General features: G+C 36.1%; 10 protein-coding genes, 1 non-coding gene and 1 pseudogene across 15 annotated transcripts; 6 read left to right on the top strand and 6 right to left on the bottom strand.

Annotated features, from left to right (window-relative positions):
- Positions 1-702: 702 nt before the first annotated feature.
- LOC121772527 (glutathionyl-hydroquinone reductase YqjG-like) lies at positions 703-3,895 on the top strand. Its single transcript, XM_042169663.1, has 6 exons — positions 703-860; positions 2,068-2,299; positions 2,426-2,602; positions 2,687-2,911; positions 2,999-3,127; positions 3,482-3,895. Exons 1-6 carry the CDS (start codon positions 736-738, stop codon positions 3,713-3,715), a joined length of 1,122 nt encoding a protein of 373 aa, XP_042025597.1. The 5' UTR covers positions 703-735; the 3' UTR covers positions 3,716-3,895.
- Positions 3,896-7,140: 3,245 nt separating this feature from the next.
- On the top strand, positions 7,141-12,336 carry LOC121771433 (protein NARROW LEAF 1-like). Of its 3 annotated transcripts, none has more exons than XM_042168213.1 (6): positions 7,141-7,393; positions 9,058-9,564; positions 9,752-9,895; positions 10,053-10,293; positions 10,670-11,170; positions 11,572-12,336. In XM_042168213.1, exons 2-6 carry the CDS (start codon positions 9,070-9,072, stop codon positions 11,970-11,972), a joined length of 1,782 nt encoding a protein of 593 aa, XP_042024147.1. In that variant the 5' UTR covers positions 7,141-7,393; positions 9,058-9,069; the 3' UTR covers positions 11,973-12,336. The 3 variants fall into 3 exon arrangements, with proteins under 3 accessions (XP_042024147.1, XP_042024146.1, XP_042024148.1); XM_042168212.1 differs by lacking the exon at positions 7,141-7,393 and adding an exon at positions 7,950-8,232; XM_042168214.1 differs by lacking the exon at positions 7,141-7,393 and adding an exon at positions 8,281-8,763.
- Positions 12,337-12,380: 44 nt separating this feature from the next.
- LOC121771434 (cytochrome c6, chloroplastic-like) lies at positions 12,381-13,938 on the top strand. The gene is made up of 6 exons (XM_042168215.1): positions 12,381-12,670; positions 12,742-12,889; positions 13,145-13,242; positions 13,319-13,350; positions 13,414-13,477; positions 13,706-13,938. Exons 1-6 carry the CDS (start codon positions 12,623-12,625, stop codon positions 13,844-13,846), a joined length of 531 nt encoding a protein of 176 aa, XP_042024149.1. The 5' UTR covers positions 12,381-12,622; the 3' UTR covers positions 13,847-13,938.
- A 10,099-nt stretch (positions 13,939-24,037) lies between these two features.
- On the top strand, positions 24,038-28,731 carry LOC121772263 (phosphatase IMPL1, chloroplastic-like). 2 transcript variants are annotated; one of them, XM_042169284.1, is made up of 11 exons: positions 24,040-24,499; positions 24,966-25,033; positions 25,428-25,561; positions 25,836-25,924; positions 26,032-26,089; positions 26,173-26,225; positions 26,339-26,437; positions 26,794-26,907; positions 27,007-27,108; positions 27,269-27,404; positions 28,341-28,731. In XM_042169284.1, exons 1-10 carry the CDS (start codon positions 24,185-24,187, stop codon positions 27,365-27,367), a joined length of 1,131 nt encoding a protein of 376 aa, XP_042025218.1. In that variant the 5' UTR covers positions 24,040-24,184; the 3' UTR covers positions 27,368-27,404; positions 28,341-28,731. The 2 variants fall into 2 exon arrangements, with proteins under 2 accessions (XP_042025219.1, XP_042025218.1); XM_042169285.1 differs by lacking the exon at positions 28,341-28,731 and having other exon boundaries at positions 24,038-24,499; positions 27,072-27,108; positions 27,269-27,425.
- Positions 27,576-29,371, bottom strand: LOC121772264 (protein PHLOEM PROTEIN 2-LIKE A1-like). Its single transcript, XM_042169286.1, has 3 exons — positions 28,751-29,371; positions 28,438-28,556; positions 27,576-28,200 (listed from the first exon to the last, which is right to left on the bottom strand). The coding sequence occupies exons 1-3, from the start codon at positions 28,982-28,984 to the stop codon at positions 27,831-27,833; spliced, it is 723 nt and encodes a 240-aa protein (XP_042025220.1). The 5' UTR covers positions 28,985-29,371; the 3' UTR covers positions 27,576-27,830.
- Positions 29,372-30,123: 752 nt separating this feature from the next.
- On the bottom strand, positions 30,124-31,206 carry LOC121770879 (protein PHLOEM PROTEIN 2-LIKE A9-like). The gene is made up of 3 exons (XM_042167665.1): positions 31,013-31,206; positions 30,834-30,919; positions 30,124-30,737 (listed from the first exon to the last, which is right to left on the bottom strand). The coding sequence occupies exons 1-3, from the start codon at positions 31,064-31,066 to the stop codon at positions 30,359-30,361; spliced, it is 519 nt and encodes a 172-aa protein (XP_042023599.1). The 5' UTR covers positions 31,067-31,206; the 3' UTR covers positions 30,124-30,358.
- Positions 31,207-36,358: 5,152 nt separating this feature from the next.
- Positions 36,359-37,703, bottom strand: LOC121770992 (annotated as a pseudogene).
- A 692-nt stretch (positions 37,704-38,395) lies between these two features.
- LOC121770767 (ribonuclease H2 subunit C-like) lies at positions 38,396-40,714 on the bottom strand. Of its 2 annotated transcripts, XR_006043849.1 has the most exons (5): positions 40,138-40,714; positions 39,965-40,057; positions 39,401-39,570; positions 39,188-39,296; positions 38,396-38,687 (listed from the first exon to the last, which is right to left on the bottom strand). XR_006043849.1 is itself a non-coding variant. In XM_042167540.1 (4 exons), exons 1-4 carry the CDS (start codon positions 40,304-40,306, stop codon positions 39,246-39,248), a joined length of 483 nt encoding a protein of 160 aa, XP_042023474.1. In that variant the 5' UTR covers positions 40,307-40,714; the 3' UTR covers positions 38,396-39,245. The 2 variants fall into 2 exon arrangements, 1 of the variants encoding a protein (XP_042023474.1); XM_042167540.1 differs by having other exon boundaries at positions 38,396-39,296.
- A 1,068-nt stretch (positions 40,715-41,782) lies between these two features.
- Positions 41,783-45,804, bottom strand: LOC121769730 (exocyst complex component EXO84C-like). The gene is made up of 7 exons (XM_042166474.1): positions 45,556-45,804; positions 44,886-44,980; positions 43,533-44,574; positions 42,849-43,373; positions 42,535-42,723; positions 42,280-42,416; positions 41,783-42,200 (listed from the first exon to the last, which is right to left on the bottom strand). The coding sequence occupies exons 1-7, from the start codon at positions 45,658-45,660 to the stop codon at positions 41,945-41,947; spliced, it is 2,349 nt and encodes a 782-aa protein (XP_042022408.1). The 5' UTR covers positions 45,661-45,804; the 3' UTR covers positions 41,783-41,944.
- A 539-nt stretch (positions 45,805-46,343) lies between these two features.
- On the bottom strand, positions 46,344-50,384 carry LOC121772314 (zinc finger protein ZPR1-like). Its single transcript, XM_042169355.1, has 16 exons — positions 50,141-50,384; positions 49,494-49,538; positions 49,308-49,348; positions 49,135-49,216; positions 48,891-48,935; positions 48,631-48,687; positions 48,435-48,494; positions 48,230-48,357; positions 47,836-48,097; positions 47,700-47,766; positions 47,525-47,595; positions 47,340-47,429; positions 47,143-47,251; positions 46,979-47,070; positions 46,783-46,888; positions 46,344-46,677 (listed from the first exon to the last, which is right to left on the bottom strand). Exons 1-16 carry the CDS (start codon positions 50,258-50,260, stop codon positions 46,550-46,552), a joined length of 1,503 nt encoding a protein of 500 aa, XP_042025289.1. The 5' UTR covers positions 50,261-50,384; the 3' UTR covers positions 46,344-46,549.
- An 87-nt stretch (positions 50,385-50,471) lies between these two features.
- On the top strand, positions 50,472-50,544 carry TRNAK-UUU. Its single transcript has one exon. It is a non-coding gene; the product is annotated as a tRNA-Lys (tRNA).
- Positions 50,545-51,684: 1,140 nt separating this feature from the next.
- Positions 51,685-54,799, top strand: LOC121772714 (vesicle-associated membrane protein 721-like). Its single transcript, XM_042169912.1, has 5 exons — positions 51,685-52,128; positions 52,747-52,888; positions 52,979-53,099; positions 53,538-53,600; positions 54,408-54,799. The coding sequence occupies exons 1-5, from the start codon at positions 51,924-51,926 to the stop codon at positions 54,549-54,551; spliced, it is 675 nt and encodes a 224-aa protein (XP_042025846.1). The 5' UTR covers positions 51,685-51,923; the 3' UTR covers positions 54,552-54,799.
- Positions 54,800-56,863: the final 2,064 nt, after the last annotated feature.

The following is a 56,863-nucleotide window of genomic DNA, read 5'->3' as shown; positions in this document are numbered from 1 at the left end:
CGAAAGTTCGATATATCGAACCTTTCGATACGATAACGATATGAAATTCTTTCATATCGATATTTTTGATATGGTATGCGATACAACGTTTTCGATACGATATCTCGTATCGACCCACCCCTAGGTTTTACTTCCATCTCAATTAGGATTGATCAATAATCAATTTGTATTTGCTAATTCTTAATTAAATTTTACCATTTTCAATTAAAATGAATTAATATTGTCATGAAGCATGAGGGCGTGCCTCTTATAAAATTAGTACTAATATAGTACAATAAAATACGCGATAAAAATTGAAATCCTAGTTATAGATGGCGCTAATTATTGGGCATTGACTCGTATTTTGTATACATATATATAAATGTGTGCTCTAATAGTCAAGGGAATTAAAATGTATAGAAGAATTGGGACGCCATTATTTATTTGAATGAAAACGCATAATAATAATAATAATAATAATAATAATAATAATAATAATAATAATAATAATAATAATAATAATAATAATAATTGGGACGCCATTATTGTAATCCTTATGAATTACTATGATACATGAAATCACACTATATTAAACAATTTAAATTGCGTTTTGTTTTAAATTAAGCTTAGTGGATATCTATACATCCTTCTATTTTGAAAAGAACCAATTTTATTTCTCTTCCTCTAATAAAATAATAAATCTCCATAATTAAGTATGGTGGATTGGTGGCTGCCGAAAAAAAGGAAAAGATTGCAATGATTGTTTTAAAACCAATTCGCATTTTAAGACCCCAACTCTACCTCAAAAACTACCTAATTCAATTAGAATCAAGAAATTTACAGACAAATTCCCTTCGAATCTTCAACAGCTCTCTTTCTAGGTACTTCAGAATCCCAATTACTGATATAACGCTTGTTATTTCTTGATAAAAAACAGTATTTCGGTATGTGGGTTTTTAATTCTAGAAGTGTTTGACTTGATATTTGGTGACTGCTGAATTTCTTCATGACGATCTTAACTATATTTGTGCTCTTTTGCAAAGTTTAATGCTTTTCTGTTACACTGTTTGTAAGAATTTATCCTAGGATGTCTGAAAGAGAAGAGTAAAGCATAAGAAAGAACTGATGATGTTTTCTGAATTGCAAATGAAGTCAACTTTGTAATAAAAGTGGTAGTTATTAATTACTGAATTACATAAAAAACTGATCTTGAGGCATAAACTAGTTAAGAATTTGATGTACTTGTGTTGATTGATTCTGTTCATTCATTTGAAAAGATGATACCTTTTTCAATTGAACTTTACCTAGCTACATAAATGTGGGTCTTCTGTGAAAAGAGATTAGAGAGTTCATCCATAGTTAGGAATTGGTGTCTTTTTTCAGAAATATGAAAAGAAATGCTAATATTTGAGTTTTGAATCTATTGATAGTGTTTTATTGATTTGCTAACAAAGTTCAACTTTGTAGATGATGGTGTATTATTGCATAAATAATGGATGTTGATGCATAAACAAATTTAGAATTCAATATTTTTTTGGTGCTAATGAATGTATACTTTGGTATTGGTTTCTTGAATCTATTAGTAGTTCCTTTAACAAGATGAAATCTTTGAATCAATACTTGGTGTTAATTTCTTGAATATGTTTGTTACTTGGTATTAGTTTCATTGAATCTTCTTGATACAGCTCTGTACATAGATATGGAGTAGTATTTTATTTCGAACCGGGATTGTGCATACATAGGTAGCACTTATGAGTTTCTCGTCTAGAAAATTGTGGGGTTAAAGGAAGATGCTAATATTCGAGTTTTGTTGAAGATGTGTGTTTGCTAATAAATCATCTTTGCTATGATGTAGTTACTGCATAAAAAACTGATCTTGATGCATAAACTTGTTTAGAATTTAATGGCTTCCGGTGCAAATCTACATGTACTTGGTGGTAGTTTCTTGATTATGTTTTTGTACAATTATTCATAGAGCTACATAGATGAAGGATTTTATTGCAAACCGGGATTAGGGAGTTTCTCGTCTTAAAATATGTGGGGCTTTAAGAAGATAGAAGAACTGCTAAAGTTTGAGCTTTAATGCAGATTCAGCACATCTCTGAAAATGGCGCATTCGGCTCTGGATGAGATGTCAGCAACTGGTGCTTTCGTTCGTACTCCTTCAACTTTTCGTAGCTTCATTTCAAGGGACCCCTACTCCCAGTTCCCCACTGAAGCCGGGAGGTATCATTTGTATGTGTCTTACGCTTGTCCCTGGGCTTCGAGGTGCATCACGTACCTCAAGATCAAAGGGCTCGACAAAGCAATAAGTTTTAGCGTAAGCCTGTTAACATAAACTAGTAACTCAATATTCGATCTTGTGGGCGTGTGGCTAATGTCTGAGGCGAAGTCTCGTGAAAGAATCTTTGATCTTTGTTTTTACTATTTTTCTTTGATCTATCAGTCATGCAAGCCAATATGGGGGAGAACGAAGGACACCGATGAGCACATGGGATGGATCTTTCCCATCTCCAACGATGAGGAGCCGGGTGCAGAGCCGGACACTCTAAATGGAGCGAAGAGCATAAGAGAATTGTACGAGTTTGCAAGTTCAACTTACTCGGGCAAGTTTACAGTTCCGGTATGTTTTGCTTCGGATAGTAAAGATTACATTTCCAAGTATCGCACTATCTGGATGGCTTGATAGGTTTGTGCATTTTGGTAGGTTCTTTGGGATAAGAAGTTCAAAACAATTGTGAACAACGAAAGCGCTGATATCATCCGCATGTTCAACACAGAATTCAACGACATTGCTGAGAATGCAGCCGTGGACCTCTACCCTCCTCACTTGCAAAACAAGATCAACGAAGTAAACGATTGGGTGTATGATGGGATCAACAACGGCGTCTATAGATGTGGATTTGCAAAGAAACAAGAACCCTACGACGAGGTACACCACTTGAGGATCCGAATACTAGTTAGTTCGATTTCATGGTCTGTTTAAAACAAATTTTCCTTTACGAAATTTCCTCTGCAGGCTGTAACGAAATTATACGAAGCTCTAGACAAATGTGAAGAGTCTCTCAGCCAGCAACGGTACATGTGTGGCGATGCACTGACTGAAGCAGATGTACGCTTGTTCGTCACCCTCATAAGATTTGACGAGGTAATTTTACGCGTAAAACATACTACCCCCGTCCTTTAAAAATAGAAATTTTTGAAACGGCATGCGTTTTAATACACAATTATTGAAGTGTGAGAGGGATAGAAAGAATAAGTGACTGAAGTATTTTTAGTAGAAAATGAGTCACACGGTCCCACCTCATTAGAGAGAAAAAAAGTTTTCTAAAATAGAAAGTGCATAATTTTAAGGGACAGGCCAAAGTAGAAATAGTTGTTATTTTTAAAGGACGGAGGTAGTATGATACATCACAACTCTGACCTTCGTATTTATTATCTAGTACTCATAAGATTCCAAATGTGTTGAATCTGATCATCCAGGTTCGGATTTCTATTGCAGGTTTACGCGGTTCACTTCAAATGTAACAAGAAATTACTACGCGAGTATCCAAACATCTTCAACTACACAAAGGACATTTTCCAGATCCCGGGAGTTAGCAGCACGGTGAACATGGAGCACATCAAGAGGCATTACTACGGAAGCCACCTGGGCATCAATCCGTTTGGGATCATTCCACAAGGTCCAAACATCGATTACTCGGCTCCACACGACAGAGACAGGTTCTCTAAGTAGGGTTGTTTCTGTGAGGCGTTTTATCAGCTTGTAATTTATCAGTGCAAGTTTGTTTTGTTTGAGTTCATGTGTAATGAATGTTATTTCCTTGTTCATTTCTGGTGAAATTAGTTGAAAAGGTTTGATTTTTTTTTTATTGTTGCTAAACTTATTGTAATAAAAGCATTGATTTTTCAGTTATTTTTTGCTGGATTCATTCATTTGCTTGTCCATTTATTCATATTCTAATAATTGGAGAGATTGAGCCCGGGCTGCCTCACGCTTCGATCCCGCTTCAGTCCGGTGGTGGCACTCGAGTGTGCAGTAGATCCGGTAGCTGCTATAAAAGGCAGTAGTCAATGGGGGTGAGTTTCGTTCGCTAATACACACGTGACATGTTAATTTTACGAATAATGATCAGAGTATAGGGATGTCAATCGAATCAATTTTATCGGATTTTGGATAAATTTTCATCGGATTGTAAGTTAATCATGTTGAAAATTTATTGGATTAGAAGTTTACAATCATAATCTACATTTAGCTTAACATGTATATGGCTCTTAAATTAATACTGTGAGTAATATTTTAATTTGTCGATATCTGTTAGATAATTAACTTGTTGAAAAATACGATTATTTAATAAATTGCCCGGTAATAGACATTTTGTGGGCCCAATTTTTTGATGAAAAATAATACTGTAATAATTTGTCGGCCCAATCGTTGTATAGGACTCCACATTGATTCTGGACGGCCCATAATAATCATAGAGGGGAAATGGTGTGGGAATATAATCGAATCAATTGAATATTATCTTATCGGATTAAATCTTTTATTTAAAATTTCACAATCGACACTAAAAAACAAAAATTTGGAAGAGAGTAGGGTTCCAAAAATGAATTATTTGTCACCAATGTATATAAATTTATAGCATGTCTATTTGGGAGCAGAAGTATTGAAACTCCTATTTTTTATGTTTAAAACAACATTACATATTAATTGCAATCATAAGATTATTTATTCCAAAATTAGAAAGATCGAACCATATGAACTTTGTAGCCTGAAATTAATACTTTCCATCTTCGATCTATAGTACATATATATTGCACTAGTTTCGACTATATAAATCTATGGAATCCAAATTTAATTGGAGAATTAAGAAAATATAAGCTATTTGATTGGTATTGGATTTTATCCCTGAAAATGGATAGAATTTTGTATCTTAATCTACTGAGGGAATGAATTTACACGAGTTTAATAATAATAATAATAATAATAATAATAATAATAATAATAATAATAATAATAAATAATAATAACAGAGGGGATGAATGTACACGAGTTTTAAATATATATATTTTTTAAAAACGACAAATATAATTAAACCACATGCAAATCTCCGGTTTTTGTGGATTTTGTTGTTATTTTATTGGAGGCAAATTAATATAATAAATAGCCGAAAATAATCATGGCCCAGTAACCCGACCATTTTCTATAGTGAGATGTGGGCCGTGGGCCTTATCTTATCGATGGGCCAATCCGTACGGGGCCCACAAATAATTAAATTGCAGAAAAAGGGGAAAAATAGGGCCATATACCATAGATTTTTCAAGAAGGCCTATAATTTGATTGATAGAGTATATGATTATTAATATTTATATAGAAATTGAGTAGACATTTTGCCAACGGTTAATAATAGACACCATTCTCTACATATGCTTATCCTATAATAAAGTTTTCCACCCTATAAAGTCTTGGTTACAATTTAGTAAAACTACACATGTTATCGATTGCTTGCGCCGTACAAGTCTTGGTTACAATTTTACAAATTTTGAACTAAAATCGAATCACTTGAACTATTAATATGTTGGTTAAGGTTTCGTTTTCAAATCAGAACTACCATCCACAGTTTTAAACAGATCAATTTACAGTTTGCAAACAAAATTCAAACCATACTAAAATTGTTGTACCTTAGCCTAGTTATCGATTCTTGTATTATAGTCTCTATAAAGATATTGATGAATTACTTACTCACTTACTATTAAATATTAGTAGTCATTTGTTTTAGAGGAATAAATGCCAATATAGACTACGATCTAAAAAATTATATAGCCACTTTATCGTTTTAGTGAATGCATAGATAATGGTATATTATTGGATATGTGTAATAGGAATAAACTAGTCACCAAATATATAAAAAATGGTTATAAAAAATTTATAATAGTACTATACATCTAGAGTATTTACGCATTTCATATTTCATTTTTCTTTATTAATTTCTTCCTCCCAATCATTTCTTAAATCGTGGAGAAAACAGAACCACCTAAAACGACAGCTGTCACAACCTTAAATTAGAAATATTCGCCTTTTCATATGATTTGATCCCACACGAAACCACCAAATTAATTTAATTTAAGAAACGGCCAACATACAAATAGTGATTGATTCCATTATAGTGTATTCATATTCATATTCGTTTTATTGTAGTTAATGTATTTTTTTTATGATATAAATAACATATAGTATAAAATTTTGGCTTCATATTTTATTTTATCTTCAACTATGTACTTTATTTATATTCAGTTTATTTACTTTTATTTTTTAATGTTTTATTCATTTTTTCACTTTAACTCAATAAATACACTAACATTTAAACTACTATGAGATGTATAGAGTACATAAATAAATTATACTTTCTCATTTTCGAGTTTAACTAAAAATGACTTATTTTCCTTTCATTATTAAACACGGTGTATAAACTATTGACCGTTTATGTTCCATTTAAAATGATATAGTGTTTTGTCCTTTATTATATCAAATTTAAAATGATATATTTATAGAAGAAATAATAATTATCACTATTTTATTTCCTCTTATTTTATTTTTCATTATTAATACATAATGCCGCTTGATATAACTATGCCAAAAAAGAAATAATTTCATTTTGAATGAGATAAAAAGGGGATATTAAAAAACATAAATATTCTCATCAACTTTTAAAGATTCGGGTTGAGTTTAAAAAATGTAAAAAGAAATTCGGCTTTGAGAAAATATAAAGAAAAGTCAAAGAAAATGGAAAAAATTAATGGAATGTAGTATAATAGTATAATTTTATAATTAATATTACTCCATAAAGGTGGTGTTCGGTTTGCAAGATAAAATGATATCAAGATACAATTTAGGATTGCTCTGTGCAATTATTTTAGTCATAGGGGGTTAGCTATGACTAATTATCACATGATTATCCATCTAATATTGAGTTGTGAGGTTGAATCTCATGAACCAAACACATTATAAATTTAATCCGGATACAATCTTGCAAATCGAACCCCCCAAAAGATAGACCGAAAAAAGCACTTTAAACAATTTAACTTGAATATGTAGCAAATAAAAATGGAAAAACAATGAAATAATTGTCAAACCGATGATGATATGATAATTGACAAATCGAGCACAGACGATTTATACAAAAGCGAGAAGATAATGAAAAGATAAGGACAGCAGTCCACCTTGTCTGCCCTCTCCCTCCTCTCTCCTTCCACGAAATGACGAAATCGCGTGAAAAAGAGGTCGAGGTAGGGGTCGTTTTGGAGCTTGTCGTCTAGCCGCGTGTGCTGGCCGTGGAGTTAGCCCTACAAGCAATTATGAGCTTAGGCGCATCGTCAATGGAGGGGGAATGCTCAACGCGACTCCAAAGATAAGGTGCTTTTGCCACATTTCAACTTTTTGCACCAGTAGTCCACATTCATAACCTATACCTGAATTATTTGAATTAGGTTTTCCATTAGGTTTAATAAACCCTAGCTTACTCAGATAATTCAGAATTTGCTTTTGCTTCCGTTTATATTCAATGAATTTTGAATACTGTTGACAAATTGAATGAAATTCATGAATTATTCGAGGATCGGAAATGTTGCAGATGCGCCATGGTTATGGTAAAATTATCAGGGAGAAGTTGCTGGAGGGGAAATGTGGGGAATGAATTATTTGAGGAGCAAAATGTGCAACTTTTGGGGAGCAAATATGTATGGGCCCATAATCCCCACCAAAAACCTATAATTTCAATGGAATCCAATTGAAAAAATTGATAACTTTTTAGCCTCGCCTTCCTTTTCAGCCATTGAAATCTTCTATCGCTTCATCAATAATTTGATCACTCAAATGATAAGGGGCCAAAAAGGGACTATTCCGTGATAGGGACAGCAAAATAGAGAAAGGGCTGAGGTTAAAAAGGGGGTTTTAAAAAGACTAGTACAGTAATAAACTATCTGTATAGTGTTACATATACTGGGAATTACTACCTACAACCATCGGTTTACTGAGTAGTTATTTCTGTAGTTAATATTGAATCGCCAATAACAGTTTTTCTTTCTAAATATGGCTTCACCCTATTAACACCCTTCCCTCTCTCACTCTAACACACTGGAAGAGTGGACTTTCACACAAACAAATTCAGTTAGCTCCTCTGTATGAATTCATAGTGGAATGACCGTGCACTTTTTAATTGAGATTTCACTCCAATAATTTGAAGGTGGTTGTCGGTGAGTATATTTGTTTTTAGGGTATCAAAATCTTCTGGGTTGTTCACTATCGTTTGAAGTTCCATTTAAGATTTAATTTATAGTTTTCTGTACTTCCTGCTTTGCTCTTCTTTAGATTATGGGATTTTCGACCCTTGCTCCAGAGGTCTGACTGTTCTCATGGATAGCTTATGTTCATTGTGTGGATATTTACCTTGATGGACCTAGGACTCATCTTATCTCCCATTTCTTGAACCTTTCGTTATTTTTTTATTTTTTAATAAGAGTACATAGCTCTGTTGCTAGCTGAAACCAGATCAATCTTTTCTGTTGGTTAGTTTAACTTCTCTGAGATTGAAGGTAAATTGAATTAATTTTTCTCTACTGTAATGATTAATTAATTCTTGTAACTGGTACTTGTCACGCTAGTTGTAAAATTACTTTCTGAAATAACCAGCAGTATTATGTTGCTTATATTGGAAGATAGTTTCAGGGATCCTGTTTGATTGCCTGACTTAAAACAGTATCATGAAGATATCTAACACGGATGCGGTAGGAAACTCACCTTACTGTATTACAACTATATGATTCATATCAGGGACATTCCTAAAACCCAAGTTCTAATATTGAAAAGTTGCTTTATTTTCGTGGTTATCTTCCAAATACCAACAAAACATTACGTCCACAGCCTTTTTCTTGAATGCTGGTGCTACAGCTGTCATTGACTCATTGGAGAATATAAATACCTTCAGTTTTCTTATCTGACTTCCTGAATTTGTTTTATTGGTTTAGTATGATTTGGAAACTGTTTATACGCTGCTATATGACGTAATTCATTGCTTGTAGTGAAGCTGACTCATGGATATGAATACTGCTAAAATGGATTTAAGAGCCCATAACTCCGGATCTTTTCAGTCTGAGGAATCAGAAGTTGGTTTGGAGAGGAATTACTGCAACAGTCTTAATCTAATTAGATCAAGTCCGCTGCCATCACAAGCCTTTGCATCAGGTGGCCAGATCTCTGAGAGTAATGCTGCTTACTTTTCATGGCCTGCTTGCAGGATAGCACCTTGTGCAGAAGATAGGGAACATTACTTTGGGAATCTTCAGAAAGGGGCGTTACCTGAACACATTGGTTCTCCGAAAGGGTTGCAAGCTACTACTTTGCTTGAACTGATGACCATCAGGGCATTCCATAGCAAGATTTTGCGGCGTGTTAGTATGGGGACTGCAGTTGGTTTTAGGATTAGGAGGGGCTTGTTGACAGATATACCAGCTATACTTGTCTTTGTCGCTAGGAAAGTTCACAGGAATTGGCTACGCCCTGCGTACTGCTTGCCTCATGCTCTTGAGGTTCTTATTGCTGGTGCTTATTTCTTTAATTTGTACGATTATTTCCACCTTTTCAGAAGCTGCTTTATCCAAACATGCATAAGATGTATACTGAATTTGCAATAGATTATCGGATTTTATTCATGGACGGATATTGTTAGTTAGTGTCCATCCTTGCATTTTGAGTTATTTTTCATATATTTTGCAGGGGCCTGGAGGTGTTTGGTGTGAAGTTGATGTTGTCGAGTTCTGTTACTATGGAGCACCTGCAGCCACCCCTACAGAACAACTCTACACGGAACTTGTAGATGACTTTGGTGGAAGTGATCCATGCATTGGATCAGGTTCCCAGGTAATAATCACACGTTGTTTCTTAGAGTGAATACAATCCTTTGGTATATTATTTTGAGTCCATCTACCTAAAAAAGTTGACTAGAGATGTTTACTTGAAGTTGTTTGAAGTATATTCTTGTGGGGTAAGTATTCAATAACTTGCCTGCTTGTTTGAGGTTGCTAGCCAGGGAACTTATGGAACGTTGGGTGCCATTGTCAAAAGCAGGACAGGAAAAAAGCAAGTTGGTTTCTTAACTAATCGGCATGTTGCAGTTGATCTTGACTTTCCAAGTCAGAAGATGTTTCATCCATTGCCCCCTAGTGTTGGACCAGGGGTATATTTGGGTGCTGTTGAAAGGGCTACATCATTTGTCAATGATGATCTTTGGTATGGCATTTTTGCTGGAACTTACCCAGGTAACTTACCCCAAGATCTTAGATAGTTGCTGTAAGAAATCCTGTTACATGATACCTAAAATTATCAGATGTTTATATGATCACTAAGAAATTAGAGATTAGAAGTGATGAAGCTCTCTCCGAAGATAAAGATATTATGTTAACCGAAGGCATTAGAAGCGAAGAATATAATGGAATTATTGATAAAAATATCTGTTTGTTTGTAACACTCAGACTAACTTAATTATGAGGCTGTGTTACTCTTATTTCCTTGATATAATACTTTTGATACATGTTAATAGTTCTTACATGCGTGCATCGGAAATGTCTTCCTGTTTCTTGATTGTGTCAATCTGACACTCTTTAACATATTAATTACAATGCTTTTTTCATGCAGAGACATTTGTTCGTGCTGATGGTGCCTTCATTCCTTTTACCGAAGAATTTAACATGGCCAATGTGACCACAGTAGTGAAGGGTGTTGGTGAAATTGGCGATGTTCATGAAATAGACATACAAGCTCCTATTGGCAGTCTCGTCGGAAGGCAAGTTGTAAAAGTGGGAAGGAGCTCCGGGTTGACAACTGGAACAATAATGGCCTATTCTCTGGAATACAATGATGAGAAAGGGGTATGTTTCTTTACCGATTTTCTTGTTGTCGGAGAGAATCAACAGACTTTTGACCTTGAAGGTGACAGTGGGAGTCTTATCCTATTGACAAATCAAAATGGTGAGAAACCCCAGCCTGTGGGTATTATTTGGGGTGGGACAGCTAATCGGGGTCGGTTGAAATTGAAAATTGGTCAGCCCCCAGAAAACTGGACCAGTGGAGTTGATTTAGGGCGTCTTCTTGATACCCTCGAACTTGATCTTGTCACTTCTGCAGAAGGGCTTCAAGGTTTGTGTTTCCAATCTTCCAACCACTATAAACTTAGCACTTCAATCAGATTTCTGATCCATTTCTTACTTGTTATTGATTTCTTGGAACTGCATGGTCAAACATGCCTACAGAAACATCTAACCTGCTATTTTTCCTGGCATCACCAGTAAGTTTGATATAGAAAATACATCTCAAATAAAAAAATGGAAGGGGAATACAAATAAAGATTATGTATGATCAATATAGTCCCGAGTCCTCATAATGGTATAAAGGTTATAACTAGTTATTTTGTTATATTCTTGTACAGTCTGATATTAAGGTAGATATCATATTTTATTCAACAGAATGTCTATAATTTCCCCTAAAACTTCATCTCCTGACTGCATTTTTTTCTTAATTTCTCTTGTATTACCAAATAGCTGCGCTGCTAGAACATTGCAATGCAACAGCAGCAAGAGCTGACTCAATCGTTGGAACCCTTGAGAGGACCAACACAAAGCATGAAGACAACTCTGAGCTACTTCCTCCAAGGATTCTGCATGTTTTGGACAATGATGGTTCTCATCAGGGCTTAACGCCCCCAGCAATTGGTAACGAGTTTCACATTGAATGTGGCTGTGAGGTGGGTCCCAGTGTAGAGCACCAGTTCATCCCGTATTTTTCTTGCAAATCTCTTTTGAACACCGAACAAGGGGAAATGACAGACTTGAAAAACCTATCACGGTTAAGAGATGAACCTGAAGAAGATCTGGCTGTTTCTTTACAGTTAGGCGAACGTGCAACTAAGAGAAGAAAGCAATCAGACTCTCCATCCTGTTGATTTTCTTCACAACAAGACCGCCTCTAGCCTTTCCTTGTCTATTAGTCAGAGAAGTATAAACCACATCCCTCAACGCTCTGATCCTCTGATGGGAGGTACATTACATTTGTAGTATCCAGTTGGCAGGTGGAACCGAGTCTTGCACTGGAAATTGTCACTATTTTTCACCCATATTTTTTGTGAAAAGGTTGAAGCTATTGATATTTATGCAAGTTGTATAATGTGAAAGAGGCTAATGGTAGAAATTAGTAATAATAGTTATGTTTGTATCGTTGCACCTGAAGCCCTTTTTAAGGAGATGAATTATGTAAGCGGTATTCCGCAGAGTGTATATGAGGAAGCAATAATCTACTAAATCTTTTCATGTGTTGTGGTAGCTCAATTTTCTTATTTCATCCTAACATTAAACAGCAGTGTCATAACACTTGACACACTATGCAACATCATTCTGAAATCAAGAATCTCCTCTAGTTGACGTTGGAGGGCGAATAGGCCCGTGGCCTCATTAAGGGTCTGGCCTGGATCAAGCCCAACCCAAATAAGATCTCATGATTCTTTTTATTGTAGCAGGCCATAAAGTGAGCATGTCACAAGTTCTCGTATCTTTGTATTAATGCTATGCCACAGAAGGGCAGAGACACAGGAGCAAAATGCAACTAGCATCAGTGGCACCCACAGCTGCTTCTCTCTCTAAACAGGTACCTAATTCTATATATCGCTTTCTTGAATATGTTGAAAATGTGCTAAGAAATTTGGAGAAAATTTTGAGGTTTTGGAGCGGAATAACTTCAAGATTTTTGGGGAGCATGAAGCAAATGGCAACTTGCACAAGCCAGATAAGGTGAAGCTGTTGAGATTCTTGGCCCCACATCTTGTGGCTGCAGTTGTAGCCTTATCTCCCATCTCCAATCCTCCTGGTAAGAAAAGAAAAAAAATGTAGCAAACCTTATCCTATCCTTAAATCTCTCCAAAGTTGCATATAATCTGCTTTGTAATAATTACTCCATTGCTTTAAATCACACCTACTATTGGAGAATCGTGATGAAGCTGTGAATAATTTGATAGACTCAAGATGCATATTTCCATTAACATATGAGAAACTGGAGAAAAAATGACTGTTGATCTTCGTCTAGTGACGTAACCATTCTTCTTTTTTGGGTTCAAATGTGCAGTGTCAGCGGGGGAGACACTACATGTGCATAAAGGCGCCACCTTGTTCCGGCGGTCTTGCATCGGATGCCATGATGCCGGAGGAAATATAATACAGCCTGTGAGTTCAGTTGCATAAAAAAGGCTCTCAATCGTGAAAACCTTAGTCTCTTGCAACTAATTTGAGTATTTTTCAGGGCGCGACGCTATTCTTGGACGATCTTAAAAGGTAAACAAACAGCATTCTTTGATGGCCTCTATCTCTAGCTGAGTTCTGTGCTGTGTTATGTAGAAATGGAGTTGATACGGAAGAGGAAATATATCGAGTTACATATTATGGGAAAGGAAGAATGCCGGTAAGTTTAAAATTCAAGAAGAATATATGTTAATAATGAATCTAAGAGGGGTGTTTGGCTAAAGCTTATTTGAGACAACATATAAGCTCAACCAAACACCCTCTTAGTCTCCCTGTTTTCGGGTCGAGCACATTACCTTCTAGTCATGATATTCGTTGCTCGACTAACCACATCACCCTGTCCCCGGGGTTTACGATATTCGCGAGCATAATGTTGGCTGTGGTGTAGGGGTTTGGAGAGAATTGCACACCTAGAGGTCAATGCACATTTGGGCCTCGATTGAGTGAAGATGAGATTAAATTATTGTCCAATTTTGTGAAGTCTCAGGCAGATCAAGGTTGGCCCAACATACAAAATCAAGGTGATTAGTGGTTTTTATATCGTTTCCTATTGTAATTAACACGCTACTTTTTGTTAATATTTTATGTCAATGAAATTTTCATTTCCTAATGTTAGAAAAATGAAGGTTTGAATCACTATGAAAAATTTATAATGATATTGTGGGGTATGCGTAAATTGTAATTAAAAAAATTTATAATGATAACTAACCTAACGAAATTTATAAGGATAAAAGACACAAGATCTTGGACGGTTGCCGCTTGTATATATTATTCTCTTCAATTTGGATTGAAAGAAAAAAAAGATTATGATTAAGATTGATGGCCCACAAATAAAAAATAAGTGAGACAAACTTACAATATAGATGGTTCTAGCACTACTAAATCAACATAACATAACGTTGTGTTTAATTGTAGTATTTCACAAATTGGCACCACAATAAAATGAGGAGATATAATGAAAAGATTAAATTAAAAAGTAATAAGAGGGGCCGGCTTAATCGACAACCACCGCAACGGACGAACATTAATCACATGAAAATTTCAAGGCTTTTTAAGCAAAATTAGACGGCAAAACCATGTGACTCCTATCATCCTATCCAATTAATCAAGCATGATATATTAAAATACAAATTATCCCTCTCACTATATACATATATATATTTACAAATTTTGTGAATGTGAGAGAGAATATGTGGTCCCTCTCTTCTGTTAAGGCAAGCTTTGTCTTTTATGCCATTGTTTGTCAATCATCAACACCAACAACTACACCAACCTAAAGTCATATCATATGTTCTTCCCATCTCTCTAACTAACCTCTTATTTACATTCAACCTTTTCAAATATTTGTGCCCTAAATAAATAGTCCTTCTAACTAACCTCTTATTTACATTCAACCTTTTTCAAATATTTTTACCCTAAATAAATAGTCCTTCTAACTAACCTCTGATTTACATTCAACCCTTTTCAAATATTTTTACCCTAAATAAATAGTGCGTTTAAAATCACAAAGATTGATTAAATTCTGATATGTAATGTACATTTCAAAATTTTCGTGATATACTATCATGTTCACAATTACAGTATCTCGATTCTCACAATAATTTTTCCATACAAATGCATTAATGAGCGTACATTTGTAAAATTTTGATAAATAGTGGCCTAAACATGGAGTATTAATGTAATGATCTGAATGACTAAACAATTTCATTTAGTGCTAAATTTGACAAAAAAAAATTATTTTACTAATAATTAAGCATTTTCTCTTCAATATCTTAATAAGAATCCAATTAGCCACATAATATTTGGAACGGTTAAATAAATCAATTAAAGCATAGAGATGTTAAAAGTCACCATCGTGATTATCTCTCACTTAAGTACACGTTTTGTAAACAATGATGATATTACCAATAAGTGTCACATATTTGATGGATTATATATTATTTCACTTAAGAAAATCAAATCTCTTCATATGATCCAAGGAAAAACTTATCAACAGATTATTAACTGTATTTCGGTAGAACCAAACCAAATAAAGAAATAATTAAACTTGAAGGATTCATGTATGCTACATTTATGTGTAAAAAAACAAAGATTGACGTTTTCTTTTTAAGAAAAAAGTTAAAAACTCTTTGACAACGAAAAGAAAGTGTATAAGCTGAAACATGTGAAGCATTTCAACCCTTGACCTATTTAATAGCTAGACTTGGCAAAAATAAGGATTATTTGTATGAGAATCTTCAACTCTTTATGAATTTTTTTTATATATATAAGGTCCTGTTAAGTTGAAATTTTTTAGCTTAATTGAGATGCATTTTCAGCCACTCATCCACAACATTTTCGAAATGTCAACTGCAAGTAGATTATGTCAACTCGGGGTATTATCGTCAATAGCATGCACATCAATCAAATGTCAATAGCTTGCACATCAAATGTCAACAACTTATAGTTGACATTATATGTGTATAGTTGACATGAATTGTATATGTAGTTGACCAGGCCCGGTCCTGAGTTTTTATTGGCCCGGGGCGGAACTAAAAGAGGGGCCCCATAATAATACTATAAACTAATAGTAACAATAACAACAGTAGTAATAAAACACTTCAATACATCCAAGACAATATTTATAGCATACAATTTATATTATTACCTTAAAAGTTGCCCAGTAGCATGTATATACTCATGTATGTATTTGGATTTTGGAGGCCCCAACGTTTTGGGGGCCCGAGGCGGGGGCACTGCTCGACCCCCCCCAGGGCCGGGCCTGTAGTTGACATTATGTGTATAGTTGACATGAATTGTATATGTAGTTGACATTATGTGTATAGTTGACATGAATTGTACACATAGTTGACATTATATGTGTGTAGTTGACATGAATTGTATATGTAATTGACATGAATTGTATATGTAGATGACAAAAAAAAATTAAAAATATTTTTTTTAAAAATAGAAAAAAATTAAAATTAAAAAAGTATTTATTGAATAAAATGTACTATGAAATTACCATTCTACCCTTTCATAATTAATTAATCTAAAAATATTTTCCATGTGGCAAATTCTGGACCACTCATTTATTCATTTAATAAAAATGAGTGGCTGATAATGCATCTCAATTCTCAATTAGATAAAAAAATCTCTATTGATCACAACCCTATATATATATATATATATATGAATGATACAACACTATATCAAATGACAACGTACCACTAAGGACAACCATATATATAGATATATGGTTGACATTTAGCATGCTTTGTGTATTCGAATAGTTCCTTAATCTGCATATACAAAAGAAACACGTCAACTACAATTAGACCAAGTAGTTACAACTTTTTCTTAAGGCGAATCTTGTGTAACAATATTATATATATATATATATATATATATATATATATATATATATAGGGGAGCGTTATTCTCCTTTTCACATCTTAGATCCTTTTTCCTTCTTAATATTACGCGTTAGATCTAAGGCATCAACAGATCAGATTGATTCTATAAAACTGATTCCGTGTTGCATTATAGAAGGTGGGTGTATGCATTACAGGGTTATTATTGACATTTGACGGAAAAGTAACTGCCACATTTTGGTATCTGCGAATAATGCACCACATGGTCACGAGTAATGCATATAATTGACTATATAATGCACAATATGTGAACTGCAATGCATACGAATAAGATGTACCATGTAATGATGTTTGGACACACGTTTCTTGTTTCCCCTAAGGGTTTAATAAGCTTAGGGGCTAGGGTATAGTACGTAGACACGTATGTAATCTTCACATGGTAACGAATAATGGATATAATTGACTATATAATGCACAATTTGTGAACTGCAATGCATACGAACAAGATGTGCTGTGTTATGATGTTTGACACACGTTTCTTGTTTCCCCTAAGGGTTTAATAAGCTTAGGGGCTAGGGTATAGTACGTACGCATTAATAACAAATTATAAAACGATACGAATAATTCACCAAATTGTCACGAGTAATGGATGTTATTAACTATATAATGCACAATATGTGAACTGCAATGCATACGAATAAGATGTACCATGTTATGATGTTTTACACATGTTTCTTGTTTCCCCTAAGGGTTTAATAAGCTTAGGGGCTAGGGTATAGTACGTAGACATTACTAACAAATTGTTGTTATTGGAATATACGTACAGGCCCGGCCCTAGGGGGGGTCGAGCAGTGCCCCCGCCCCGGGCCCCCAAAACGTTGGGGCCTCCAAAATCCAAATACATACATGAGTATATACATGCTACTGGGCAACTTTTAAGGTAATAATATAAATTGTATGCTATAAATATTGTCTTGGATGTATTGAAGTGTTTTATTACTACTGTTGTTATTGTTACTATTAGTTTATAGTATTATTATGGGGCCCCTCTTTTAGTTCCGCCCCGGGCCAATAAAAACTCAGGACCGGGCCTGTATACGTATGTGCATTATTTGGTTTAGGTAGTGCATTATGTAGCTGTTAATTGTTATTATCTCAGTATATTATGCATTATTAGAGGTATTGTGTATATGGGTTAATCAACGGATTGAAGATTACATACGTGCATTTAGTAATGTCTACGTACTATACCCTAGCCCCTAAGCTTATTAAACCCTTAGGGAAAACAAGAAACGTGTGTCAAACATCATAACATGGTACATCTTATTCGTATGCATTGCAGTTCACATATTGTGCATTATATAGTTAATAACATCCATTACTCGTGACAATTTGGTGAATTATTCGTATCGTTTTATAATTTGTTATTAATGCGTACGTACTATACCCTAGCCCCTAAGCTTATTAAAGCCTTAGGGGAAACAAGAAACGTGTGTCAAACATCATAACACAGCACATCTTATTCGTATGCATTGCAGTTCACAAATTGTGCATCATATAGTCAATTATATCCATTACTCGTTACCATGTGAAGATTACATACATGTCTACGTACTATACCCTAGCCCCTAAGCTTATTAAAACCTTAGGGGAAACAAGAAACGTGTGTCAAACATCATAACACAACACATCTTGTTCGTATGCATTGCAGTTCACATATTGTGCATTATATAGGCAATTATATGCATTACTCGTGACCATGTGGTGCATTATTCGTAGCGGTTTCCAGCCATTATTAGATTACTATTGTACCCTCATAATGCACAAAATAGGACAAATAATGCAACACGGGATTAATTACCCAATGTTGATCTTGACCGTCAATTTCTCTAATCTAATGGCTGATATTAAGAAGGAAAAAAGAGGAAATATAGGAAAAGGAAATGAATACATCCCTATATATATATTTCAATAGTTAGTACTTAAAGATTTGTGGTTCAGATTGATTCATAGCTTCCACACTAATTTATATATTGAATAATGTAGAAATATAAGAAAGAGCAAAAAAAAAACAACCTTGCCACCAAAAATATCTATGTGCAATGTAACTATATATGATGAGAGGGTTGGAATAAAATGGATGAATTCATAGGACAAGTTTATGGATTTCATAAAATTCCCTAATAGTGGAAAAAGAAAATATAGTTAGAATTTAGATGGCAACAAATGGGGAGAAGTTACAGTGGAAGGACCATGAAATCTGTCTGGGCCAAGGACAAAGCTAGCCCATGTGACAGACCCAAGCATGCGCCATTTAGTAAAATACATTTATATATTTTTTAAGTAAAATACTTATTTTGGATCTGTTATTTCAATTTGCCCCACTTTTAATTTGTGTCCTACCTATGTTTTAGCCACAGTTATTTAACAGTTACAACTTCAATTATTTCTCTTATGTGAACTCTTCTATCATAACTCTTTTTGATTGGAATCAAAATTACTGTTTCTCGAGAGGAATAAAAGAATCTTAATTATGTAGAGATAAATCATAGGAGTAGTATATAAAAATATAATGTTATATATATAGCATAATTATATGAAGAACGGTCTTTATATTTTTTCAGCCCCAATGATATAATCTTGCTTTAATTCGATTTGAGATATCTCATTCTCATTCATATGTAGTTCGAGTAATATATACTCCTATTTAGTTACTTGTTCTTATTTTAATGTCTTTTGTAAATTAAATGACGTTTAGGAATCTGATATCCCCTTTTATGCTTTCCACTGCTTCATTAAGATTTAAGAATAAATTATGCTTAATGAAGGTTAATTTATATGCAAATTCGTTTAATTAATAGGTGTGCAAAAGACTAGAATTTCATGATATATACTCAAATAGGAGTAAGTAGTAGTGTTTTTTTTTCTTCATATTATACCCTCTATATTACACTTTTTTTTAAAAAAATCAAGTAGACTATACTTACTCCGTGTACGTACTCCATTAAATCGTTAAACTTGTATCTTACTATAAAATTAAAATATAAAAGTAAAATTCATACTCTCTATGTCTCATCTTAAGTGATTGACTGCTTGCCGGCACGCGTTTGAGGAAAATGATAATAAATAGTTATAGTGAATAGAAAGTAAAGTAAGTAAAATAATAATGTAGATATGACTCTTTTCTATATTATTCTATCTTTTACTTGACTTTCTCTTCACTCTAACTATGTATCATCATTTTCACAAAACAACGGCCAAAAAGAAATCAATCATTTGAGCTAGGACGAAGGGAGTATGTTACTAACTTTTTTCAGTGCACCAAGTCAAAACGGGACATTATATTGCGGACGAAGGGAATATATTGTAGGAGTTATTAATTAAAGCACTAATTGCATACCTAATTAACATACATGCACCAATCACCTCAATTAGTAAAATAGTTGAGAACATGGGAAAGTGGTCCTATGCAAGCCTTCCCTCTCTCTCTCATAGTTGAGACAAGAGAGAGAGTAGTTGAGGATGAGATATCATATTAGACATGAGAAGCAGTTTGGACAGGCAACAAATCAATGTCAATAGCTGTAAGAAAAGGCCACAAAAAACACAGCCATTAAAAGCTCTCAACACACTGCACATTTTTCAACTTTATTCACCAAATTTTTCCCATCAATCCCATATATATACACTCATATGCATGGCTCCTGTTCCTATCTCTCTCATCCCCCTCTTCACACACACAACCCTCTCTCTCTCTCTCTCTACAAATTTGTGTGTTGGTCTGAGAGGCTGAAGCTGCCAGCATGATCTGATCCATTTTTTTCAAAACCAATCCATTTTTCTTTCCTTTTTTTTCCAATTAATCCGTTCGAGCTCTCGTATTAAAATAATCCGAGAGCTCGAATATTTTTTGTTTTTTTTTAAAAAAAATGCTCATCAGGTCATTCTAGCAGCTTCAATCACTCACCAACAACACTAGCTATGGATTGGCCATCTCTACGGTGAGTTACGATTTTGATTTTCTAATATATTTAATCGGGAAAGAAGGCGAAGATCCACCGTGAATGCATCTATTTTATTTTATTTTATTTTATTTTATTTTTCTAGTGCAATTGATTTCAATGTGAATACAAGATAATTTAATTTATTTATTTTTATGTTTTTGTGATAGTCTAACACTATATTTGAGATATTTGTGTAAATGTGAATGCATATGATATAGATTAGATTAGACTGCACATAAGGCAAATAAATCCAGGTTTTTCATTCAAAAGAGAGGGACTGACTGTGGCGTGTTTGTCTGCGAGCATTTGGTTTTTGTGAAAAACAAGTCAAGAATCATCAATTACTCCGCCGGAGATACGGCTTTCCAAACACGACTTTACCGTGCCTCGCAACAGTCTCACATTTGGACCCTTGTGTAATATGTAGCTCTCAAACATGCAGATATTTTATTCTGTTAAAATTAAATAAAATGACAAAAATTAGGAAAATGTAAAATTCGTTACGTTTTCTTGTTATTGGATGTTATGTTGTGTATATTTGATGGAATATGTAATTTTATTCAAAATTCAATGGAGTATATAGTTCGGGTACATGAATTTAGATTTGTTAAGATCTGGTGTAGTTATTACTACAACGTTTTTATAAATAGTTGTGAAATTAATTTACTTAAATTTTGGTGAATATTTAATTAGGTTTGTCTTGCATTCATTTATGTTTGCCTTCAAATTAGGTTATATACATGTTCTTGTCTTTTTCTGTATCTTATCATTTCTTCAATTTGTTTGAATTGTCAAATTACATATATACATCCCTATATATATATATACTAGGTAAGAAATTTGATCTTCAAATTGTACCAAAAAAAAAGAAAATAAATGATCTTTGAATTAGGGTATGCTATAATATTCATGTCTCGTGTATTTCTTTCTTTATCTTATTACTTCCTCAAGTTTTAACCTTTGTAACCATATAATTACTATGATGAATGTATGCACACAATTAAACACCAAATTAAAAGCATTAAAGGAAGTTAAAATCAGAATGTATTTTGAACCGAGAGGCTTATAAAAACAAGAACAAAAATTAAAATTGGTAGTACAAACTTTTGTCATCACTAACATTGGATGATAGACCAAAAGTAAAAGCTAGCTTCAAAGGGTTGGGATAGTGATGCCGCTCGTGAGCCGCGGTGGGATCGGTCTATCCTCCGTCCCCATCCAGAATCCATTGATTCGGGTGGGTTGGAGTTGGAGTATGTCTTAATGTTACATTAATATGTTTTCTGTGAGATCAGAAATTCAAAATGCCCACTAAGAAGAGTAGTAGAGAGAAAAATGTAGTTAAATATTTTAATGAAAATGAAGTAGTTTATTTTTAAATATTGAAAGTGGAGATCTTAAGTTGGACAAACTAAAATTGAATGGTGGACATTGAATAGGATGGATGAAGTATTGCTATATATATATATATATATATATATTGACTGTGGGTCATTTGTATTATCATTACAAATAAATGCTTGTTACGGTCTTTTAGTTGGTTTCTGCCACTCCCTCAAATGCAAATAATGACAATTAAATAATAAAACAGTCTCTTAACTATCTATAAAAACAAAATAATTAATTATTTGCATAAGCATTTAAGCTACAACGGCAGAACAGCTAGCTAGCACACAACATCTATCATAAATTGCACATGCCAAAATTTTGAACTTGCATCGTTACACAATCCATTTCTATCATATTTATTGAGCTACTATATATTAGGGTGTCGTTCGGTTGCCATGACTAATATCATGAGACTATCCATCTAGAATTAAGTTGTGAGATTATTTTAGTTGGAGGGGGGAGGATATGACTAATTATCATGAGACTATCCATCTAGGATTAAGTTGAAGGATTCAATCTTATGAACCAAATATGATACATATTTAATCATGAGATTTAATCTTGCCAACCGAACACCCTCTAGGAGTATTATGTTTGTCGGTCAGTCGATCATCCATCGCACTATTGCAGTTTAATTAATAAGACGTTTCTTTGAACAATAAATTGAAGATTCAAATCATCTTAATTTTGTGTGTATGTAATGTGTGATAAACTCTTTAACATTAAACATTTTAAATGAAAAATAAATAGATAAAATTGTCACTAATAATCATAGCTATGGAGATAATATTTTCTAAATACCAACATACATGAACACGCATGTGCCCCGACATAGAGACAGTATTGGCATTACGATCGATTTAAAAAATCAAACCCTAATTAGTGAGATTAGTGGTAGCTAATTGACTAGATTTAAATGGAAATTAGTGTCACGGCTTTTGATAAACTAAGTCAGAAATGGAAGTGGTTAAAGTAGATTGTCAGTGGACAAAATCAAGAAAGAAGTCTTTGGTAACAAATCAATAACTACCACATGGCACATGGATTTGAATAGTTTAATGTTTTAATCAACTTTATGTTCGATTTTTCCAAGGAGAGACAGATTTTGACTTGTCAGCTGAAATTAGTGACATGATTAACTCATTTTCTCTAACGTAAATCATGGTAGCAACCTCCATCATTTTTCATTGGAAGTTGTTAATACTAACTTATAAGCAAGCTAGTTAAGTTAAATATTTAAATATATTAAACATTAAGTGCCAACTTTTTAATTTTATATCGATTTACATGATTTGGAAATTGGGAATCAATCGGTCCAATTTTAAATCTGAGTACAATTTGAGATTTTATTGGGCTTTCATGATTATTATCTTATCTAACAGATAATATGACCGAAGGCCCACTGGGCGAGCATATGATAAAATTTCAGCCCAATTAAGGCCCCAAACATATCAAGCATTCGTTATAAGGAGTACTTATTTCAGTCATTAATTTCAAATTATCACCCCAATTCTCATGGAAAATACTGATAATAATTTAGACCGTAGGAATAGTTGATAAACAGGAATATGTAGAAACTGTTACTAATTAAAATGCCAAATAATAAAGATTAATTAAGTAATCAAACATAATTGGCAAGATAATTATAGTTTATCTAATGATTCGAATTTCAAGTTATCTATTAGTAGATTATAATTCTAGAGAATAAAAGAAGAAGAAAAGGGTGAATAGCTCAACTTCTAGTACCAACTTATTAGATTGTGTTTGGTAGACATAATTGGAATATTGTGATTAATAAAATCAAAATAAGTAATAGTAAGAAAAAATTAAGTTATTTTGTCAATATTTTATGGGTTGGTAGGCAATACTAAAAATCATAGGGCGTTGAATGCTCGTGATTTTCTTCCATAAACATTAAATAATTGCAGCGTTCAAAATTCTGTCAAAAAAAAGGAACAAATCGCGGTACCGTTGTTGCCATTCCCTACAGTATCATCCAATTCGAACTAAAGTTGCTTTCAACAAATTTTCTCTACTTTTCCTTATGCAAACAGACAGTTCTCTATATTACAATCAAAAATAGAGTTGAGAAAAAACAGAATCAAATCCTCACTCTCAATTATGGAACGGTGCATAATTGCTTCGTCATCCACGCTCAATCTCACCCGATTATCTCGTAAATCCAATTCAATTCTCCCTGCTAAACTCCCGGGATTCTCTTTTCCATGGAGCTCGAGCGCAAATTCGCGGCCTCTGAAGCATATTCGAACACTGTCCCCTGCTTTCAGCTGTAGGAGGAGACTAAGCACGAGAGCTGTTGTATCCGATGTTTATGAGGAGAAACAGTATTTCAAAGTCGCCGCGGAATCGACGGGTCCGATATCTTCTGATCGGCTTCTCGAAGTGATCGAAATTGCCGCCAAAACTGGAGCTCAGGTTTCATTAATTTAAGTTTTTCTTCTTTATATTTGTAACAAGTTTGTGGTGGAGAATAATTGGTAATGCAGTGTTGTTTTGGCGACAAAATTCGATTAACTAGTATGCTAATTGAGAGCGTTGATTATTGCCGGCTTTAATTATCTAGTTTTTTCCCTTTCCATTTCCCGTCAAGTTTATTGTGGTTGTGTGTGTGTGTGTTTAGTTATAATTCTGAGATTGTTGTTTAGACTATGTTTGGTAGAAAATAATTTGTAATTTGGGGGATTATTAGACAAATAATTAGAATGCAAGTGTTGTTTTGGTGATCAAATTAGATCAACGAGAATGCTGCTTATTTTCTAAACTCTTTGATTATTCCCTTTTCCGTCAACTTCGTACTGTGTGCATGTGTGTTTTAGTTATAAATGAGATTATTTAGAATATGTTATAAGTGGATGCTCTGAGTTTCTACAATCATTTTCAGGTGATAATGGATGCAGTAAATAAACCTCGAAATATCACATACAAGGGATTGACTGATCTGGTGACTGAGTAAGACTTGTTGTCATTCTGAATTTATTCTACCTTTGATGGATGCATGAACCTGTTTAGGAGGCTGTTTCATGATTTTAGCTTGTGAGTGAATATTTACAATTGTGCGTATAACTGTGAAAGACCGGCTGCTGATGGTTGTGTCGTCAACATCTCTTTATAAGTTGCATTGTTAAGATAGAGTAGCTCTGCAGAGAAATTATGTAACTGAAGGTTCATTGTAGTATTTGGGTTGGATTCATTGCAATATTGACTACTGGCCATGGGCCTTCCATTTACAGAAATCACATCTGTTTAGATAGGATCAGCTTCCAGCTTCAAGTTGCCTGTTCGAAAAAAATTCTTGCTTACTAGGCTATAATTTTAACTTGCCCACTGAACTAATATTCTGCAGCACAGACAAAATGAGTGAGGCTGTTATTCTGAATGTGGTAAAGAAGAATTTCGAAGACCACCTCATTCTTGGGGAAGAAGGAGGGATCATCGGCGACTCGTCTTCTGATTATCTTTGGTGTATCGATCCCCTAGGTATTCCTCATCAAGCCCCATGCCATGGGCGTAACTACTGCTCTGTAGCATGGCCACTCTTCTCTTGTTTGAAATTTTGAATTTCAGATGCTATTATCATTATGATACCATGCTTGAATATAGTTGGCGGATACATTATTAAGTATTTCGAATGCATTATTAAGTATTTATTTATTAGGGCTGACAGGATCCAAATTGACTTGAAAAGTAAAATCTTGAGTCGAACCATGGTTTATGTTTCTGCCTTTCTGATCTTATTCCAACTTTAATGCAGATGGCACCACAAATTTTGCACATTGCTACCCCAGCTTTGCAGTTTCCATTGGTGTACTTTACAAAGGAAAGCCAGCTGCCGCCTCTGTGGTATCTTTGTACATGCTTTATGATTGAATTTACATTAACTTTGAGTTTTGCAAGTATAACAGGATCCTGAAATGATCAGAGTTTGAAAATGTTATCTTTGTCTGCAGGTAGAGTTTGTTGGTGGACCTAAATGTTGGAATACTCGAACTTTTACTGCAGCTGCTGGTAGAAGATCCTTATTCTTACTCTATGAAATTTGAAGTATATTTGTACATTTTTAGGTTAACTCAGTATTAATGAAATTCCAGGTAAAGGTGCATTCTGCAATGGAGAAAAAATTCATGTGAGCCAAACTGATACGGTGAGTTACCATTTAGTAACGACATGCCTGGTTTGATAGCCAAACTCAATCATATCCCGTTGCAATTGCATCTTTGCATATTCTCTTATACCAGTTACCCTAATTAATACAAGGTTGAGAGATCACTTTTGGTTACTGGGTTCGGATATGAACATGATGATCCATGGGCAACCAATATGGAGCTATTCAAGGAATTTACTGACGTTAGTCGGGTAAACACTTTTCTATCTACAACTGCATGACAAGTTACATCTCAATTTTGTTCTTTTATACTCCCTCCATCCCTAAAGAGTATGCACTATTTCCTTTTTCGTCCGTCTCCAATGAGTATGAACATTCCAATTTTGGAAACTCTTTCTCTGTAAGAGGTGGGACCCATTCTCCACTAACAATACTTAAAAATCTTTCTCTATCTATCTCTCTCTTACTTTACCAATAATGCATTAAAACCCGTGCCGAACCCAAAGTTCATACTCTTTGGGGACATAGGGAGTATTTATAATAATGTGTAGAATGGTTCGAACCTCTGCCTACAATCTCTTTTTGACTCCCAAATCTCAATATGTAGGGTGTGAGGAGGCTTGGTGCAGCAGCAGTTGACATGTCTCATGTAGCCCTGGGAATTGTAGAAGCCTACTGGGAGTATCGTCTTAAACCATGGGACATGGCCGCTGGTGTTTTGGTAATTTCTTTTCCCTCATTGATATCTCTTGGTAATTTCTCAGTATGCTCTGTTACATCAATTTAATAGGTATTACTCATCTTTACTGAATTGAAGTAGATAGTTGAGGAGGCTGGGGGAACAGTTTCCTGTATGAATGGTGAAAAGTTTTCCGTGTTTGACAGATCTGTCTTGGTATCCAATGGAGTGCTTCATTCTAAGGTTGGTGACCCTGTTACACACTGATATCCAAATTTTGCCTTTTCTACAATCTGTGATCCTATGATCAACCTAGGTTTGGGTAATAACAATTAGCATATAACCGAAACATATTGAGAAGATAGTGTTGTATGATGAATTCCTTTTACATGATTTGTTGCAGCTTCTTGAGCGCATTGGACCAGCAACACAGAAACTGAAGGGCAAAGGAATTGATTTTTCATTATGGTACAAGCCTGACAATTATCACACAGAACTTTGATATGGCCTGCTTTGATGGCTTTTACTGTGGGGATCAGGTCAGTTTCTGTTTCTTTCTTTTGGAGATCTCCTAATGTGTGACCCACATGTGCGAAACTCCTACTTATTTTTTTCTTTTGTCATAGCTATATCTTTGGGTATATCTTGGAACTAGTTGTCGGAATTTTCAGCCTGTAAAATGGTCTCATGTAGTAGATTTAATACAGCGGTTTAAGCTCAATGCTGTAATAGGTGCCAAATTTGTTTAAACACAAGACAAACAAACCGAAAATAAACAACCTACCTTGCTCCTTGAACACACATGAATGAGGACAACTAGAATTTGCTCCTTCAGATTATGTGAGTCTGAAGAATATGAAATTATTAGTCCACTCTTTCACTGGTCCAACTAAAGCAGAAGCTTATACATAATTGTTATATGGAAGTAAAGATTATATGTTCGGTGAGAGCCCGATGTTCTGAACTCAAGCTTTTGGGTGGATCTTCACTCCTTTAATTAATAGTCCTCTCTTCCATTTCCCACCCTCGTATTCATATAAAGAGAACTCCATCTCTCCAGTCTTCTCAGTGGAGCTTTTAAATTCTCCCACTGGGATGTCTATCCATCTCCCTCTTGGCTTCTCCATCAAGTTTTCTTTACGCTCTTGCCTAGTTCCGTCGGGTAAAGTGAGTCTCAGATTCACAGGATCTTCCCATCCATAAGCAGGATCCTTCAGCATCACAACGAATACAATTTCGTACAGTCGTCCTGGTGAAAGGTTTGCTACCTCAAACCTCCCATGCACCTCTAGCCAGCAAACATCGAGTAGTTCAGCAACTGCAAGATTCTCATCGCTGCAAAATTATATGAATATTACTTAGTTGCCTTTAATATTAATAAGTAGCATTTTCTTTTGCTTTTTAATATTAGATGCCAATGTCTGATTATTTGTATTGTAATGATTTTTCTAAAATATATGTAATTTTGTGTGCAGGTGTAAGCATCCATTCGTCGATAACAATTTTCAGGATTTGATCAAGTTCTTCTACCTTTCAAATACTTCAAAGTTGATCGTAGATTTGTAGTCTTACCTTGATTCTTTCAACAAGGGCCAATGCCAGAATCTTTGGTCCTCCGCCCAAGTTATCGAAAGACTTTGTGCAAAAATCATGAAGCAGTTGCAGTTCGACTGCTTGTCAACCCAGTACTTCTGCAGAACCAAAGTTTCTGTAAGATAAAGAATAAAAAAGCTAGCAGTAGCATGGTATGAGCCATGTTTTTTTTCTCCTTTTTTTCTATTCTCAAATGATTTAAACTGAAATACATAATAGTGTAATTTATTTGAATAAAATATAAACTGAATATATACTATTTACAAAACTAAAGAAAAAGGCGCATACTTGCCTTCCTCTTCTGGTTCAAGAAAACGCCCGCATAAAGCACTTCCTGGTTGGTTGTCGCGGATATGTCAACTGGTGAATCAGCATGCTTCAGAATATCTCCACAGTTATGAGGTAACGAAACTCGTTTGCTACTCTGATTTGCTTTGGCTTCACCCTGCTTGCTCTGTTTCCTGTTCTTGCTCGACTCTTCGCCATTTGGCTCCAACTCCTGATCTTGTGACAACCCTGCACCCATTAAGGTAGACGACAGAACAAACACTAGCCTACTGTTGGTTTGGCTAAGAATTGCTGTTTATATAGAAAAAAAATGATTCTAACTAGGATTGATGCCCTCTGTCTGACATTACATCGAACACTTGTTTTCAGTGTTCACATTATAAAAAGTGGCATATTTGTAGCTCAACATATGTTTTGTCAGCATCATATTCTGATTCTTAATCTGTAGATATTTAAATGGTTGGCGAACCGTCTCTACTTAGATGATGATCGTTGGTGCAGGCACCGCTCGTTATATTCTTATCCTCTGATGACGTGCTGCTGGTGTTGTGGTGTGGATGAACATCAGAACACCATGTCTTCTGGGAATTTGATGCCATTGATGTTGTCTGAATGTGGACAAGGGGCACCAAAGCCTTGTTTGACAGACTCGGTATAGATAAACTTTTGGTGATATTCAAACTCGTAATCTTTTACATAACACGTGTTTGCATGTCGATATTTCGAATCTAAACCCTTTTACTCGCACCCCAAATACTCTTTTATTATTGGCGGTTGTCCAATTGATATCTTGAAACATTTTATCGTACGAAACATTCCTTAAAAATGAGATGAAAAATTATTTTGTAGTCGATGCTTATCAAGATAAGGATTCTCGATCACAAAGGGGGGACAAACTTTTGGCATTCAATCGATTCACATTCAAAAGCTAATGAGAATCAATTTAAATTACTTACTAGCTATTACACTTTAGAATCTCTTTACGTGTAGTCACGCAATCTTAAAATTTTTGCGTCTATATCATAAGCATAAATATCAACCCAAAATTTTTCCAAGATTTGAAATTCTTATCATTTTGACAATTCAATTTTATTCCTTGCGTGGATTTCATGTAAAGTATGGCCGTACGTAACAAGATGAGAGAGCGCTTTCCTCATTTTCACTCAAACACCCAAATCAAAATAAGTACAGCATATACTAGTATTAATTTATAAATATTTTTTTATAACAAAGTACTTAGTATATTATAACTACTATTTTAAGATTAATTTGTTTATACTTTTTTTTTGTATTGCGATCAATGCCGTCAACTCTGATATGCCTTCAAAGTTATTACTAAATCAAGCTAAAATTTCAAATCCCACCATAGCACTTTGGTTGCCAAACAACTTTAATACAAAAAAAACACAATATTTTATAGTAACAAATAAACAAGAACAATGTTTCCTCACCATTGCATCCATCACATGCATAAGAAGTAGGTAAGTAGAAAATAACCAAATCGATTATTACATCAAGAAGAACGCTGCAGATGTCATGTTAAACAAACATTAATTTATTCCAAAAAAAAAACTTTATTTCTTTGTGTTTGTGTGTGTGTGTGTGTGTGTGTTCATGGCAACTCCTTGATATATGCATAGTGAATCTTGAGGCCTCCCTTCCACTTTCCACTCCAAACTTCGTACAACCCGAAGAAGACCTTTCGATCGCTACTATTAACGTTGTTTTGGCTTTGCTGATCGGCTTTCATCCATCTCCCTTTTATCTCAAACTCCCCCTTTCGATTAGGGTTTATGTTGATCTTGGTCCATGAGATCTTGGTCCCCTTCTTGATCATCATGTAGATCGGATACTTCCCCCACCCGAACGCGTCTGGATTCAACGAGACGCGAAACCCTACCTCACAGTTCTTGTTGGGATTCGTGTCGTCCACGACTCCTGTCACCTCTAGCCAGCTCACTTGGTGTAATTCTGCAGGCGCCGGCAAACCCCTGCAAAACCACACCATTATATATTTATTTATTCATTTTATGACGAGGGAGAAATTCACTCGGTCGCTTAAGAAAATAAATTTATATACTACTCACTCTTTTTCGGGCACGGTCCAATATCGATTGTCGTTGCCCCAAACAATGTTGAGAGCCTTAGGTGGAATTGTCATCGTCTTCCCATCCTTATTTAGGAAATTGGATGCATAAATTCATTATTTACAAATAAAATAAATTTACTTATGCTTACATGAAGAGAAATGTGTTATTTTGCTTACCTTGAATTTAAGTGAAGAGTTTCCTGAATGGTGTGGGCTTGAGTTGGAAGCCATTTTCAAAATCCAAACAAATTGTTCAAGAAAAAGTGAAGATAGTTCGAAATCAGATGAAATTCAAAGTTTAAGACGGAAATGAGTTTTAGTGTGATGTTGCAAGATGTATATATATAGCAAACAATGTAAGAAGACGAAGCTTCGAAAATTATGCCTCATTTTGTAATAATTTTTTTGGGGAACGTCGGCGGATTTATTTAACTCTTGATAGTTATATTCGCTTTTTTTAATGACAATTGTTTACGAGTATAGAATCTTTGTCTCGGCTTTTAATGGGCTAAAAGGGAAATAAAGAAATAAAAAGATGAAAAAAATAATATTTTGGAATATTGAGAGATTGACAAGCGTAAGGATATAGTTATTCGGTAATAAATTTCAGAAAAAAGAAATTGGTTATTATATATAGAGTCGTAAAGAATGGAGCACTACTTTCTATTTAGGAGGGGTGGAATGAAGCAATATTCGTTGACTTGTCTCCAAATGGAATGAGCTTAAAATATACTCCCTCCCCTCCGTCCCATTAAATATGCAACATTTGCTTTTGAGCACGAGATTTTATGTAGTGTTGTTTTGTGAGTTAATGAAGAGAGAGTAAAGTAAGAGAGAAGAAAAAGTAGAGAGAGTATTGTTTCCATTTTTAGAAACGTTTCATTTTTAATAGGACATACCAAAAAGGAAAACATTTCATTTCTAATGGGACAGAGGGAGTACTCCATTTGGCCCTAACAAAAATGATGCTTTTTTTTCATTTTTATAAGTTTGTCGGGATAATGATTATCATTTTTTTAAAATGAAAACACTATTATTTTTATTTTATTTCGATATTCTCACATAACATACAAGTGTATAAAATACTATTATATCCCGAACGAGGTAATCTTCGTTGAAACAGAGGGGGAGAGTAATAGTTGTTGGAGTTTAACTAAATAACCAATTAACAAAGAGGATTGGAACACATTTAGTACATTAATTCTCCAACATTCAACGAGAGTAATTAGTCGTATCCGAAAGCATATGCTATAATTTCAAAATAAGAATATATACTATCTTGGATACAATGTATACGTTCATTTTAATAAAATATTTAATATTAGTAGAGAAGTATCTGCCGAGTAGAATTCGTTAAAGTAATTTTACCTTTACTTTCAATCCTATAATTAAACTAACGATCTGTTACGAAATTTACTCCAATACTCCTCATTAGTCAACTCTTGTGTGCCATTAAAACTAACTATCTATAATTGCAACCTCTCTCATTGAGGAGAGAGAAATTTAGGGAGACAAGATAGGAATAAAGAGTTAGAATAGTGTGAAAATAATGAGGGGAATGAGGTGTATTTATAGGTAATTAAATAAATTTAAAAAAAAAAATGTCCGCCCCCGCAGCGGAAGCGCCGCTCCCTCACCGCCGCGTCCTCGCCGAATACTCGGCGATAGCCCTTCCGCCCCCTCCCATCCGGCGTCTCCGGGGCGGCCAGCGCGCCGCCCCTATTGTGGATGCTCTAATTCAAAGTTCAAACTCAAAGATTTTACAACTAGAGAGATTCTATAATAGGTATGTAGTCAGAATCTAAGAGAGATTCTCAATGAGGTCACTTGGGAAGTCAGTCGGTAAGGCGGTAAGATTCTAATTTGCATTTTATTTCTGTCTAAAACTCATAAGAGCATCCACAGCGGTGAGTGGGCACGTGTCCGTCCGTGCCAGTGGCGCGGCACCGCCTGCTCTCCGCTGCGCTCTTGCCTCTGGCACGGACGTGCTCGATCCTAAAACTCATAAGAGCATCCACAGCGGTGAGTGGGCACGTGTCCGTCCGTCCGTGCCAGCGGCGCGGCACCGCTTGCTCTCCGCTGCGCTCTTGCCTCTGGCGCGGCGCTGCTCGATGCATCGAGCACGTCCGTGCCAGCGAGCAGCTGACGTGGCGCGTTCTGATTGGTCAAAGGTATTTCCGTTGGAAATTCATTTTTTTAAAAATCGAAAATAATACCAAAAATTAAAAAATATATATATATTTTCAGATTCCCAAAAATACGGCCGTTTTTTTTACCGTTTTTCTGGAATTTTTTTTATTTTTTATTCCCAAGATCATCTATAAATACACACATTTATCATTCATTTTTCACATCAAATCATCTCTCATTCATATTTTTTCATACAACTTATCTACATCTTCCTCTCTCACTCAAACCCTCTCAAATGGATTTTACCAATCTCATTGCGGAAGCGGAGCGCGAAGAACAAGAATACTATGAACAATAGCGTGCCGCCTATGAAGCCTATGTCACCGCGAATACCCCCACCCCTCCTTCTCGACCAACTAGATCAACTCGCCGCTACATCCATCGTGACCGGGAGGGAGCCAACGAAAGACTCGTTGCCAACTATTTTTTCGACCAGCCGCGGTTACCGGAAGATAACTTTCAGCGCCATTTTCGAATGTCAAAACGCTTGTTTATGCGTATTGTCAACACATTATCCGTCCGTGTTGAATACTTTCAAACAAGTACAGACGCAACCGGTCGGCAAAATCTCTCGGCGTTGCAGAAGTGTACGTGTGCCATCCGGCAACTTGCTACTGGGTAAACGGCTGACCTCTTCGACGAGTATTTACATGTCAGTGAGTCAACTGGAATCCTTTGTCTTAAAAATTTTTGCGACGGCGTTCGTTCAGCTTTCGGTGAGGAATTCCTCCGGGCACCCACCACCGATGATTGCCAACGGTTGCTTCGTCTTCACGAAACAGTCCATGGTTTTCCCGGTATGCTTGGCAGCATTGACTGCATGCATTGGATGTGGAAGAATTGCCCGACTGCTTGGAGGGGGCAACACTTAAGCGGCCACAAAGGCGGCGGCCCAACACTTATCCTTGAAGCAGTTGCCGACTACCGCCTATGGATTTGGCATGCATATTTTGGTATTACCGGATCCAAACGACTTGAACGTGCTCTATTCTTCACCACTCTTCAATGATGTTTTGAATGGTGTAGCACCGGCGATCGACTTCACCGTCAACGGAAATGCATACCACATGGGTTACTATCTCGCCGATGGTATCTACCCAAGGTGGTCGACTTTCGTGAAGACGCTCAGCAACCCGCCGAGGTATGCATACGACGGTGGGCGAGAGGATCGAAACAAGGAACACAATGCGCGATACCCGAGCCCACATTGAGCTACAAAAAGACCTAATCAAACACATTTGAGCGAAATTCGGCCACGAGTAGTGGGCTTTTTTAACTTTATGAATTTAATTATGTAGTTTTTAATTTTTAGGATTTTAATTATGTACTTTTTAAATTTTAGGATTTTAATTATGTAATTTTTAATTTTTTTGTAATTTGTAATAGTATTCCAGATATTTTTAATGCATTTTAGTTTTGTGGAAATGTTTTTATTTAAATTGAATAATAGAATGGTGGGACCCTTGAGCTTGTCCTTGCGGAAGAGAACGGATGTGGATGTTGTGCTCTTGTCTAAGAGTAGAGAGTAAAAGTGGGTCCGGGCTCACATCTGTGCTCATTGGCAAGAGCACGGATGAGGATGCTCTAAGTATTAGGTAAATTTATTTGTGTTTGATTATGTTAAAATTCGCATATTAATATTTAAGTGTGCCTCACTCACACGAGATTTCAATAGGAGTACTACATTTCAGTACTACTACTAGGGATGTCAATGTAGCCCGTAACCCGTGGGCTGGCCCGAATAGCCCGCCAAATTTATAGGGTTAGGGTTGGAAATTTCTAGCCCGATAAAATCAAAACCCGATTAGCCCGCACCCGATTAACCCGCAACCCATTAGGGCCAGACCCGAAAACCCGATGGGCTGGCCCGAAAACCCGATAACGTTTCTATTATTCTATTTTTTTTACTCCTAATTCGACATTTTATTGATTAATTTTAACTAAAAAATAACTTTCAATTTTATATTATATATACAAATTATATATTGAATTTTTATTAATATAATAATTGATAAATAAATTAAAAACTTCTAATTCACACGAAAAATATTTAAATTTCTAAAACATGCATTAAAATTCTACGAAATATCTGAAATATTAGTATTTGATCATGTTTATGATTGAGTTTAAGCATATATCTCAAATATATCATAATTAAATGTTTTACATTGCATGAATATTAGTAATTTTAATAATTATTTATTGGGTTGATCGCATGTTAATATTATCGGTAGCAACCCGATTAACCCGTTGGGCTAGCCCGAAACCCGAGCTTTTAGGGTTAGGGCTGAGCTTTTATAACCCGAAAGAAATCACAACCCGATTAGCCCGCACCCGATTAACCCGCAACCCGAGTAGGGTTGGCCCGAAACCCGACGGGCCGGCCCGATTGACATCCCTAACTACTACTCCATTTATTTACTCCTCACATTTAAAGATATTCCGATCTGAGACATTTAATTAGTTTGACCCAATTTTCTTTCTTTTATGTTATTGTTCTAAAAAAAATACAAGAACTGCAAAACCTTCAATTCTCTCCCTTTTAATTAATTTATTTATTGGAATCGGATTCTGCTTTCCTTTACATGTATCAAATATGACAGTTTATTCTCATTTGAAATATATATAGAGATAATTAGTTTCTTGTCGTTGCAAAAAAGGTTTTGATTTATGCTTTGTTATCTTGAAAAAAAGTTATTCCTTCAAAAAAAACAATCCGTACCACTTAGGATAAAAACATCACCTTTACTTTGGTCATTTTCACCCTTCAATGCATAGATTTCTTTTATTTTGATCATTTCAATTAAATACATATATATTTATAGGGTTTTAATCTCATACAAAACTAGATTTAAATATAAAAATGCAGAACAAAATCATACGGAAAACATTTTTAGGTCATGTTAATAAAGGATGACATAAAATGATCTAAAAATGACATCAAATCAAAATTTTATAAAATAACCTAAAACTGATTAATAATAACTTTTCATATTTTTAGTTAATTATTGACTATTAGATCATCTAATCCTAGAACCAAGATTTGGGCTGCATTTCTTAATTTAGATGCATTCTTATTTGAATCATCTCCTATGTACAAATTCATAAATTCAATGTATTCAATTCATTGTCCTAAAACCTTCTATATATGTATAGCATTGATTACGAATTCATGACCAAAAAATTTATGAATGAGATTGATAAATCTTATGTCGGCATATGAATATGGCATCGATCATTTTATTCCAATACAAAAAGAACTTAAGAACTTTCGTATATACCATAAACACCCTCCAAGCATGCTTGGACATAAATCAAGAATTCACCAAAATATAACAAGAAAATGATCAACCTTTCATTAGATATCAATCTGTATATGAAGATACAAAACATCCTCAAATGAAATGAAATAATTGGCAAAGCAATACAAAAGATATAAAACTAGTCAAATATTTCAACACTCCTTGACAAATGCATGGTGAATCTTGAGACCTCCCTTCCACTTCCCACTCCAAACCTCATACAACCCGAAGCTGAGCTTCCCATCGTCCGAACCTTCGATTTGATGATCGGAGCCTTTCATCATTAATCTCCCTTTAATCTCAAACTGCCCTTTCTGATTAGGGTTAATCATAATCTTAGTCCACGTCGCCTTCTCTTCATTCCCTCTTAATCATGATATAAATCGGATATTTTCCCACCCAAATGCATCCGGATTCAACGACACGCTAAACCCTACTTCATAGCTCTTTCCCGCCTTCGTTCCCACCACGCCGCCAGTCACCTCCAGCCAGCTCACTTGACAAAGCTCCGCCGCCAAATCACTACACCACCACCACCAAAAAAAACATTATTTTTTTAAAAATAGTTTCTATTTTGTAGTATGATAGTATGAGAAAAAAAAAATAAACTCACGTGTTTTTGTGTACGTTCCAATAGCGAGTGTCGTTTCCCCATACGATGTTGAAGTTTTTAGGATAAATCTTCATTCCTTGAGCAACCTACAAGCATCAAGATTTATGCACACACAGAAAATTGAAATAATAAAGAATGTGTAGAATGTGTTTGTACCTTGGTGAATTTAAGTGAAGAATTTCCAGAATGGTGAGGGGTGGTGTTGGAGGCCATTTCTAACTTGAAACAAACTAATTATCAGAAGAAAGAGATGAAGAAAAGGATGTTGCTTATGAGTTAAAGAGTTGTGAATTTGATTGTTTGGTATGGATTTGGTTGGTGTCCCTCATATTTATACGTATAGGGAAGTCTTATAAGACAAGGAATATCTTTTAGTTCTGAAAATTGGTTGGGAAATAACGGCGAAAGGCAATGAAAAAGGAATAAATTGTGCGTGTGAATTGATAATTACTACTATCTCTTAGCATCCAAAGTTGGACTACTTTACTTTACATTTCCAGCTAAATACATGTATGTCATTAGGTACGTAAACATGTAGATGCCAACAAGTGGCATTTTATTTTATAGAAACGGCTGGAATCTGTTAAGATATTTCATTTCCTAATGAAATACTGTGTTTAAGTAGGATGACAAAATGTAGACGGTAGATAAGGCATTTTTCTTCTAACTTATGGATCGAATTGAGGTTCAAGTTAATTTGGTCCGGCTTTGAGCATTTCCAACCATTTACACTAAACTCAAACCCATTTTAGGGTAAATGTCACATCAAATATGATTTTACTCCAACTATTTACCCTAAACTTAAACTTAAAAGAATATTATCTACATTATGCCTTTTTTACTCACAAAATATGAAAAGCTTTTGGATTTGAGTTTAGTGTAAACCTAAAGATAGGTATTTTTTTCCAAAAAACCAAAAATGGGATTGGTTTTGGAGTACTATTGGAGCTAATTACCTTTTACATTTTAGGTTTTAGTGTACCCTTGGAGATGGTCTTAGTAACGAAATTTGAGTTTAGTCAATGACCGCGGGTGGATCCAGCATAGAAGAGAAGAATCTTGGATTCACCACGACCAATGACTCGGTATATGTGGATATATGCATATATATAGAATCAACATAGAGATTCGACATTTAGATGGTATTTATCCGTTTCTTAAAAATATAAACTCTTTTCATTTTAATCCATTTTCAAAATATAGAAACTTTCTATTTGAGTTTCTCTCTGTGAGGTGGGTATACACTTTTTTTTTCTATCTCTCTCTTAATTTACTAATTTTGTATTAAAACTCATATCATTTTCAAAATATAGAAACTTTCTATTTGAGTTTCTCTCTGTGAGGAAGTACTATCAAATCTCGTATGTGTATCTCAATTATACTGTAATTGTGATTTTTGCAAACTCTGAAAAGATGTGTAAAAAGGGTGTTATTTATAAGAAAGGTAAAAAAGAGTAATGAAATCTGCTAAAATGCATTCAAATCGTCCAAATTTTCACTGTACATGATAACAATTGAGTTCTGTAAAGCTTGGGTCCACAAAATAAACTAACAAACTGAATCATCACGTTTAAATCAAATTGTCAGCCCGGACATTTAAAATCTGTATAAATTATGGAGTAAATAAAATTACACAAATCGCTATCATCATACAACTTTATAGTTAAAGGAATCTCCTACTCCAACTGTCGGCCTTCCAAAACTACGAGCAAAATGTAAGGATAATTTTAAATACACAGCGGGAATCCTGTAGTTGGAAGAGGAGACGGAATGAGATTTTCGAACAGAGGATCTCCTCGTCTCAACCCCACCACCAACAAACCCCCACACATTCATCTCCTACACACACACAGCCTATAGATGCTGATTATAGTATTTTGATCAAAGTAGCTTCATCCATTGCATCAAGTCACAAGTATTTCTACACAAGATAAACAATTTAAGATATGCTTCAAAGGAATTGAGAATAAATAAACGTAGTGGAGCAGTAAGCTTAATGCATCTATACTAAAGAGCCGGCCACTATTTCTTCTAGAGCTATAAACCGCAGACTTCGACTACTTTCCATTCAAATTTTCGCGCTAGTAGGTCCACTTGTCTTACTGGTGGAAAGCATAACTTAAAACACTTATTTATTCAAAAAGCAAAAGAAAAAGAAAGAGAATCAAGCCATACTTAACAGAGAAATTATTGATGGAGAATCATATTGTGTATATTGTAAGACATAGACAAATTGAAAGCACATACCTGCCTAGTCAAGTTGTCACCATAATCTATATTTAGCTAAGAAAAATCAAACCAGCTCCTAGTCAATGCACGCGGATTCCAGATCTTCAGCAGTTACAGTTTGATGCAGCTGCAGTTTACAAAGAGAATCCTTTAGTCATGGAAGCCAGAAATGTTTAACCTCTTCAAACTTTCATGCTGCATCAAGAACCACATAATCAAACGCAAACTTACAGCATTGGCAGCGGTGAACCAATGAAAGGCGCGCAAGAATGCATCATCTTTTGAGGGGATCGCGTCATGATTCCAGATCGTGATATCTTCAAAAGTCGCAGCTGTCTCCCAGCAGTGCAAATTCGTGCCATCATTCCCTTGATCATGACCTTTCTTTCCTAGGATGAAGCCTAGAAAGAATAATAGAGTTATAGCACAATTGTTTCAAATTAATGTGATAAAATGTTTGGACGTTTGTGATCATATTTGATTACGGCGGAATCCTATTGGAACTTTTTTGCTGCACTACAGATTATACATCACTAGAAATCTGATATTGTTCCAATGTGAAGTCAAAAAGAAGAATCAAAGCACAAAAGCCAAAATTAGGCAATCATTGCTAAATATATGCAGATACAAATGACAGAGAACGCACAATTTATGCCCAATTATGCAGAATTTGTAGCGTTAAAATTAGGTCATATTTTAAAACTCAATCCACCAAATATTAACCATTTCTTCACAGAACCACACCTAATAAAAAATGGCGGAAATCTGAGGCTAAGAGAAGGCAATCACGGTTACCAGAATAGCCACTTGGAAGAGCAACAGTGGTTCCGTGCAATTTCCTCCCTCGGAAGTGCGCTTCTTCCACTTTTAGCCCATCTACCTCCATTTCTACAATTGAAGCATTTTGTGCTCAGTGCATATACATCAGTTGTACATTAGCATAGTTGTACATTTACGGAATTTTGTACCAGTGGGTTTGGGCTTGAAGTAGTGAGAGACAGGGGTGGGGCCATCGTGCTTGATGCAGCACGGCAGCTGATGCACCTTCCCCGTCAGGTTCGCCGCGGCACCGCCTCTGCTCAGATCGACGGCGATCGGCGCCACCATCTCCGATGATCGTTCATCTTTGCCGTCCATCGAAGAGCAAAAGGAAACAACGATCGCTTTCACTCTACACTATCGTTAAAAAAACCCTAAAGCCCCTTTTGTTTCCCGCGCTTTTCAGTTTCGTTCTAATTTACATGAATTAGTTGGAATTACTCTTAAAATTTAGGTTATTTTTCCTAAAATTACAAAGTTGTTAAAAATTGATTTTTGACGGTGTTTTCAGGAATTTGGGCAAAACCGTTGGTGTACCTGATCATTAGAATCAATAAGCCAGTTACGATTACGCCAATCCAAGCCAAAACAGGAGGATCAACAGCCGTAATTTAAAATGCTAAGAGCATCTCCAATGGCGGACGTCCGGTCGGACGTCCGCGACGGGCGACCGGAACGTCCGCCATTGTGGCGTCGAAGGTCGGATACGGACGTCCCGTGAGGACGTCGGGTGTCCTCGAACGTGCGGGCGACGGGCGGGCGGACGTCCGCCATTGTGGAGTGGGACGTCTGGTAATTAATTTTTTTTTAAACTCTATATATACGGCTCGTTGAACTTCATTTCATTCGCACCACTTGTGTTAACACGGCAGTGGAGCGGGCATTTGGTGTGCTCCAGAGTCGATGGGCGGTAGTCAAGGGTCCTGCACGGCAGTGGTATATTCCCAATATCGGCGATGTCATGTACGCATGTATCATAATGCAAACATGATTGTCAAAAATGAAGGTGCGGAACTGACTCAGTGGACCAATGAAGATGATACGGGTGCAGGTCCAAGTCACGGCGTGGCCACCGCGAATGTGAATATGGGGTACCTCATGGAGATGTCGAGCGGATGCGTGCATTTGCGGACATGCGGCAAGCAGATACCCATGTTCGACTTCAGAACAATATTATCGAAGAGGTTTGGACGCGGAAGGGTTGACGTTGATGTTAGTACTTTTTTTTGTTTTATTACTATGTAATTTTTTTTTCAAATCATGTACTCCCTCCGTCCCACATAATTTGACCCAGCTTTCCATTTTGGGCCGTCCCACATAATTTGACCTATTTCACTTTTACCATTTTTGGTAGTGGGCCCCACATTCCACTAACTCATTCCTACTCACATTTAATTATAAAACTAATATATAAAAGTGGGACCCACATTCTTCTAACTTTTTCAACTCACTTTTCATTACATTTCTTAAAACTCGTGCCCGGTCAAAATGTCCCAAATTATGTGGGACGGAGGGAGTATGTTTTTTTAAATGAAGTTGTTAATTTTTTCCGTTCGTATTCGTGTTGAAATTTTATTTCCGTAAACGTAAATTATTTTATTTGTGAATTTGTGATTTTTTTTATTGCGGGAAGTCCTAGTGGAAAGGGCGATGGGAAGGGCGGATTGTGAAGGGGATGTCCTAGTGACGTGGCAGTGGGATGGGAAGTCCTAGTGACGTGGGGGGATGTGTTTTCGGGATGTCCTAGTGGATGTCCGAGTGGGACATCTGCCCACTGAAGATGCTCTAAACATATACTCCGTAAATACATACATGTATATATAGATAGGGTTACAAATTACAACATTGACTGCTTGTTTGTCCAGGGCAATAAATACTAGTACTACCATTACACAATGAATCTGCACTAAAACAACATACAATACCAATTGTCTCTACAAAACAATCTCAGGAGCATCAATTCTCAGAATCAGTCAAAACAGGGCTATCCAATTCCTCCATTTGTGCAGAAGCAAATGACTCGTCACTCTCCACTGACGACAGCGACGAGGGCGAATCGTCTGAGTCCGAGACGACTTCGTCATCCATGATGATGTGCTCGTCGTCTTCCTCATCATCAACCTCCGACACATCCGAGCCAGAACCCCCCATCAGAAGCTTATTTATCGCGCCTTTTGCAGTTTCCACAAACCATTCATCCTCGGGAACGGAGCTGTCGGAAGCAAAGATTTTTCAGCACCTGAAATATAAAGTATAGACTAGTGACCAAAGTTTTGAGGAAAAACCATTACCTCTGTGGATCTACTCCTCTAGCAGCGAATGCCTTGACAGCACGGGCAATTATGTCTGACGATATCTTGTTGAGGTGTCGAGATGGATAGCCAGCAAACCGCGCAATCTCAACAGTGAAGTGCATATCGAGTATCAACTGCAGTGGAGACGTAATAATGTTATTAATCACAGTTCAATTAGCACATCAAACTATGCTTCATAGACGGGAAGATTTGTTGTTGCTAAATCAGTAAAGGGGTGTTTAGAACCCGAACCTGCTGCAAACCAACTGGGCGAAGAGGAGCTGACTCGTTCTCCAGAACTCCCCAGAATTCCTCCTCATTCGACAACCACATCACCACGGTTTCTGTCAACCTAGCCAGTAGAACCTTCTGTATCTTCTCTTTTCCTAACAGAACGTCTCCTGCCACCGCGGCCAGTTGCTGCAGCTTCCCGAATAATGCCTGTGGATATAGCATTACAGACCACATTGCAGACAAAAAAGGTAGCTTGTGAAATTACCAGTTTGAAAGGGCACGATTGAACCCGACCAGATCAAATATTTTTCAAATTGGAGGAAGATGGTTACCTGGAATGGCAAAGAAGGAAGAGGATCGGAGTTCCAGAGTAAATCTTTTCCTTTTCCACCAATATATATCTGCGCTTCTAATCTGGTCTCGCCCTCTCTTGAATAAATGAAACTTAAAACATATTGTCGACAGAAATGATCCCTTAGATTGTCGAGAGATTGTTGAAGCTGACGCCTCCATTCTTTAGGATCGATAGTACTGTTAATAGGAGTCATAGCATTCTCTGTTAGACCATCTCCTGATTCTTTGCTTTCACTCAATACATTCCAGATTCTCGACACTACCATAGGCAATAACTCTTCGACAATTGTAAATGCAGTTCCCAATAAAGCAAGCTGCTGAGAGTCTGTCTCCGCGTTGAAAGGCACGTGTTCCTTTAGGTCAGACAAATTGTCATCTTCAGTTGTACCGGTTAAGGATTTAATCAAGACTTCAACATACTTGTCAAAAAGCTCTGATATACGCGTCAGTATGTTTCCTCCAAAGTGCAGGATGACCAATCGAGTTAGCTGCTCGGCTATCTCCTGGACACAGACGAGTAAATGGTTTGGTTAGATCTCGTGAATGTAATATTTTAAATAAGTTCCTCAAATGTTACTTTACTTTACTACAACATAGTGTCGGTGCTCTTATGACTTGTGCAGAAGGTTGAAAGATTCAATGAGAATTAGACAGTAACTCACCTTGACAGCAAAAATGAATCTCATCCCGCAATCAACAAGCAGACGATCAGATGAAGTTGCGAATGTAGAAAGAGGAGATGCCAAACGAGGTGATAGAGGCATGCTTTCATCAGTTCCGACCAAATCAAGAGCCAATTTTCTAGCCCTTCGGAAGTTTAACTCAAGCACCTCTTCAACGTAAGGTTGCAAGAGCACGAGAAGTAGCTTCGTTAGCTTCAGATCCTGCTTTTCCAAATCGGAGGAGTGGTTAAGACTAGCCTGAACAAACACACTAGCCGCACGCAAAGCAGAAGATGTCTCAGAAGGAGGCGCGTTTTCCTTGACCAATCGGACCAACGATTCTATCTCCCATTCTGCCCATTGAACTATTTTGTTACTATAAAGAGGGTTATCGCCAAACATCTGGCCGGAATCTTTGTTTGCCAATGAAATCATAGAGAAGACGAGATTAGACAGAGTGGCAGAATACGTTTCCGGATAGCAAGGGCACAGTGCAAGAAAATCTTCTATGCTTCTCTGGAGACGAGAACCGTAAGATTTCAAAAATATTTGATGTGCCAAGGGGCCCTTCCCAAGCTTCAATAAACTGGACAACACCTTCCTCAGTTCTAGAATACCAACTGAGGGCTGTCGGCTAATCTCAACGAGCTGGTTTTCAAGCATGGCTTTTCTCTTCGAGAGGGCAGACTTGAAAGAGGAGCTTTCATCAGTTGTACTATCCCCCGTCCCTTTCAGCTCGGGGCAAGTTCGCTCTTCTGTATCAATTGCATCTATTGCTTCTTCTATTTTATGCTCTGCCAGTAGAACATCCACATGCTCCAAAAACAGCATTCGTCGATCTTCCACTTCAGTTGAGAATATTCCATCAGTTTCATTAGTTAGAGGGTCCTCAGCCTCCGAGACATCTCCACCAGCTCCACTCCATTCTTCCAATTCACGAGACACGCCACTCATTAAATCCTGGATAAGAATCCCATGGGAAGAGATATGCTTTTGGAGCTCATTTAACTCATGCTTCATTTCAACCACTTCATCAGATAACCTACAATTACCAAAAAAAGATGTTTGCACAAAGGCATACACTCGGATAACTGCTTTAGGTCAAAGAGACTAAATCGGAACCAAATCTTCTTATCAGAAAGTGATGAGTTTAAGCCAATTCAGCTTATTCCTATGTAAAATTTATGGTATTAAGAAGCTTACATTAAATACCATTCAAGATTGCAATACACTTTTTCTTATAAATCTTTAGACATGCATGTGCAAAATATAGCGGATTATACGAGCAAAATCAACATAACATCGTTCACAATATAGCCATAATACGAGCAGAAATCAAGCCGTTTCACTCACCTTAAAAAGGCCAAATACTTTGTTCGAGTATTGCTGCACAAGTTCTCAACTGCATCTTTCAAATCCAATAGCTCAAAACAGATCTTTCTGATTCCCTGCATCAATTTAAGTTGCAAATTGTCACAAAAAAGGAGAGGATTAAGTATTTACATTCACTCTTAAGCAGACTCAGAAGATCATGAAGCATTAAACACAAACAAAACAACTAGAAAAATAATCTCTAACAAAAAAAAAGTTGAAATCTCAGTAGTAAACATAACAAATTTTTGTCTGCATTTCTGATTTGAATGGATAATGTTCCCACAAAATTCCAACATAAATGCATCTAAATAGAAGCAATCCCCCAAAACCTGAGGGCAAGAGAAGAAATAACACATTCCAAATTGATCTAGAAAATCAGGAGAAAAGGGAAGCAATTCAACAGAAAGAACTAAAAACAGCTTAAAAAGTAAATCAAGTAAAAAAATACAACCAGGAACATTAAAAGCATCCTTGACTCAAGTAATTCGCAGAGAAAAATTTCCCAAAATCTCATTTTTCCGTAGTTCATCAGCTCAAGTCAAATTCAAACAGATTCAGCTAAGAAAAAAGACATTAGAGCAACTTCTCAAATCATGAAGGGAGGGAGATCCAAATTGTGCCTCAAAATTACAACATCTTATCCTCGAACCTTTTCAGTTTTGGACTGATGGACAGTGTCGATCTTGGACTGAGGCGTGACGCTTTCCATGGAGGGGAAATCATCTTCCTCTTCGCTGCTTTCCACCATTTTCATCCTCTCTTTATTCCGCTCTTCGCGGAGAAGTTACAGAGAACTGAACTGCAGAGAGAATCGAAGCAATGCCCTGAAAATCAAGTGGAGAATCGAGCACTCGGCAGCAGGGTTCTGGTTTTCGCTTTAGCAAAGGTTTTGGGTTTGAAAAAGTAAAGAACACTTTTTACTAATCTCATTTAATTTAATAAACTTTTTGTAAATTTTGATTATGATATGTTAATTATTTTAAATATTGGGGCTTTATTCGGCCTAACAAGACTTGGTAATACTAATTTTTTAGATAACACTTCAAATTTGAATCAAATTGAATGTATAGGAAAAAATATACTCCAAGCTTTAATTCAAAAAAAATTATAGAATGGATAGTGTCCATAATAATTTACTGTATTAGATAAAACTTGGTGATCAATTGAACATAATTGTAGTATAACATACTATCTATCATTATCTACCTGCAAACACATAATCCCAAGATTACTTTTTAAGAGATTTAATAAATATACCAAAGAAAGTTATCTTTCTTAACAGGAAATAAGCATTTCAACCTAATTCGAGGAAAAGGGAATTTTTTTTATACATATATTGATAGGGTTTTGGAAATTTGACCATACTGATGCTTTGAATAGTAAAAGTAGCCTATAGATTGCAAAAAATGGTGAAATAATTAAAATGCTAAATTCAGATGCTACAATGGAGAAAACACTGAACCAAAAAAATAACTAAAAAGGGTACATAAGTCCCATTATAGTAAATATCAAAACATTGATGTTACAAGGTAACAAATGTACTACTGTGATATACCAAATCAAAACTTAGAGAAAACCAACAAAATATAAGTTACAAAAAGAATACTATAAATAACAAAATTTGTTTCACAAGCAAAGAGCAATCATGCATCATTCGCCTTCTCATTTGGCTCAACATTAGCAGAATCGTAAGCAGCGTCTGCAGCAGACGTATCCATGTCATTGAGACCGAGTTCCTCGTTCTGCTCCCACGACCTCTCGTATTCCTCACCTGAACACAAGCACGACGATGTTCAAGTGGCAGGACCAGCACGGGGGGCCGAACATTGCAAGTTTAAAAAAATCTTAAGAAAATGGAAAATGGGGACGAACTTACATGATAACTGAGCGTCGTCCTTCATTTCATCGGTCGCAGGGGCGATGAAAGAATTGGACAGTGCATCGTCAAGAATCAAAGTCCAAGGCTCTTCCAACCTTTTCAGCTGTAAATTACAAACCAAGCAAGTAATCATTCGATATAATCCAACTGAGATCATGATAGAAGTTTGCTACATCATTTCAAGAATCTGCACCTGCTCGATTTTGGCCCGGAATTCTTTCCACTTGCTCCGTTTGTCATCATCCATACTATCGCCAAAAGTGAACCCGTGCACTCTCTCGAGGCCTGCAATTGGGAGTTGAAGATAAGCGTTGAAGCTAGACACGAGATGGTGCATAAGAGGTACGAGAAACTTACTTTCACCGATCTTGGATATCAAGCCTTCAACAGTTGTGATGAGTCCGCCCAATGTGCCACTAGAAAGTTCCAGCTCGAGTTCTGGTATTACCACGGAGGCCGTGTCCGACTACAATGGTGAGGACATAATTAGGAATAGCAATACAAGCAAGCTAACATGAAATAGCCTTTAATGGGATAAATAACTGCTTTTGTACCTTTATCACATCGCGACTAAGATCTCTGGCATTCTTCACATGAACAACTATCTTTTTCCCTTTATCGGGAATAGCACCACCGGGCTTCACCTGCAATGTATAAGATCAAATCATTGGTATGATGATATGAGGACACAGAACAAAGTATGAGGCAGAAACACATTAAGGCATGTAGTGAAACGAACCTCTGAGTTACGGTATCCACAGCCGTCACATGTGGAAGCCATAACAATCACTTCTTGGAAGTAAGGGATATCTGTTTACAGTTAAGCTAATAACTTTGAAATGACAAAAAGGGTTAATCAACTGTCGAAATTAGCACTTCATGTGAGTTGTGACAACACCGAATGCAAAGGATACTCGTCATAAACATGCGACACTCACAGCTGGCGGCACAAGCACCACAAGTGGTAGGAAAAGTCATGACCTGTTATGACAAAGTGTTATGATATTTACTTCAATATTTGGAGTTGATTTGCTAAACGGGAAAATGTACCTCTTCAGGGGCTGAATACCGAAATAAAGCATCTGCTATTTCCGCACTGTTACCCTGTGCAATAGCTCGGCGGCCGCCTATCGCTCCAACCGAGCCGTGTGGTTCCTCTTGTGTTACAGAAACACTGCTTGAGCCGTCTAAGTTATTTTCAACACCGGGTTCTCGTTCTGACGGGTCTGCAACATACCCTAAGGCCGCTTGTTGTTCTGGCGTTCGCTCATAGAACTTGATAGTCAAATATGGATCTGAAGATGGAGCGAACCTACACAGATTGCATCGTCACAATTGAAAAACACTTATTCTAACACACAAAACGACATTTGAGATTCATTTGAAAGAGTTAATTTTATGTTTCACTTTCATATATTGCATTTAGAATTAGAGGATCTCTTACGGATTCTCAATAAAGCTGTTTCCTGCAGGATCGTCGAGGGTGAACGTAAAGTGTGACTCGCCGGATGCACAAGCTCTCAGTTTCACTAAGAACCTATCAATTGCTTCGGCTGTCACAGGATCGACTCTCTAAACAGAAGGCATTTATAATTATTAGGACGATGATAGCATCTCACAGTAAGCAAGCAAACATGATCAAGCTTTACCTTCCGCTCTTCCTGAAGGGTCTCCAACCCCTCGATAGCTCTGACCAGTATCCCTTCTACCTATACATGCATTGGGGAATATTACAAAATAAGCAAAAATGATGTATGCTGATTTCGAAATATGGGAGAACCAAACGAAAGGAACTTTCACAGTGCATTCCCAAGTGATAAAAAAAGAGAGATACCAAAAGCATACCGTTGACAAAGAACCACGCTGAGCCTCTGGAGGAATCTCAAATTCCAACTCAGGGATCTGCAGAATCAACATGAGAATGAGATAAAATAGAAAAGCATCTTCAATTAGAAGAACTAAATAAGGAAATAGAAGATGTCGTCAGTGATGTATTGTGGTAATGACGAATAGAATTTAAATGCACAACACACGCCGAGTAACTTCATACATGATAATGTATCCATGCATCTCGCAAGAGACAGCAAAGTAAAAAAGAAAACTACCTTTATTGTGGCAGTCTCTGATTTCACCACTTGACGATTGAACATCTGCATATAAAGACATGCGTTATCATTTATAGTTGAAGGTCAAAGATTTTGTGGTTAGTATCCAATCAAAAACAATGATCAAACATCAGAAAATTGCATAACAACGAACTTCGTAGAAAGAAGTCAGAGCATTTCAAAATGGTCACATTCCGCCGTTTAAATAGTATAAATCTCAAATCCAACTATTCGAGATTACAACCTTTTTATCACCTGATGGAACATCCAGTACGTAGTGGCAGCCTTTAGGTTGGATTTCACCGGCAAATTGAACAAAATTATTCCTTGAGATAAAAGACACAAAAGGGAATAAGCATCAACAAATGAAGAAACTCAGAAGATAATATCAGCCAGTGCCCTTCTAGATTGAATTACCTCTCACCACAATGTGGACATTCAAAGGCTGATAGCAATATCTGCAACACAAGATGTAAAAAAAGGAGAAGAAAAAACTTAGCATATGGAGTAATATAGATAGTCGTCCAAACATACTACATGCACACATCTCTGATATAGTAGAAAAATCAGACCAAGATAGCACAACGAATAAAGGGAGTTCACCTTTCTAAAATGAGGAATTACAGTTAGCAAGAACCGAGTCGTCCCCTGCAGAAAAGTACTTCATCAGAGAAAATGAAAAACATGAAAAGGTAAACAGTCACATTGCCTAAGGATCACTTACTCAAGTATATAAAAAGGTAATTAACTCTTAAACATTAAGAGCCTCAGACAAATAAAGAACCAAAAACCAACTACGCTTCTCATGAAATCAATTAAAGGACTAATGCTCTAAAGCTTGATTATTTGCAGTAAGTTTCCAAAAGCAATCAATAAAAAAACATAAGAACTCAAACAACAAGCAAGAAGAGAGCTTGAACCTATCAAATCAATGCAAAAAAAAAAGAAAAGATAAATAGCTAAAATCATAAATTAGCTAGGACCCTAAAGATATAGTCTTGACAAATCAACCTACATGTTTGTGCGCCTTCCCCACAGTCTAAACAAGCAAGACATAATAAATCAAAATAAAATTTAAAAAACAAATCTTGCAACCCGCAGCACAAACCCTAGAGAAAAACCCAGATAATATATTGAAGAATCGCCAGCAAATGCATAATGAACAACACGATAATTCCGAAAAGCGATGGTTTTAAACAAGCCAATGCAGTAAAATAACAATGAATTTGATGAAATCGAACAAAGCATACGTTTTCACGGCAGCGCATGCAGAGGCTCTCGACTTCGTAGAGAGGGGCGTTGAAATCATCGGCCGAAATTGCCTCCACCACAGAGCCTACGTCGACGATTTGTGGCGGGTTGGTCTCCATTGACAGTTATGTATTGCTATTGGAATTTGCTTCTTGAAATCTTTTGCTCAGCCGCTCTTTGGATATAGAGTTAGAGGTGGGAAGGAGGCGGCGAGGTTGAAGAACGTATTTTTGAGGGAGTGAGAATCTATAAAGTGAAAGAAGGGTGATTCAGCTTTTTCTAATTTCACCTAATTACACATTTTAATAATTCAATCAACCTTGACATGAAGCCGTCTTAGCTCAGCTGGTAGAGCGCGTGGCTTTTAACCACGTGGTCGTGGGTTCGATTCCCACAGACGGCGTCTTTTTTGTTATTTACTGACATTAATAATCTAGACGGCGCCGTTTTAGAGTTCATTTCGCACTTATAGATAACTCCGATTCCCACAGCGTTACGGACATTATTATTGGATGTGATGTATATATTATGTCTTCTTATATATATCCGTTCCTTGTGATTCATGTTGTAGTATTTAATTTTAATTGGAGGGTAATTGATTTGGATACAAACAATGATATTATGTCTTCTTATATGCATGCTTCATAATTTAGTATAGTAACGATTATTAGCAGTGCACTACAATAAATAAAATAATTTATTTTTACACAGAGAAATAAAAACTAATCCCAAACGAAGTGGAAGAAATGTAACGTTGATGTAAACCATACGCCACCGCGCAACTTAATCCAAGCCAAAAATTTCCAATCTAAATAGTTGAATTAAGATAAAGAAAAAGAAGGTGATCTTTCATAAATAAGTTGAGTTACTATATACGTAAAAAATTGTAGGTAAATAAGTATCTCTTGACTTAATAAGTTTAATTTAGATAATAGACATTTCCGAACAAACAAAAAATTAATGTATTTAAAAGGTCAAAAACTGCATTGTTGATATAGTTCAAACATTTTCAACATGTTGGTCAAATCAAAGATTATTTAAAAAATATTTAAGCATAACTTAAATTACTTACTCCCTCCGTTCCATAGTAATGGAGGCGTTTCTTTTCAACACGGAGATTAAGAAAAATTGTGTTAGGTGAGTTAAGTAAATGGGAGAATAAAGTGGAAAATAAAAAGGTAGAGGGATAAAGAGAGAAAAAAGTAAGAAAGACTAAAGTATGTGTGAAAAAATGTGTTGACTTTACTAAAAAGGAAAATGACTCCATTACTATGGTTCGTACCAAAATGGCAAAATGACTCTATTATTATGAAAAAAGGTGAGTAATACTTACTAAATATTGAACACTAGATAATTTTGAAGAAAATGCAAGTTTGAATATATAAGCAACATTAAATTCCAGAACTTCAAAGTCAAATCTCTCTATTTGTAGTTCAAACCATTTCAACATAATTTTCCGATTTAAGATTTATCTAAAAATATTTAAGCAGCGAAATTAATTATAAATGCTATAATTGTAAAAGTCGAGAAAATCATTTATTGCTTTACCCGCGTCGACGGTCTTGTCTCTCTCTCTCTCTCTCTAAATTTACTTTCCCAAATACAAAAGCAAACGAAAGCGGTAGAGAGAGACAGAGGGGGGAGCAGAAAAGGGGGTTCCACTCGCTTAAGATTCAACTAAAGTGATTCATCTCGAGATCTAGCAAGGAAGGAATTTGTGCGGTCGATTAGAGCCCTAACGCAGCGGTGCGAATTGAATCAGGACTCTGAATACAGTTGAAAATGGGGCAAAACAGCCGGAAGACGCTGATCTACGCGCTGGTGGCGCGCGGGACGCCGCCGGTGGTGCTGGCGGAGTACACGGAGTTCAGCGGGAACTTCAATTCGATAGCGTGTCAGTGCCTCCAGAAGCTTCCAGCCTCCAACAACAAGTTCACCTACAACTGCGACAATCACACCTTCAATTACCTCGTTCATGACGGATTCAGTAAGCCTGATAATCGTTATTTTCAACCTAGTTGATTGATGCGGTTTGGAGTTCTCGTTTATCGTTATTGTCGTATAGCTTTGTTAATTAGTGCTGTTTGGAGTTTTCGTTTATTGTTGTTATCGTATAGCTTATTTGCTTTTATGCGGTTTGTCGTTTTTTTCGGTTTGAATCGGAAGATGCTGGATTTTATTTGTTTTGTTGGAATTGCTACTTGGTTGGATTGATGCGACTGCCTAGTTTATATGCTCATGTGGATTTGTTAGCTGTTGATTCATACAAATACAATGATTTCTATGTTTTATTGATTATATTGCAATCTCCAATAATTTGAGGTGGACTTATGGTTAGTCTTAACTCAATGTCCTGCTGTATATACGACTATATGATTCAGTATCATAATTGATTTTAACTAATTCATGAAATCGATGTGAAAACTTGATCTAACGTAGATCCACCTTTGCCGAAGTGATTGAATCATATGCAATGAGTCGCAATTTCGTTGTTGTATTTTGCTATTAATGCTAATTTGACACCTGATTAATGTTGAACAAGTGCGTTATCAAGCAATCATGTTAAATTTTAGCCCTAACTTGCTAGTTTCTGCTTTCTATGCAGCTTACTGTGTTGTTGCGGAAGAGTCAGCTGGAAGGCAGCTTCCTATGGCTTTTCTAGAACGCATAAAGGATGACTTTGTAGCAAAGTATGGTGGAGGGAAGGCTGCAACAGCTCCTGCAAATGGCCTTAACAAAGAATTTGGGTACATAAATTTCTGATATAACTTGTGCTCTCTGTTTGTTCACTGAATGAATATGTTTATTGAAATTAACGTGGAAATCATGTGTTGCAGACCAAAATTGAAGGAACAAATGCTATACTGCATCGAGCACCCCGAGGAGATTAGCAAATTTGCAAAGGTCAAGGCTCAGGTTTCAGAAGTGAAAGGTGTTATGATGGAAAATATCGAGAAGGTATAAAGACCACTGTTGCATCTTGTACTAGGACTTCTATGCCTGATGTGTTAACTTTGTTCAGGAAACCTGAATTCTAGGTGTTGTATGTTCAATTAATTCATTTTGGTTAGTCCCTCTGACTGAGACATCACTTGGCTCATATGCAGGTGAAACTGTTTCTGTCTGTTTTGGTGTGTTTGTTAAATCGATATGGGACTGCATGCTGAAAGTAGGATAATATAGCATCCTCTACACAAACACACAAAGCATTCTAAAAATTCATATGTTTTGATAGCTCATCCGTTGTGATTGCTTTATTCTTAGCTTTAAGTATGAGTATCAGCCTGTCAGATTATGAATATCATATCTGTTTTAGAGTTTTATCAGTTCCACTTGAACCCGAAAAGGCTGCATCTTCAAAGTAAGATACCATTTCTTCGTAATTTTCTAATGCAGGTTCTAGATCGCGGTGAGAAGATAGAGCTTCTGGTGGATAAGAGTGAAAACCTTCATCATCAGGTATATCTGTATGCAGATACATCTGCACACGCCTTGTGTTTATTGTATCAATGTTTATGCCATTATGTGTTGCTTTCAGCTGCGTGGTACTGGTTGCTTTAAACTTTCGTATGTGACTAATCTCTTACACACAATATCTGTTTCTTTGCCTCATTGCCTAACATATCCGACCATAAAAAAAGTCCATCTCCAATTTTCAGCCCAACACTAATTTTAAAACTCCAAGTTTTCCCACAATCGTAGAACACACCTAGATGCCTTGATACCAATCCCCATGCATTGAATAAAGAAGATTTGAAGTAACATGATTTTAAGTATTTGAGGAATAAAGGCTACAGCAAATAAATAGGAATAAAATCAGCACAAGTGTTGACTATGAATTGATTTGATTATGCATTATGTTTCTCTAATTTAAGTAAGATGTGATTTGAATCAATTGGGAATTGATTGGAATCGAATAGGAGCAAGTTTGGTGGGATTATTATATTGTAAACTCCTATATGAACTATGGAGGTTTTTGTGAAAGGTATCCAGAAAAGATCAATTGTTATCGGTGTATACCGTACGCCTCGGTGAGAGGATTATTTGGCCTCCTAGGAGGATTGTCTCTTTTATTTGTTTCAGTATTTCGAGTCAAGTTATATCCCAATCCAGTTTCTATTCAAACATATTTTCTTCCTGCCTTTACTTCAAATCATGCCTCCTTGTGGCCGCTCTAATGAGTTGTCTTTAATGTATTGCTTCGTTTTTTTTTCTTTTTGGCAAGATAGTCACATCATTTTATTCTTCACTGTGTTTTTGGATCAGGCCCAGGACTTCAGAAACACCGGAACGCAAATCAGGAGAAAAATGTGGTTGCAAAACATGAAGATCAAACTGATCGTTTTGGCGATCATCATTGCGCTGGTCCTCATAATAGTTCTCTCGGTCTGCAAGGGGTTCAAGTGTTGAAAATTCATTCGTTTACTCACTCACCATATCATCTGCAGATCTCGTGTGCTGAACCATCTACGGCAGTCGGGTCATGAAACACTTGTGCATCTTTTGTACGTGTATAAAGCAGTAAAACTATACCATGTTTGCTAGGAGAGGAGACCTCTCTTTTTGATTTAGTTGTGCCGATTTAAATAACAACTATCATCATATATTCTGCTACCCCTAACGCCATTTTTATCTGATATATGTATCCTATTTATGCCTGACTCATGTGTATTGATAACTGTGGCCATTATTGATCGGCTTTATGGTTATAAACTAGAGCGTCTCTCGTTTTGTAAACGATAGATTTGTCCGAAGAGTCCAGGTTCATCTTCGATCCTATGCACGAGCGAGATGGATCGAGATTCGTCTCCCGTCCAATGCATGATACTGAATAAATACGTAAGTTGCATTGAACTTTCAAATTTGCCAGCTTAAAGTTGTTGGAAATATTGCGGCCTTTACACGGGCATCCCCTGCTATTACAAAAGAACAAAAACTGGAAGGTAAATGTAACAATATAAATTACAACGAACGTAAAGAGATGCAAACTATAGTATTCTTCAAGTCGGGTCGAGGTGACCCTCTCTCCGCAAGGCGAAATACGTCCCGGCTAGTGCTCACGGATTGGCGTAATGTCCCCAAAGATTAAACGACTTTCCTCCTATCGAGTTAAAGCACCTCAAACTCGTAGGCTCCGGCGAACTTGAATTGGAAGCAAGAACCGAGCAATGCAATGCTCCTAAGATGTACACTAGAACGTAGAGATTAGAGAGAGTAGAGAGAATATTTGTTGTTGGTGTTCTCATCTCTCAAAACTCCATCTATTTATAGGATATGTGTGCCTATATGAAGAGTCATGGCATTAAGGCATCTCATAATGCATTTGGAGGTTACACAAAATGAAAAGCCAAAGGTTTGGCCAAATCAAAAATTTCCCTCATTTTACACGTTTTTTCCAATAAAAAATATACAAATCCGAAAAACCAAAGTTGTAACTAGTAAGACTCGAATCTTGATTTAACTTACACTGGCAGTATAGTTAAATTAATTGAACAGTATTTTCAAAATAACCATACTCCTAAATTCGGCCCAAATATTGAGTGCAGAGTCCAAATCTGTAGGGCTAGAAGCACATGGATAACTCTAAGCCTTATTTAAATTAAGCCCAATTAAATGTCACAAAATAGTGGGTGAGCAATAATAATTAGTTGGTAGCATGCTGGCCCAATAATGGGTCTGTAGCATGCTATACCAAAAAAAATGCAATCAAAATCTTTAAGCATGCACTTCAACCTAAGTGCAACGAAATGCTAGTTCAATTAGGAGAAAATATGGAGTAGGTATTATAACAATTCTGTATCACTAATCTTAACTCTTAATGCCAATTAATCGTTCCGGTCATTGCTATTGATCTTTTTTTTTTTACTTTCGACATGACAAAACTTTGTCAATCCCAAAGAAATATACATAACGAGCTATTGAATGGCCTGAAGCAGCTCGATTTTGGGTCATTCTTTCATGCCCGGCCGATTTTTGACCCAACCCGATTCGACTATTAGACCGACGTCTCTTTTCAAGCAGCCCTTGCCCTAGTTCAATGCATACTAGCCCTCATTGTCATTAGGAAGACTTCAACTTTTGAATAAATCACATAAAATCTAAATAAAAGTTTCAACATCATCAACAAACTGTAATATTATTTTTCTAGGGTGACCCACAAATAGTGGCATTGGTTGTTAACTTATTATAAGTGGGTGATTGCTGACCAGACCAAGGCAACAAATCTGCTCAAACATGAGGCTATAAATCAAATTATTTTATTTAATCGCAGCCCCAATCAGATAAACATCAAACAAACACATTACCACAGAGTCACAATCAAGTTTGGTTTTCTTTTATTATCAACAAACTTTATTTCAAGATTTTGGGGTTATTTGATTCCACGTTTGTCACTGCTATTTTGTTGCATTCATGGCTGCTTTTTGGATATGTATAGAGTTGGTGACATTTAAGTCAATAATATGAAAACTGACACAAATTAAACGACGGTCCATACACAATAAATTAATCAAGATTTAATTTTTTTAAAACTCTGCAAGATATAAATGCTATTGTAAAAATAATTCATTAACAAGGACAGGTGAGACTCGTTCTTGAAAGTTCAATATCACTATGCAGCTTTAAAGTAAGTTATTTAATTTTTTTTACTAAAGTCAAGAAAAGTATCATTTGTGGGAGTGAGTGACATCAATTATTCGAAGGGGTTGCAACTGTTTAAGAAA

The sequence above is a fragment of the Salvia splendens genome, chromosome 16 (genome assembly GCF_004379255.2).
Source record: "Salvia splendens isolate huo1 chromosome 16, SspV2, whole genome shotgun sequence".
Lineage (NCBI taxonomy): Eukaryota > Viridiplantae > Streptophyta > Magnoliopsida > Lamiales > Lamiaceae > Salvia > Salvia splendens.
The sequence above is the reverse complement of the archived record's forward strand: the minus strand, read 5'-3'. Positions and strand labels throughout refer to the sequence as shown.

What these genes read in the sequence shown, in the direction of transcription:
- LOC121771433 (XM_042168213.1), top strand. Translation starts at nt 9,070, where the DNA reads ATGGATATGAATACTGCTAAAATGGATTTAAGAGCCCATAACTCCGGA. An exon ending in GCTTGCCTCATGCTCTTGAG is followed by an intron (nt 9,565 to 9,751) that starts GTTCTTATTGCT and finishes TATATTTTGCAG; the next exon opens with GGGCCTGGAGGTGTTTGGTG. An exon ending in TTCTGCAGAAGGGCTTCAAG is followed by an intron (nt 11,171 to 11,571) that starts GTTTGTGTTTCC and finishes ATTACCAAATAG; the next exon opens with CTGCGCTGCTAGAACATTGC.
- LOC121771434 (XM_042168215.1), top strand. Translation starts at nt 12,623, where the DNA reads ATGCAACTAGCATCAGTGGCACCCACAGCTGCTTCTCTCTCTAAACAG. An exon ending in CTGCTTCTCTCTCTAAACAG is followed by an intron (nt 12,671 to 12,741) that starts GTACCTAATTCT and finishes GAAAATTTTGAG; the next exon opens with GTTTTGGAGCGGAATAACTT. An exon ending in TTCTTGGACGATCTTAAAAG is followed by an intron (nt 13,351 to 13,413) that starts GTAAACAAACAG and finishes TGTGTTATGTAG; the next exon opens with AAATGGAGTTGATACGGAAG.
- LOC121772714 (XM_042169912.1), top strand. Translation starts at nt 51,924, where the DNA reads ATGGGGCAAAACAGCCGGAAGACGCTGATCTACGCGCTGGTGGCGCGC. An exon ending in TGATGGAAAATATCGAGAAG is followed by an intron (nt 53,100 to 53,537) that starts GTATAAAGACCA and finishes TTTCTAATGCAG; the next exon opens with GTTCTAGATCGCGGTGAGAA. An exon ending in GTGAAAACCTTCATCATCAG is followed by an intron (nt 53,601 to 54,407) that starts GTATATCTGTAT and finishes TTTTTGGATCAG; the next exon opens with GCCCAGGACTTCAGAAACAC.
- LOC121770767 (XM_042167540.1), bottom strand. Translation starts at nt 40,306, where the DNA reads ATGGACGGCAAAGATGAACGATCATCGGAGATGGTGGCGCCGATCGCC. An exon ending in CTTCAAGCCCAAACCCACTG is followed by an intron (nt 40,058 to 40,137) that starts GTACAAAATTCC and finishes CTTCAATTGTAG; the next exon opens with AAATGGAGGTAGATGGGCTA. An exon ending in GGTTCACCGCTGCCAATGCT is followed by an intron (nt 39,297 to 39,400) that starts GTAAGTTTGCGT and finishes TGTAAACTGCAG; the next exon opens with CTGCATCAAACTGTAACTGC.
- LOC121770879 (XM_042167665.1), bottom strand. Translation starts at nt 31,066, where the DNA reads ATGGCTTCCAACTCAAGCCCACACCATTCAGGAAACTCTTCACTTAAA. An exon ending in ACTCTTCACTTAAATTCAAG is followed by an intron (nt 30,920 to 31,012) that starts GTAAGCAAAATA and finishes TTCCTAAATAAG; the next exon opens with GATGGGAAGACGATGACAAT. An exon ending in TGGACCGTGCCCGAAAAAGA is followed by an intron (nt 30,738 to 30,833) that starts GTGAGTAGTATA and finishes GTGGTTTTGCAG; the next exon opens with GGGTTTGCCGGCGCCTGCAG.
- LOC121772264 (XM_042169286.1), bottom strand. Translation starts at nt 28,984, where the DNA reads ATGGGTGCAGGGTTGTCACAAGATCAGGAGTTGGAGCCAAATGGCGAA. An exon ending in TCTTGAACCAGAAGAGGAAG is followed by an intron (nt 28,557 to 28,750) that starts GCAAGTATGCGC and finishes TTGGTTCTGCAG; the next exon opens with AAGTACTGGGTTGACAAGCA. An exon ending in CCCTTGTTGAAAGAATCAAG is followed by an intron (nt 28,201 to 28,437) that starts GTAAGACTACAA and finishes ATAATTTTGCAG; the next exon opens with CGATGAGAATCTTGCAGTTG.
- LOC121769730 (XM_042166474.1), bottom strand. Translation starts at nt 45,660, where the DNA reads ATGAAAATGGTGGAAAGCAGCGAAGAGGAAGATGATTTCCCCTCCATG. An exon ending in GATTCATTTTTGCTGTCAAG is followed by an intron (nt 43,374 to 43,532) that starts GTGAGTTACTGT and finishes GTCTGTGTCCAG; the next exon opens with GAGATAGCCGAGCAGCTAAC. An exon ending in GCCCAGTTGGTTTGCAGCAG is followed by an intron (nt 42,417 to 42,534) that starts GTTCGGGTTCTA and finishes TCTCCACTGCAG; the next exon opens with TTGATACTCGATATGCACTT.
- LOC121772314 (XM_042169355.1), bottom strand. Translation starts at nt 50,260, where the DNA reads ATGGAGACCAACCCGCCACAAATCGTCGACGTAGGCTCTGTGGTGGAG. An exon ending in TAATTCCTCATTTTAGAAAG is followed by an intron (nt 49,349 to 49,493) that starts GTGAACTCCCTT and finishes CTTGTGTTGCAG; the next exon opens with ATATTGCTATCAGCCTTTGA. An exon ending in GTGTCGCATGTTTATGACGA is followed by an intron (nt 47,596 to 47,699) that starts GTATCCTTTGCA and finishes AACTGTAAACAG; the next exon opens with ATATCCCTTACTTCCAAGAA.
- LOC121772527 (XM_042169663.1), top strand. Translation starts at nt 736, where the DNA reads ATGATTGTTTTAAAACCAATTCGCATTTTAAGACCCCAACTCTACCTC. An exon ending in TTCAACAGCTCTCTTTCTAG is followed by an intron (nt 861 to 2,067) that starts GTACTTCAGAAT and finishes GCTTTAATGCAG; the next exon opens with ATTCAGCACATCTCTGAAAA. An exon ending in CCCTCATAAGATTTGACGAG is followed by an intron (nt 3,128 to 3,481) that starts GTAATTTTACGC and finishes TTTCTATTGCAG; the next exon opens with GTTTACGCGGTTCACTTCAA.
- LOC121772263 (XM_042169284.1), top strand. Translation starts at nt 24,185, where the DNA reads ATGGAACGGTGCATAATTGCTTCGTCATCCACGCTCAATCTCACCCGA. An exon ending in AACTTTTACTGCAGCTGCTG is followed by an intron (nt 26,090 to 26,172) that starts GTAGAAGATCCT and finishes ATGAAATTCCAG; the next exon opens with GTAAAGGTGCATTCTGCAAT. An exon ending in ATGTGAGCCAAACTGATACG is followed by an intron (nt 26,226 to 26,338) that starts GTGAGTTACCAT and finishes AATTAATACAAG; the next exon opens with GTTGAGAGATCACTTTTGGT.